The following is a 72089-nucleotide window of genomic DNA, read 5'->3' as shown; positions in this document are numbered from 1 at the left end:
ATTCATTAGAATCTAAACCTAATTATTGACAAATCTATCCATTAAAAATATCTTCATAAATGGTTAAAAATTAGTCGGAAATATATTTTTCAATTAAACAAACAATTCTTAGCACCCTGTTCTACAGAACTTGAGAATACCATACTAACACGCAGTAAAATTGCACACAATTTCTAAAATTCAGAGCAAAAATTAAATTTGTTATAACTATAATTATTTGCCAAGCACCCGCTGGAAAACGAATATTTCATTATAAACATTTTCTTAATTAAAAACTGAAAAAAATATTATAAAACCTTTATAAGTCTAACTCCAGATGACGCAACTAATTACCGATGTGTTGAAAGACATGGGAGTAAAAGAACACCTTTCTTGGAAAATCATTTTCAACTTGAACCACGAGGAGCACTCTCTCCTTTTGAACACCCACCACATAAAATAGTTCTTCTGCCAAAGAACAATAGTCGACAGAAGGTAGAACAGTATACTAAGAGAGAAATTCTGAGCTTCTATTAAATGCAAAAGCTGGTATTTTAAAACTTTTCCATTGAACTTTCCTTACTGAGTCATTAAAAGTTCATGGCATTGTACGCAAGCATTATCGAAATTCCAAAATTTTGGGCTTCTTTATTATATACAAGAGTGTTACTAGGATCTCATATAGATTTAATATTACCATTTCTAAACTAGCGTGAAATAAATGCACTTCTTTAAGTTCAAACTCCACCGCACTTAAACTTATGAATCGAGTTATGTTATTCTCCCGTTAAGGTGAGTTTTATTTATTATATTCCACCGGTTAAATTATGTGAAGCACACAATATTTATTTATATATTTATGATGATGCTCAGGCAAAACTAATTCATAATAACTAATTGTCTATCACAAAATTCAGTCATTCGGAATATTTTGCAAATTAATGGCTTAATGGAATAATGATAAAATCGTCCATATTTTCATTCTGAGTCCTTCAAATACCACGCCTAGTCGATGATTAATCATTTTAATTTGTCAATTAAACAAAAGATAAATGATTTTACTCTATGTAAAATCATTTCTGTTACAAACGTTTTCATAATTGGCAAAAAAAAAAAAAAATGAAATTACATTTGCTTCAAGGTATTGCTCAATAATAAAAGCAACATTTGAATCAGGGGACTTGAGGGAATTTCCCATTCATATTAAGTAAACGAACTTTATATTCAAATGAATTTCTAAACTGGAGTTGATGGTTCAGAGAATTTCCAAGAAAGGATCATTATCACTTCTGTTCTGTTGCATTTGCCGTTTTTAGGGAAACATCAGTCAAGGATATACAGTGATATTGTCCTCAACGCAAATTCTTTGACAAGTGACATGCCCATGAAAAGTTTTAACCCTGAAACTGAGTAATTCCCATTATGCAAATTATGCCAATGCCCACATCACTAAATCTCATCTTATCCTGTCACACTCCTTAATCCGAGATTGAATGGCAAATTCAATAGCCCCTGGAAATACTCAATCTCCAAGACATTATGGCGCCATTCCAAGATGTCCACCTCGTCAGTGGCGTTTATGCATTATAAAACTAGAAATAAATTTAAAGTAAACAAGAGTTAAAAATACCATGGCAGCATTAGCCTAAACGATCTTCACGACAGTAGTGTTGATAACGATTTTAAAGGGGATGTGAAATATTTGTGTACATAAGCAATCAGCATGGATTTTTTTTTTTCATCAGTGAACCACCTCCGTTATTTAATATCCACGCTGACCTTATCTTGAAATTGTTACGATCAAGGTAAATCAAAGCTTCCCTTATGGGAAGTCCAAGCCAAACTGGCGCAATACCGTATTCCCTCTTCACCGCGAAATCACTAGGAGTATCGATTCCCTCACAGTAATGAGCAGATTCTGACAGATTCAGCACACCTAATTACAGCAGCTCAGGTGTTGAAAATGACATAAAAAGAAAGGGACACTATATTAAACCAGAAATGGTTGCTCACATACAGCAAACTGCTGAACAGCAATATTTTTTGTCAAATATCTGTACTCACGATTTAAGGACATGCAACCAAGCATAAACCTGATAAACAGGTAATGTAAGAAAACAAATATCATATCGGCTGAATCTAAAACTGCATTTCAAAATGGGTAATTCTGAGTTGTGAGAAGCCATATATAGTAAATGACAGATGAAAAGAAGGCTAAATAAACCATGGCATAGGAATACCTGGAAGAAGAAAAACCTGCCGAGACGATGTATCCTGTCAATAATCAAAATTGACAAAATTCCATATGAATATCTGATTTTAGCAGATGCAAGGTGAAAAAGAAATGTGAACATTGAGGAGTGACGAAAACAATAATTTCAAAATTGGTAAAATAAAAAAAAACTCATGCGTTCGAGGTAAGGTTTTATTATGTATACCCGCATTCTTCACCTTACAGTCACCAACACAAACAATGTCTAACACAATACTGAGGCCTACAGTAGCCAAAAACCTAATAAGCATATCATTTTACGAAATAGAAAATGCTCTTCATACTCCTAAGCTGCCCCAAATTATTATAATACACGCCGTTTTATTAGTGTGATTGCTTGAACTTTGATAAGTGTGACTGCTTGAACTTTGATAAGCATTATTGTTGGCAAAAATCGAGTCGAGTATTGAGTGATCCTGAATCTAGTCTACTCCTCGATTCTTAACACCAGACGAAAATGCAACTAACAGTATGAAGATTTCAATCTGAAAAAAGTGAAGAATTTGCAGCCAATATTAAAGAAATGATATTGGCGCTTTAGTTCACAAAACGTTAAAACCATCCAATAATAAATAAAAAATGCGCCGGTTTCTTCGGCGCAATCGAGTTTTCTGTACAGCCGCTACAGCGTGTAAATGAAGGCCACCGAAAATAGATCTATCTTACGGTGGTCCTGGTATACTGCTGTATGAGCCGCGGCCCATGAAACTTTAACCAGGGCCCGGTGGTGGTTTTCCCATATCGTTGCCAGACGCACGATTACGGCTAAATTTAACATTAAATTAAATAAAAACTACTAAAGCTGGCGAGCTGCAATTTGGTATGTTTGATGATTGGAGGGTGGATGATCAAGTTACCAATTTGCAGCCCTCTAGCCTCAGTAGTTTTTAAGACTAGAAAAAGAAAAAGTGCAGACAGAGTAAAGTGCGGATGGACAGACAAGGCAGACACAGTAGTCTTCTTTTGCAGAAAACTAAAACTGAGTTGGTTATGTTTAGGAAAAACAAAAGATGAATCTAGAAATCATTTGAAAAACTGAATGAAAAGCTGCAAGATAGGCTAGATGCCAATAAAATAAAATACAAAATCGACCAGGCCGGAGTTGTAAAGAAATATCTAGAAAAAACTGAAAATCATAAAACTTCAAAAATATTCAGAGCTTTTTGAAAGAACGAAAACAATAAAAGCTAAAAAAGGGTTGCGCGAACGAAGAGTCTACATACCTCTATTATTCATGTTTCCATAAAGAAAAAACAATGAAACCTGTAATACGATAGATAGAAGAAAATGTGAGCTCACAATTTTGATATTTCATCTCACCATTTTTTTATTATATAAGCAGACTGAAACCTGAAATTTGTTGAGTTTGCAATATGAACAACATTAAAATCTCAACTGACTCAGCGTAGATCTACCACGCATATTTTAAGATGAAATTTAAGTACATAATGCTCAGTTTTAGTGCCCGCGTGCACTTGTACTGTGTTTGTGTTTGTTTGAGTTTGAGAGAGAGAGAGAGAGAGTGAGAGAGAGAGAGAGAGAGAGAGAGAGAGAGAGGGATGTGTGTGTGTGTGTGTGTGTGTGTGTGTGTGTGTGTGTGAGAGAGAGAGAGAGAGAGAGAGAGAGAGAGAGAGAGAGAGAGTCATTTGAAGTTACAGAATACGTAATGAACAATAGCAGATTCAATCCAGCAATTCTCTGGCTAACCTGTCGTATATATTATAGCATATCTACATACTGAATTTAAGATAAACTGACAAAAGCGGTAATTTGGGAAGGTGATATATGTAAATGAATAAAGCACAAACTTTACAATTCATTTATTTTGCACCACATCAAGCATAAAAAACAGATTGGCTAACAACACCATTAGAGAAGGTAATTTTCGCACAACAGCTAACTAGTCACCAACAAAAACATGAAAACACGACGTAAAGAAACGATAACTAATAACGCTGTACACAATTTGATCGAGACAGATGACAAGAGATAAAGCAATAGCAACAGAGCTGTTAAAATATAAATTACTTGAATGAAATTGTAAGTGGTAAATTAATCTCTCTCTCTCTCTCTCTCTCTCTCTCTCTCTCTCTCTCTCTCTCTCTCTCTCTCTCACACACACACACACACACACACACACTGTCAAATTCAAAGGAAATTCTCGACGAGCCCAAAACCGGAAAAACTGTTATTTTACTTATGTCAGCCCAACAGGACATGTAAAGGGAAATCATACAGGCTGAGTCGTAGACAACTAAATTCAAAGTGACCAAGAGGTGTGTGTGTCCGTTTATCGCTAACAGATCGATTCAGAACATTGAAACTCTGCCTCTAGAAACTCCCATCAGCGTGGCAAGACAGTCGAAAATTATCAAAAGGAATTTAGAGATTAAAGATTTCACCATAGAGATTAAAGATAACCACTGATCACCACCATAAAGTTCTGAGCAGATATCAAAGACAATTTTCTCTTTGTCAGTGACCCCAGATAGGGATAATGACAATGGAAACACGCGTGACCAGGGTATGAGAAATTGCACCCAATATCACGAAACAAAACAGGTCAGCGCAAAAACAAATAAGGCAAATGAATAATAACATATAATAATAATCCGGGGGTCTTAAGGTAAGACAACTTACGTCTCCGCTCACACCCAAGGAAGGCCCAGCGAAACCTAGAGATCCAGAGGGTGGGGGAGAGGGGTTTCAAGGGTTTGACCTCTCTAGACGCCCCAGCAGTGCCACAATTACATTTTAATGTCAGGCTATCATGTAGGCGTGGAGTTAGAGGAGAATGGAAGGAAAGAAAGAAATAAGTGACGTGGAAGTTTACAATTATGCCACGGTGAAAGCACTCCCACCAGGTGGTATTCTTATCCTTTACCCTTTGTTGCTGTCATTTTGCAGCACTTGAAGCAGAACTGTTTTTACCAACTATATACACGTTTATTACCTACTCTTACTTCGCACGACCAGTTAGTATTGTCAATTTTACTCGATTTTTCAAATGATTTGTTGTATTACGTGAAAAAAGGTATTCGCGTTAAATTTGACTGTACGCTGATATGAAACTGATTTGGATCAACTGAAATGAAAAAGTGGGAGTATGAATATCTGTGACAGCAACTTCAATTAGTTGCTGTGACAGAGAACTTCAACCGATAGCGGCTGACAACAACTTCAGAACATAACCTACCCTTAGGGGACGGTTTAATATTTCAAGCTACTGTAGTTAAATAAAAGAATGAAACTAAGATACTGTAAGAATATGCATAATAATCAGTTATTACTGACCTAGCATATAAAAGTACATACCTTCAATATCTTTAAGGGCTTATGGACTCTTTTAATAACAAATGGAATAAGACAAAATAATTTCGTACGGAAGAATCAGAAAAAAGTTAAATTATATTTCCCAGAAAACTGAAATCTTTCAAACAATATTCAGAACCATTTAATGAATGACCGGTCATTTATCACATAGATTCAACTGATAAAGAAACCCACAAAATGCTTAGAATCAATCATTCAAAAACTCTGAACTAGAAAAGGCTGAGAGATTAAAATTTAGAGAGGACCAAAAAGATATACTGACACATAAAAAAAGGGGGAGACATTCAGTAAAGATTACGTCATTCCATCGAGCCAAATTTATTAAGCTATAAATTATATTTCCCAGAAAACTGAAATTTTCGATCCGAAAATTCATAACCGAAAATGATGTATATTAGCTGAGATGACCGGACATTTATCACAATGGGATTCCAACTGTAAAGGAAAAGCCAAACCCACAAAATGCTTACAGATCAATCATTCAAAATACTCTGAACTGGAAAAGGCTGCGTCAGATTAAAATTTATCACCTGGACCAAAAGACATATTGCACATATAAAAATAACAGACTCAGCGTGACAATTAAAGACATCATTACCATCAAATGGTCATAAAAATATATATGAAATATATATACATATATATATATATATACTAAATATATATATATATGTATGTATGTATGTATGTATGTATGTATATATATATATATATGTATGTATATATATATATATATATATATATATATATATATATATATATATATATATATATATATATATATATATATATATATATGGTGTGTGTATTTGTTTATTCGACTACACATGAGTGAAGGACAACATTGGTTTCCGGGTTCGATTTTACGGAATCTATACAAAGTTTTTACGAAAAGCAAAAGGTTTCAACTTTTCAGAGATGTTCTTTTACAATATAATGTTATATAAATGGCATGGAATATTGTAACTTATCACGGAGATAAATCCAGAGGCGATTCTCACAAAATATACCTGAAAAAAAAAAAAAAGTATACCTTAGTTTTAGAGACCACTGAGCTGATTAACAGCTCTCCTAGAGAGGGCTGGCCCGAAGGATTAGACTAAATGGTTACTGAATATTGAATTTCTATCACCAGGGAAAATTCCTCTAATCACGGAGGAGTAAACTCCAGAGGACGATTCTCTCCCAACAAAAATATACCTGAGACACAGAGCGTTACTGAAGAGCAATGATGAGGGAAAATCAGAAGCAATTCTGTTAACAAAACATTAAGCTATGCCGATTAGAAACACGTAACTGAAATCAAAGACGAATAATCAAAAATACATAAAAAAATCAATATAAAATAATGATGTGTAAAAAGAACAATAAACAAGTAACTTCGGCGCAAATGAGTTTTCTGTACATCGTATAATCAAGGCACCGAAAATATATCTATCTTTCCGTGGTCTCGGTATGATGCTGTATGAGCCGCGGCCAATGAAACTTTAACCACGGCCTGGTGGTGGCATGGTCTATATCGTTGCCAGACGTACGATTATTGCTAACCTTAACCTTAATTACAATACAAACTACTGAGGCTAGAGGGCTGCAATCTGGTATGTTTGATAATTGGAGGGTGGATGATCAACATAGCAATTTGCAGCCCTCTAGCCTTAGTAATTTTTAAGATCTTAGGGCGGACAGAAAAAAGTGCGGACGGACAGACAAAGCCGGCACAATAGTTTTCTTTTAAGAAAACTAAAGGACGCCTGAGGCAAAACATATCAGGATAAAAAAATAAATAAAAAAAAAATTAAAGAAGACCCAAGAGGAGAGCATTGCATCTATTACGGAGCTTCAGCGCCTCCACTCAGCGGGAGGGATCGAGATCAGGGATAAATGAAAAACAAAAGAAATGGCAATGGTAAATTTTGCAGAAAAGGTGAGAATGTTTAATTTAAATGAAAAAATTAACGCAGATACACACACGAATGACATATTATAATATTTTGTTAGTTTCATGGCCATTTAAGACCTATATAACATATCTCAGGGAATAAGGCATAATATTTCGTGAAGAGAGAGAGAGAGAGAGAGAGAGAGAGAGAGAGAGAGAGAGAGAGAGAGAGAGAGAGAGAAGGTAACAAAGTACAAGAACAAAATCGAATTCTTGAGAACTGCCAAAGGCAACGCTGCTGGACCCAGAACAAGCAACAGCATCAAAACTGGACCCAGAACAAGCCAACAGCATCAAAACACTCGTTCGGGAAACAGCAAATAAAACAGTGACAAACGTGGTACAAAAACTGAATTATACGGTTGCCCAATTCTATTTTAATTAAAAAAAAAAAGAGAGAGAAAATCGGACCACTATATCGCCAAACAAATTGTCCAGATCAAGACAGAGAAGGGCTTCTTTCATAATTCTTTAATCAAGCAGCGTGAACACATTATGTAAATTCATTGACGAGCTTGTCATGGTTACACTGCCAGTTTCGCTTGCATATAATGCCAATCTTGAGCACGTTCATCGGTGCAATGATTCAAATTGTATCACTGTAATAGTAATTGGTGTAACTTTAGATGCACAGCATGTACGAACCAATTCAACATGATCAACATTCAGTCGTTATGCCTCTTGGTATTGATGTGAGCATTATTTGTATCGAAAAAACGCATCCGAATGGAGACAACCATAATTTTTCAATGTGCAGACAAAAATATTTCATTTATCAGCAGAGGTAAATCAATGGGGAATGAACTCTATGGAGGAACAACATCTGCCGTCCGACTGTTGAATACCTTGTTGCTGATACACTTGAACAAATCAAACTCATTCACGAAAGGACATTTCATACTGACCCTCTTCGGGTTCGTCGTAACCACCCGCCAATAAGATTAACTTGAGGTAAGCTGCTTATACGCAAAAAGAGAGATCCCTAATATTTCAAGTTGCTTCTCTACCAGCAGAGAGAGAGAGAGAGAGAGAGAGAGAGAGAGAGAGAGAGAGAGAGAAGAAGGAAATTATAGTTATTTACTTTAAAGAAAGCGAGAAAGATAATTTAATGTGAAATATGAAAAGTTAAGTACAAATGCCAGCAAAAACTCCCAACGAATATGAACACATACATTTTCCACACAACAATCACGACTGCTCGTGCTAAGTCTAAGAAATGGGTGATTTTGCACCTGCTCTCCTTTTGTATTATTAATATAATCCGGCATTTCTATTTCGTTAATGATACAGGGTGAAAACCATAAGGAAGAACTGCTATCATATACAATCTTTCTTTTGTATTTCACCGTTTTTATGTATTTCTTGTTTAATTTTTTTTTATTTTGATAAATTTTTGTTCACTTTCATTAAGTTTTTATATTTCTGTTCTTCCGTTATTGGTTAAGGGCTGTAATTTACTTTCGTTGCCAATATTCACGCCAAATTGTAAATGATCACCAAACAAAGGTGTGAAGAAGCAAGAAAGGTGTGCAACAGTTTGAGACGGAACTTGGGAGTGAAGTATGGATAGGAAATGGAAATGAAAGAAAGAAAAAAAGGAATACGTAAATTTGAACTGTCTGCATAGTATACAGTAAGCGACAAACAAAAGACCTGACAGATAAACGTCTGATTTAGGACATCTCGATGCTCATCAGGAGGTACTTATCTATATGAGATCCCTTCATGTCATTCCATAATGCTTTCTAACGGTATACAGAAGGCAACTTTGTCCAACAATAAGAAATGAACGGTCTTTTCAAGTAGTAGGAAAACTAAAATTCTGATTCCAAATCGGGACCGAAGGTTGGGAAACAAAAGGAAGACAAAGGTCACAAGGAAACAGCCTTACAGTGAGAGGAATATCATAAAAAATCATAGAGAAAAAAGTAGGACAAATAAACACAAAATTCGTAAATTTTTGCACAGCAATAAAAAAGTAGCCATAAACAATAAGCGTAGTATGACTGTTTCCACAAAGGTAATACACACACAAACATGCACTCGCTCGCCTTTGTCAATGAAGGTCTATCAGCCAAAATAAAATGAAATTAATTAACATATTCTCAAATTTCTGTTAGGCACTTGATAAGCAGGCATAAATCGCTCTCTCTCCCTCTCTCATAAATGAATGATGGTTGGGCCATTTCCGAAATGGCGCTCGTAAAATACGAACGAAAAGGTTCTTTTAATGCCGAATGCTCCCGCTGCCAGAAACTGAAAGGTGACCCAAATATCGGCTTATGCTAGTTTAGAAATTATAAAAAAAATATATATATTACACAAACACCAACTAATGGCAACCTATAAAATACAAATTTTATAAAATGACAATAATACTTAGTAGTTTATCATAAACAAGAAGCAAGGGTTAAGAATAAGACGCCACTGCGGATTATTTCAATTTAACAATCGGAAGACACAACCTTACTAGCAGGAGGAATAAAAGATTACTGTTAAGCAAAACCGGTTTCCGTTCAAGTGACAAAACATTAGACGGGCCTGCTCCCCAATGCAATGGGGAGGCCGAAGCGGAATTTCGAGCAAGAGAGGGGAACCTCTAAAATTCAGCCTAACCTGAACATATATCCGTGATATACGATTGCTTTTCCTTTTTTTTTTTTTTTTTCTTTCTAACCAATCTAAATTTCATGTTGGCCACTTAAACAAAACTTTCCTATCTGATCAGGCGCTCCGTGAAGCTCAGATTACAGAAGTAACATGAGGGGGTTTCTTTCTTTTCTAAAATTTGGCATCAACTGAATCTTTACACTTTGGCCTTTATTTTAATCCCAATGTGCTTGAACCTCTACCTCTCAATGTTTCTTTCGTAACTCCATAATTGGTAGGGAGGATAAACAAACAACTTCAAAGAAGAATTAGATCCTGGGTACAAACTGTTCGGCAGGAATTTATCTCGACCGTAAGAGCTGAGAAGTTTACAGGGTAAGTATCTCATACCCAGGAAGGAAAGAGTTACTCAAAATACCAGATCACGAATCTACTTCAACTCTGAAGGGAATCAAAAAGGATTTTGGATGGATGATATACGCATGTTTAGCAGCATCCAAAGATTCAAACCGGATATTATGTTCCTTGAGTTTAACAGGAAAAATCTAAGGAGCAAGATCAGGATATAAGGAGGATGTGGAAGAGTTTCCCACCTAAATTTATATAGGACTTCTCTTGCAACCCTTGATGAATGTGCTGGAGCGTTATCATGATGGAACAAAATTCTATATATATAACTTTCCTCGACGTTTTTAGCCAATGCAGTCTTGTCTTCATTTTTAAAACACCTTTGTAGTAGTTCCTGGTGATTGTTTTTTGTCCTTCAAGGAAATCAATCAAAATCATTTTGGATGGATGTTGCCATAACCTATAGATCTCGCCACTTTGAACTTCACTGGTGCATGAACCTATAACCATTGCTTTGATATTTATATATATATCAAGTATCATCTATATATAAAAACTATTCATTTGATTCAATCTATATATATATATATATATATTGGTATTCGCAACGCTACCCAACGTATAAAGTTTATATAAACCAAGATTTTCATTTAAAATTAAAATATAACCATATATATATATTAGCTATCATATCGATAGTAATCCGATATCTTCATACTAGATTCTGCACCAAAGCCACAATTCTTTCATTTTTGCAGTCGATGCTCTTCCCTCTATCCTCCCGACCATCCTAAATCGCTTTATCCAATCATAAACAACTGATTTAGATGGAGAAGAATCTCCATAAAATTGTTGCAAAGCTAATAATTTTTCCTGGTTTCCAATCATATATATATAACTTGATGTTAGCTCTATCTCAAAATTTTTATTTTCCATGGGTTCAAGAAGTTACTTTTCTGAAGCAGAAGTTAACACCACGGTAGCAAGAGGATGACTGAGGTAATTTCAAGTCTATATGGATCACTACATCACAGATAATTGTTTACCAGTGTTTTTCATTCCTGTAGGAGCTGCATCATTCAACAATTTTTCCTGGAACTTTTGAGTTACCCTCTATATAATGTGTGTGTGTGTGTTGTGTAATCCCTGAGGTCAAATGTATTTTGTAATGACTAAATAGTCATCACGCGTAATGCACTTAAATGACATTTGATCCCCAGTGCTATACTAAACACGGCGAAATGATTTGACCCCAGTCATTACAAACCCGGCGAAACAGTGTAGGTGACTCACTGTTTCGCCGTGTTTAGTACTAGCTCCTATATAAATATATATATATATATATGACTAAATTTCAGTCATATATATATATATATATATTGACTATAATATATATATATATATATATAAATATATACTGTACTAAATATTACAACAAAAATTATTTGCCATGCCTGAGAAAGTGCTTGTTATGGGTTTTGACTGAGAGCGCGGGTTGAGTGTTTGATAAGAAAAGGTTCCTTAATAATTTTGATAGGAAATCGGGTAGACATAAGTAGTAGCTCCGCGGCGGGGATTTCCTTCTAACTTAACTTTTCCTACAGTTTTTTTGTTATTAATTATGGATTTACCTTCAATTTTTGTTGCACGATTGTAATTAACCTGTAATTAACCACAAAACTCCATCAAACAAGCTAGGGGACCCAATGGGAAGGTGGGGTTATGGGTGCGGTATACCACTGGGACAGGTTCCTCATTGGATGGGTTGGTATTGTTCTCGGCTAGCACCTTGCTGGGCCTGCATTCGATTCTCCGACTGGCCAATGAAGAGTTATAGAAATTTATTTCTGGTGATAGAAATTCATTTCTTGTTATAATGTGGTTCGGATTCCACAATAAGCTATAGGTCTCGTTGCTAGGTAAGCAATTGCTTCTTAGCCACAAAAAATAAATCTAGTCCTTCGGGCCAGGCCTAGGAGAGCTGTTAATCAGCTCAGTGGTCTGGTTAAACTAAGGTATACTTAACTTAACCACCGGAACAGGGTGATTTGCTTCCCCACTTGTTACTACCCTACAATTTAGGGGACCTCTAGGGAAAGCACGTTATGGGTGGGGTAGACCATGGGTAATGAGAAAATACCCAAATTTTACTGTTTACAGCACTACAGAGATGAAAAACCCCCAAACAAACAGAGAAACAACAAGACGACCAGGTGAGCCACTACAAAGACAAACCCTTTCATTACTACTGCTGTTCCAAACATTGTCGCGCACGCGCACTCTCATAGGGGAGCTTTTGGTTCACAGCCCGCCTCCTTACTGAGGAAACAGGAGGCTTGGGGGTCTGGGCCCTAAAAATACTTATCCAACCAATCACGTTATGCCATTAACTCTGCGTTGAGGAAAAACCTCCTAATTCTTTGTACTGCAGACCAAACAGATGGTTACAAACGGGGAGAAACATTGGGGGGGTTTCACACTCAAAGTTGCTAACATTCCTTTCTGTTTACGTTTTTCATAACCCACTTTCCTTCCTGCTCAACTTGATTTTGAGTTCCTAACTCTCAATTATTAATGCCTGTGTGCGTTAATGCATTCCTCACACGTGATGTTTACCACATATACATTATGCCACGACATTACAGTTCAAAACAGACTCCAAAATTGTTGCTGCACCCTACATGAAGATTGAGGGAAAGGGGGATTTCAACAAGGGACAGAGAAGAGTCTCCCGGCACTGAAGGGGCTGTGGAGGGTTTCCATGCGCGATCTTCGCAAGTTACAGCTTCCCCTTTCCAACCCTTGGGTCCGTCTGTTTGCACTGGAACGGTTCACATCCCACCTGGCAAGAGCAAGAAATTGTTAACACGCTTTACCTACGCCTGAAAATAACATCCTTTATGTATAATTCTCCCAAACTAAAATTTATCACAACAGAGAATAAAATACATGTAAATGTTTGAGGATTTTCTCGAAGTTTAAATTATCCCGAATGCACTTACTGACATTTGAAGGGTCATTCCACCAGCCAGGGGCTAGTACTAAATATGACAAAATACATTTGACCCCCAGGGCTAGTACTAAACATGGCAAAAGTGTAAGGGTGGCCCATGAAAAAAATATTCTCTAAACATAATTTTCACAAACTGATATTTACCACAACAAAAAATAAAATACATGTAAATGATTGAGGATTCTTTCTAAGTTTCAACTTTGCGAAATACACTTAGTGACATTTGAAGAGATATTTGATCCCCCAGGGACCAGTACTTAACACGGTGAAATACATTCGACCCCCAGGGCTAGTACTAAACACGGCAAAATGTACATGAATCATTGTTCAGGTTAGTACTAGAGTTTGGACCAGAAACGATCATAATCCCTGCAAAGCCTTTTCCTTAAACTGCTGTAATTTTTAACAACTCTTACAACTTTCTGACACTTCAAGCATTAAAACCTCCCTTCCTGTTACCGTCACGAAACTTTCCTCGCTCCCTGGAATGTTCCTTGCACAAACCCCTTTTCCCCTCTTCCCATTGTTGTCATTACCCCCAACAACCCACCTTCTCTAAACCCACCACAGCCCCTATCTGTGACCCAGGCCTACATCTTGAATCATTCACTTACTGTGCGTTCCGGTTCAGTACAATGGCTGAATCCTTGCCAACCACATCGTGTTCATCTGAGCCTGTAACCCGGCACACCCTTCCCGTGACCTGCATTAACTGTTACGGCAGTTACTGCAACTTTTGTGTGTTCTACTACAGGAATTACGAGCGTTTAATTAAACTCTGCCAGGATCACGACTTTCTGAAATCACAGTGCTACAGGCACTTAAGGGTCAACCGCTCCCTCAACTTCGTCGACCCAGAAACTGGTGCCCACACCAACACCACTGAGAGGAGGTGGCATGAACTGAGGGCCAGCACCCCGAGATTCGGCAAGAGGAAATACAATTTTGTAGGCTACCTATCGTAGCCCACTTTAAAATCCACTTCCAGGACCCCAACACCAGGTTCCATGCATTTTTAAAGGCAGCTGCTGATCTTTACCCACCAAGTCCCTAAGGTAAGGCCTTTTCACCTTGTCCGTTTCTAAGTTTAGCCGAGTGTTTTTATTTTTTTTTACAGTTTGCTTCTTCCAGGCATCTATAAGTACATCTCCGCACCTGTTTTTACCTTGGAAACTGGTTTTTCTACACTTTCAGGGTTGCTGGTAAAGAAGGTGAAGTTTAATTTTTGTGGGCCACATGTTCTTTATCCCCCTGGCCATTTCCTGGCAGTGTTGCGTTCCTCTCCCCCCCAACTTTCGTTGCTACCCACTCTTGTTCCCAACGCGTTCTGCGTTTGCGCATTCCTCCTCCCACCCCTACTTACGCCACTCCTCACTCTCCCCTGCTGTTGGGGGATGTGAGAAACTTTCTCCCTTCCTGCCCCTGGTTACCTCGCCCCCTTTCAGCCGCTCCCTCCCAGTGACGGATGGCTCCCTGGCGTTTTCCTCCTCCAGGGGATGCTTCCACAACGTATACATGTCCAGTCTGTTTCTGTGTTCTCCCCCACCCCAAAACCCCGAATTCCCACAGTTCCCCTTTACTGCTGAGTAGAGTTTAAGGGGCAAATAACAGTTGGCCGACAACAAACAAACACCTCCATTATCAGCAGTCTAAAAGTATAGAAAAAACCAGTTTCCAAGGTAAAACAGACACGGAGCTAATACTTAGAAATACCAGAAATGGAACAATGCATGTGGCCGCCATAGAAGTAAAACCATGATGACAATTATGTAGAGGATGTATGATATAGCCCATGTCCATATATATCAATCTTAGATTTGGCATGAAATTCGTTGCGCTCACTTAAGTTTCAGTAATGAAGCTTCAGCATGAGTCAGGGTATGCAGACAAGTCAGAGACTAATCTTAGGTAAGGACGGAGAAACGGATAAGTCTGGTTAAAGTACAGATTAAAACTGAAAGAGTGGGAACAAATGATGTGAATGGTGTGTGGACTCACTGTTGTTTGCCATGTTAATGAAGAGAATCTTCGGAGACTGCCGGAAAACAAATCGTTTGCAACATGACTGACTGACTGATATCTGTAAACTGGTATAATGACAACTAATGTCTAACACACATTATGTGTTACAGGTAACATGTGAAACCTGGGATTTCACGAAATCCCTAGGGAATGTGTGAAATGAACAATTTGCTTAGATGAACATTTCATCCCCGGGCTAAGAACTAAACACGGCGAAACAGTGATTCATCTACACTGTTTTGCCATGTTTATTACAAATCCCTTCGGGGGGAGCTGTTAATCAGCTCAGTGGTCTGGTTAAATTAAGATATGTTTAACTTAACTCACTAAATCCATCGGGGATCAAATGTTCCAATTTGCTTAGGAACATTGGTCATTTCACATATTCCCTAGGGATTTCGTGAAATCCCTGGATTTCACATATTGCCTGTAACATATATATTTCTATATATGACAGTAACAAAATAAAATAAGTCAAATCATGCTGAAAATTATTCACGGAATTTTCATAAAAACACAACTATTTGTTTTGAAGAAAAACTAACTACTCAACTAACCTAAAAATACAACGGAATGGTGGAAGAGAATTCAATGGAAGTTAGGATTAAAAGCAAATTGAATCCAGGAAGATGAATGCAATAAAAAATCCTACTGCTACCACTGTTATCTTTGGGAACGTCAAATAGCAAACCTCCATTACCAAGATATAAATGTGCCCTTTAACTGTACATTTTCGTTAATTATAGTTTTTTTTTTTTCAGCATGAGCAAACATGAACAATCTCTTTTAAAAATAAATAAAAGTTGATTTACTATTAAGCCTGAAATACAAACCTCTGAATAAAACCTAAACCCCACACAGACAGGATGTTGCTCCTTTTAATTGCCACCCGCGAGCTTAGAATTTTTAACAATATCACGTAAAAGAACGCGACCGTAGTTCAAAAGCCATCCGCTTAGGAATCCTGAAGAATTCTCTCTCTCTCTCTCTCTCTCTCTCTCTCTCTCTCTCTCTCTCTCTCTCACACACACACACACACAGCAGCTTTTAGACCAGGAAGGACATGGCAGCATCTGCTTAGAACGCTTTGCCGATATAATTAAGAGACTGACAGAAGATTCCTCTGTCAGTCTCTTAATTATACCATACGTTCGCAGTTAACTGCTCCTGCATTCAAGAGGCGGGAGAAAAGCGATGATCAAGTTGTTCGCCCGTCATTGTTTCAACTTTCCCCCATATGAGAGAGAGAGAGAGAGAGAGAGAGAGAGAGAGAGAGAGAGAGAGAGAGAGCTAAAATACAGTGACCTAGATAAATGAATAAAAACCCACTGTTTTACACAAGTGGACGTTTCTTCCACGGAATGAAGCCACTGCCCCGCATCTCATTCCTAATTCCTACCTCGATTCAAGCTGAAGTCATTGACGAGATTTTCCACCTAAGATAATATCAGAGATATCAAGCCCACTATTACATTTACAGTAAGGTTCCAGGCCAGTGTGTGTCCTGGGCAATGCGTCCCGATCATTGGCGACCCAGAGCATCTGCTTACCGCATTTTTGAGCCTCGGTCATTTGGTTCCACTATATGTAACTATTACTGGTTAACAAACCCCATGTAATATAAGCTTAGACTAACATCTAATCAATCAGATTAATAACTAAGCAAATGAGGGGTGCCTCGTTTGCTACGATGCCATAGGTTGATTTACTGAAGTAGGTGCAATGATAATGTTCTGGTACGCTGTGATGGAATGTACCTTTTCGCTTTATTCCCTGCATATAAACATAAAACCTGCCAGAATATCAGATCTTCAACTTTTAGAACAACTGAACTATTGTGCTGCTTCTAAATATTTCGATTATTCTTGCATCTATTGCTCCATACGTATACAGTTTTAGGAACTCATATTGTATGAAAGCCTATTCAACTAATTTGTTGCTATTTTGTAGAATCAGATATTACTGTGGTTCGAAAGTCTCAAATTCTGGTTGTTAACTTATACCATGATGACCGACTGGCGTCCTTTTAGAGGATCGACCCAAAGTTCCTTAAGTTCCTCGTCCTTTGTTTAAAAGGACGTGGTTAATATTAATTCTGGCGATGTTAATTTGATAACTCATTCAATCATTTACGTTGTCATCATCATCTTCAGTTCTACTACCTAGGGCAAAATGACTGGACCTGGATAACCCAGACAGCCCGTGCGAAAACCATTTGAACAGGGCCATCTAGAAAGACAATGAAACAAATGTGCAACAGAATAAACATCAAATGACCGCCAAATTTCAGTTGATACATTGAAAAAATGTCAGTCCAATCACGCAACGTGCTGTCCAAGGCATCACATTTCAGTGAAAACCTTTCAGAAACATCATGAACAAAATCGTGAAGGTATTTGGACAGGTATTTATAACTTCAATAACTATCTCTATTATATAACAGACATTTTCACTCTAGTTCGTTTTTCCATGGATTTAAAAGTATACCTATATACCAGCCTCTATTGCTGTTTCAGCAATTTGTGTGTGTATATATATATATATATATATATATATATATATATATATATATATATATATATATATATATATATATATATATATATATATATATATATATATATATATATATATATATATATATATATATATATATATATATATATATATATATATAATCCTTTCACAAAAGCAATACTCAACTGATTCTACTTATGAGTCAGCATATATCATGATTCAATTCCAAATAATCAGCTATCAGTGGCTCATCCAAACGTAAATTTTAAGCTTAACGCCCAGAACTTCAAATTATATGCCGTTATCATAAAATTTTAGGATACAGATGTCATGAAAACAATAGAAAACCAATACAACTAAAGACCGTATATAATAAAGGATAATAATTTTGCCTAAGAAAAACCCCAGCAGCAAGTGAACTCGATGTTCTACTTAATCGACGCACAAGAAAGCATTAAAGGAATGAGAGAGAGAGAGAGAGAGAGAGAGAGAGAGAGAGAGAGAGAGAGAGAGAGAGAGAGAGAGAGAGATCCCAAATAATATTGATAGTACCATATGTATTGTACACCATTCAGCACAGCCTACGATCGTGCACCGAATTTTTGCATTATTATTATTATTATTATTATTATTATTATTATTATTATTATTATTATTATTATTATTATTATTATTATTATTATTATTATTATTACAGCATTATTATTCAAAATAAGGCGAACTGGTTCTTATTGGGATAAATTAACTAAATAACCTTAAGGCCCGTTCAACGTTCATATAACAGAAATAAAAATAGTTCTTAATAAACTTCATCTATTACTTTCAAATAAGCCAACAAGGACATCCAGAAGGGCAGGCGGCACAACGTGTTCATTGCAAGGGAGACTGTTAAACTGGCGGATAAGAATACTGAATCAGATAATGTAAATGATATAAGTTTGATTATTGGGGCTGATTATTATAATGCATTTGTGTATCTGCAAAACCTTTCTTCCACCATGCCCAATGTATATAAAGCCCATTTTTCTGCAAAAGTTCGCATGATATTATTGGTGGAAGAAAAGGTTGCCATTTAATTATCCTTTCCACTGACGTCCGGTATATTGATGACACCTGGAAAGTGTTCTACTGTTAGAATGATAACTGTGGACCTGCCGATGGAAAGGATAAACACTGTTCTCTACCATATGAAAATACAATCACAGAATACTTGGTATGTTTAACGGCGACTCAGTGCCCCGATATTCATGAACTCCACCATCACTGTTCAACTGTGGATGGACCCTTTGCCACTGTTCGTTGTGGACCGATTCACTCTGTCTTGAAACGGGCCTCCCAGGTATTTTAATATCATCCCAACAGGAGCATCCAGGCCGCCTCCTTTACTATATAAAATAAATGCTGTTGAAACTGCCATTTTGTTTAACAAAACCTGTCCTCCTTTATTATTATTATTATTATTATTATTATTTTATTATCCTGCCACTATTTTATTTTTTAAAATAACAAACGTTATAAATAAATGATAACTTCTTTCAAATAAAGTTCATTTTTCGAAATATCGCCATGAAAAAGAGCTGATTCCACTAAATTGCATAAACTCATTTTAAAACAATTGTTTGTAACCATGTTAACAGATTCCATACACGCCACCTGACTTCAACGTGTATATTGTATTCAAAATGTTAAATGGCAGATAATAAATTGATCAATATCCTAACGATATAGGTTCGATTATTGGTGCTGATTATTATAATGCATTTGTGTATCGTCACGATATAATCTTTCCCCGAATGTATATAATGCTGTGGCTTTTTTCTGCAATATCTTCCATCCATTTTATATTATCCTTTCTACTGACGTGCGTATTAGATTTCTGCAGGTGTTCTTTACTGTTAGAATAATACAAGAACATCTCATGGAAAGGATAAACGGCATTTGAAAATACATTCACAGCAAAATACATTCACAGAATACTTATATACAACGGTCACTGCTATATTCATGCTCTAACTGTTGAACTGTAGATGGACTCCTTTGCCACTTTCTCACAATGTGCCATTCACTTGTCTTGCTCTCTCGTTTCTAGATATCGAGGCTCTTCCATGCTATCTACCCTGTAAGCCTTCGTCTCCTCCCTCCTGGCTATTTCGATTATATTTATCCTTTTCATCAACCTGTCGCTCGTTCTCCCCTTTTCCAAAATGACCAAACCATCTCAAAACTATCTGTTCCATCCTTTCGCCCAAGCTTACTTGTTCATCCAAATATCTCCACTTTTCCCAGAGACCCTTCCACTTCTTCAAAAGACACTGAACACCCAAACAATTCCTCTAATTAGATTCCACCTTTGAACTTCAATACATTCACATTCAAAATTTAAATCTCACTTTATAAATGATAATTCCTCAACGATCCCTTCATACATTACCGCTCCCTTGCTTTCCACAGAAAATCCAAGCCTCTTTCTGATCTTTCCCTGCTTCACTTATTCTGTGGCTTATCCTTTCTATCACCCTGCCTTCATTTCCCTTCCTCTGACTTTTCGCATTTTCCGTTCATAAGCTAAACAGACAGCCCTTAAAACACACCACACCTTGTCTCACACCGGCTTTTACATCAAATCGGTCTCTCCTATTTACATGTTCTAGCACACTGCTTTCGCCTGTCAACACTTCTTCGTCTCTTACTTCTTCAGTAAAAATCCTACAACAAACCTTCCCAGGTATACTAGGTAATATTATGTCCCTATAACACTTGCGGTTTTCAGTCACCACAACGAAACACTTCTCCTCAAACATTACTTCGGAACCTTTCCATCATCAAAGCATATATTTATCAACTCTCACTTTCTGTAATGGTGTTTTTACTTTTTGCTTTCTCGGTTCTGTGGTGGAGTCGATATTCTTTCGTAATTCCTCCCCCCCCCCGGCGTCTCGCGCCTCTTTGCTTTTCACCTCAGTCATTTTCGTTTTTTTTTCCTGTTTACCATCCACCTCTTCCCCTTGGTCCTCCTTGGAATCCTTTTTCCCTTCCCTATCCTCACATTTTCTCTTCTCCGGACATGAGTCAATTACAGTATATACCATGCATGGAGAATTACGGAGAAAAAAAATAACTACGTAAAATAAAGTACTGAAGTACACAAAGGGTTGAGTGCATCTAACGTGAGACAGAATGAATGGGTACATATAGAGTGTGCAATTAGAGAACAATGACCACATCTGTTAACAATTCCCGCTCGATTTTTTAATGTTTCATCAGATCCTCCCAAAGCTATTCAGTCTCAGTCACATTACAATTTAAATGCATTTCCTCTAATGCACGTAACTGGCGTCCTCCTTCTTATATTTAAATAATTTTATTTCGAACATTTTGATGTATAACTGGGCCAAACATTACACATTTAACTACTTTTTATATCATGCTTGATAATTATTTGTTTCGAAGAACATTTTCAGTTCGTCCGTTATTCGGCGCTTGTGTATTAATTCATTTAGTCTTAAGGATTTCTTTCAGTTCCTTCAGGAAAATGTTGCTTTGGATTACATCGATGGCATGGTATGCAGTAAGAATTATTTCTTAATTAAATGTAAGTAACATCTGCTGGTTCATATGTTAATGACTTTAATTCCTTATCAGTTAGTATCTTGATGCGCTTATTTATTTATTTATTTCGTCAAACTAGCATTTTCAAGCGACTACTGACTTACAATCTTTACTTACAACCTCGCTATTTCCTCTGTGTAGAGAAAATACAATGGGACCTTGATACCCAAGTAGTGATTGGTCGAGAGACTGGAAGCTGAACCATTTAGGATCGAAGCTTTGGGTACAAAGCGCATGTATGATAAACATGTAAATAAAACGTAAATAAATGTTCCAAATACAATAAAATGTGTTTAGTATTTACTTCAATTTGTGTCTATAATTTAATAAAATCTTACACGTAAAGCACGTAAGATTTTACCGTAATGTATATAATGGCCATTTCCCCAGAGGAACCGTATTACTTTACTACTGACGAGCCTTTGTTCCTTGTTGTCAGAATAACATAAGGTCGTCCCACTAAAAGGGTAAATGGCAGATGAAAATACATTTTGTTAACTATATACTAGACTAGATAACAACTGATTCGCTTTCTATTTTTAACATTCTATTTTTTACACTGTTTTGAATGTCAGGCTTTAGAAGGACCCCTGTTCCATCCCGCCGCTTAAAAATGCACGTGAAGTTATTTCATTGTTACTAATACTGTGATAAATCTCAAATATAAGAACTAATTATCAACTTGTTCACTTGGAAATGTTATTTATATAGGTAAGACTATTGCTCTCTCTCTCTCTCTCTCTCTCTCTCTCTCTCTCTCTCTCTCTCTCTTTTTGCCTCCCAGGGTCGGGTGTCTTTTTAACATATTTCACTGGGTGCGTTTTCATATCTGAACACGTAATATATTCCAGGTACTTGTGAGGACTTAATTTTATTTTTCGCCAGTGATGCCGTTAAATCAGTTGAGGTTCTAACAGCTAATGCATACTCTTACATGTTTTTCCTATTACAATTAAATGGTCTGGTTAGAATCAAATGAATAAAGGCTGCTGGTAGAAAGTAAGCTCCGTGCAATGACTACAGCAATACAAATTCCATTCTTTGTATAACCAATACATACACACGCCCTCACACCCATAAACGAAACACTAAGCCTACTTATTTCTCCTATCCAGCAAATCTCGCTCTTGTCACGGTTGCTTTCTTGACAGTCGGTACCCAAAGATGGGTAATTATTTCGTCATGGCAATTAGCCGCTGTACTCAGGTCGTTGAGCATTGATATTCAGAAGGTCAGCCTATCCTATTTCACCGTCATTAATAAAAACAATAATAATACTCTATCATGCACAGTATATCAAATTGCAGTTACAAAATGCCTACCCAAGCTACTTCGTGAATAACTTTGCGGAAAAGATGGCCTATTGAGCACTAAATACCTCAAACAATAAATTATGAAGAAAAACGAATGGCTTATCAAAACACTTAACATGTGATAACAATAATAATAAAAAAACCTTAACACTTACGATATTAGTTTGCTTCATTAGTTCCCAACGATTAGCCAAGGCTACTGTACAGTATAATGTAGCCTGGATCTACAACGCCAAACCTTCCATTCCTTCACAGTGCTTTAGTTGTCACTGTTTACATACAAAGTTATTCAATGCATTTTCTATATCGTCAGATATAGAAAGGACGCAAACTTGGCAATACAGTTCGTATGCAAAGGACACGCTCGCAACACTGTACTGGAAACTCGGATTTACTAATGACACTGGCGTAAACAACACAAAATGGTGTTACTGGGAATGTTTTTAGAGGAACCACTGTTTTTTTGCGTAATGGAAAGCATTTAAAGAAAACGGTATTCAGAGATCTTAAGGCTAACATTGCAGTTTTTGTTTTTGGTTTGGTGCCGTCAATATTACCTTTGTGATACCTAGGTTAGAGACAATTAGTTTGAATGCTGTAAAATAGATAAATAAAAAAGTAAAATAAATAAAATGAAATCAGCGTTACATTTATACACCTAGCTCTAGGTTTTTATGATACATGTGACAGAAGCTTTAAGATTTCTTTATTAACAGAATTGAATAGAATATAGAATTTAGGCCAAAGGCCAAGAAGAGCTGGGACCTATGAGGAGCTGAAACGGAAATTGGCAGTAAAAAGGTTTGAAAAGTGTAACGAGGAAAACCTCGCGATGCACTATGAATCAAGTTAGGAGAGGGTGGAAAGTCAGATGGAAGAAGGAGAATACGAAAGGAGGTACATTAAAGGGAACGAAAGGGTTGCCGCTAGGGGCCAAAGGCACGCTGCAAAGAACCTTAAGTAATGCATACAGTGCACCGGATGGGGTGCACTGACGGCACTACCCCTCTACGGGATATATGCTATATATGACCCTGTTTTTACGTAAAACAAATGAGAGGCGTGGATATATTTACCAAAACTAGGAACAAGGTCGTATAACGAGTTACGTATCGTAACTGATCATGCGATCTCCTCTGTACCAAAAGACGAAGGTCGGTGGCTCCGTGGCTCATTTGAGACGATAGACCAGCATGAGGAAAGAGCCGTACACGCAAGAGTATATCAGTATACGAAAAAATACACTCCATAACAATTTACATAAATCATGTCTGACAGAGAAAACGAAGATAAATCCGAAAGTTGATAAAAAAATATGTAAGTTGTATTAGCAACTCTCTCTCTCTCTCTCTCTCTCTCTCTCTCTCTCTCTCTCTCTCTCTGTCCTTAGTGAACGATTTATTATTTTTTCTTACACACATTCATAAAATAGTTCGTAATAAAAACACCATGCACGGAAACAAATACATATACAAATACGGAAACACAGAGCGAACATATTTCATTTCTCAGTAATCAGTTTTTTTTTTTTTTAAGCTGTACTGTTAAGTTTACTTCTCTGGTCATTGCACAGAGGCTTAATAAACTGAAAAACATCACGTGTATGCCTTATTGGCCAAGATATAATAGAAAAATGTTACATTTTGGCAATTGCCTTGTTGCTGGCACAATAAATGTTATTCTTGACTTTTTCTGTTGTTGCTGTTCACGCTTTCAAGCTCCCCCTCTTAGGACCACAATCCCTGTAAACTGCTCCTTCTAAAGCCGTAGCTGTTTCTTAGCGGCTACTTCGGAGGCCATTGGCTCCTTGGTGTCCCATTACTGTTATCTTTCCCCTGGCAGTTCTATTTGGGTCATCGCTCCCTTGACACTCTCTGTGGGCATTGACCTCTTCCCTTCGCCAATTGGTCTTACAAGGGCTAATATCTCCTATAAACCCCAAAGGGAATGTTGCCTCTGCTACTCTCACATCTGGCGGCCAATTCATGAAGATTATATCTCCATAAGACCTTTCTAATAAGGTATTCTGTTTACTGCTGTCCATTCCTTCCTTATTCCTTCCTGTTTCCGGATTTGGTCGTTCATTACTTCGCATTTATGCTATCGTTACACTGTCCTTTCTATCCACGTAATTCTACACATATAATTCTATTCTATTATCAAACTCCCTTTATTCGTACAAATAATAATATATGACTGCATATATCACAGGGGTTTACAAAGTCCGCAAAGGCTTGGAGTGTAGTGCCATTTATGTGTAAATAAATATGATAATATACAAAAAGATTCCACGTGTTCTACATATTCGTGTACGTAGAGAGAAAGAACAAAAGGTATTGTGTTCCTTTACATCGAAGAACTCATCGTACAACTGTGAAAAGTGCTATGTCAGAATATTTAAAATTATGAGAACGCTAATAAAATTTGTAACGCAGTCTGCCTCCACAAAAGAGTCATTCGCATCGTTTTGCATTGTATCAGTGACTCGTCGTATCTGAAATTCTAGCCCTGTCAACAGATATTTCCTGGATAGTGAAAATGGCAGCATGCATAAAAATTACGTGACCAAAAACTGAGTATTTGTCTTTCAGCTGCTATTCGTCCCTGAATTAGATTTTGGTTTGCTTCCAATTTCGAATAAAGCTTAGGGAAACTTGAGTACTTTTGTGACATAAGTTTCTATTTATATTGGAGATAAGTATTTGCTGGTACCATAATGAAAAACTTTTTCATAGAGCGCAGAATTTTTTTTTATATTTGTATGTGAAGTATGTAGGCCTGTATGCAATCATATGCCGGTATATTTATTCTTGTGTAGGATATATATATTTTTTATTAACACGATGAAAGGAACACAAGCAAGCCAAGACTGGCTTTCGACAACGTAAATTGAATATACATATATAATTGGAGGTTTATCAGGATCGCATATATATACATATAATATATACATATATATGTATATATATATATATATATATATATATATATATATATATATATATATATATATATATATATATATATATATATATATATATATATATATATATATATATATATATATGCATGCATGAATGCATGCGTATAAAAGAATTAAAAAGATAAAATTCAATAAATGCCGGAAGAGTTACTTGATAACAATTATTGCTATTCTGAATTAAGGAGCTTTCAGTCACTCAGAAACCAAAAACACTTTCGCTGTTCTAAGTATAATTTGATTATAATGAGAAAGAATATTAATTCAAAAAAGTGTTCGTCTCTACCTCTGTCCAAAACATGAAGTCTTCTCCGAGAGAGAGAGAGAGAGAGAGAGAGAGAGAGAGAGAGAGAGAGAGAGAGAGAGAGAGAGAGAGAGATAACATTCTTATTGTTCAAAGCGTTTACTATCATATCTTAGAACCTGCCTGGTAAGCATCTCTCAGCAGTCACTATTCAACAATAGCCTTAAAAAAACTATTGATACCCAGCCGTTTAGGTTCATAAATTCAGTAACCAAGACTCCCGATATTTAAACGTTGCATAATTAAACAAGTATTATATACACTATTAAAGTCAAAAAATGAACACGACACAGTTATTAACCGAAAAATGGCAAGCGGATCTGCAGTAAATCGGGGAGGGAGAACAAAACATGAATGATCGCTTGAATGAACTTGAAGCATGAGAAAATGGCGACAAAGGAAAAATTACGATAAGAAACATGGAACGATAAATCGCAACATCTTAGGTACAGCGAGCAGGACAAAAGTGAAAGGCAACAAAGGTCAGAGGTGGATATCCTCCCCCACGTCAAGGGACGAAGACTTTCACGAGGACGCAAGGCAAAGGAAATGGAGAGCAGGCGAGAAGGGACTGATAATCGGAAACTACCGAAGCAGTTAACAGAAGTCGGAGTGAATTAGCATTTTCCAAGGCAATTTAGATGCCTTCACCAACATTCTTTCTTCAGTTGTGTGCGTGTGTGTGTGTTTTACAGACTTAAAGAAGTCTATCTCAGCATTTTAAAGCCTATGATAGGAATTGGAGAACGCATCATAACCCACAAACTAATTATTAGTTCCCCGAGGAAAAACTGAGTCTATGAATTAACTCTTTTTTTTTTTTATATCTCTATCAGTAAATCGTTAACATAACGAGAGGTGACTCTAGAGAAAAATACCAGTTCCCGCCACTTTCATGTTTTAACCGCTGATTCTTGAACGAACCCCATGTGCTGAAAAGTTACCAAACAAACGCTTCCTATGCCTCATCAGACAGATTATTAGCTCCCAGATACTGAGCCAATCACTTCAGTTTTTTAAGCCGTAACTCTAATATACTATCCCCGCCAACTACACTTTCTATATGTTCTAGAACAATTCATCTTAACAGTTTCTACCTTATTTACTCCATGTGCTCCCACCATTAAAAGTCTGTTCCATGAAAGAAATTAGACACAATCCTTTCATAAATTTCCACTGTTGCTTTTGTACACTTTTCCAAACTTTTCACAGAACACCAGTCCTCGTTCCAACTATTCTGTGATTCACGGACTCTGTCAACCTACATAGAATAACAATCAGATTTCCAATATTGTTCAGATTCAGATTCATTCCTATAATTTGGACCGAAATTATCAACTTACAAACAAATAAGGATAAAGTTTGAACAGCGTGAAATAGAATCATTCTGCAGTAAAACCTGCAATATTTAAACATAATACATTATTATTATGAAGATGAACCCTATTCATATAGAATACTATTATTAGACGTTAATATATACAATATATATATACATACATATATAATATATATACATGTGTATGTATGTATGTATAGAGAGAGAGAGAGCGCACTTATTCTCTAAAATTGGCAAATAAACAAAAGGATCTTTATTTGAAGAGGAGTAAAAAATACAACAGGTCTTTCAGTCGGTGTGTTTATCTGTCTGGTCTTATGACACTCCATAGTAGAAAAGACATTCATCTATAACGAGGCCTTGAAAGGGCCTCTCCTTTTTGTCTTTCTAAGGATAATAAACACATTCCCATAGGACTCCATCTCATTTACCAGATAAGAGAGAGAGAGAGAGAGAGAGAGATGATACACTATGCCACTTAAATCCTAAGCTTGACAGACTATGTCTTCAGAACTTGAAAAAGAGAAACTATCATTTCAGTTGGGAAGACAGTCACATTAACTGTGCGGAATCCAGACAACTTCAGTCGCGAAAAGTCATTTCATTTCCGTCGGGATAAACTTAGACCTCATTTGTTTCGTCTAAAATGTATGAAGAAGAATTTACTTCCGGTTGGATCACTCCAAGTGAACTTAGGTGAGTTTTGTCTGGATTGTTATTTTTCAATATGCGCACACAACCATAAGGAACAAAGCTTAAATACCATTAACCTTTAAAACAAACTTCCTTAAATTGAAGGCGTGTCACTTACAGTGCTGAACAATCTCCCTGGTGTACTTTTGAATGCTTTCGAAAAGTGATTCGTCCTTTTCACGCTTAAAAATTTCTTTAACAAATAATCGAGGCAACGTCATGCAAAAATTAGGTACATTTCATTGAGCTGGAAGTAAAGTATATATACTAACTGTCCGTACAAACTGCGCAAACAATAAATCTATAAGCGTGCGCAAATCTACACGTATATAACGAAATCAGGCTTAGCGTAATGGAAAATATTAGTTAGATTCAATATTTTGAAGACATAAAACGAATGGGTTGACGTTATGGTCTCGTAAGGTTATGCACAACATAAAGGTAAGACTTCGTAAAAACCGTCATGATTAGCTTAACCATCATAAATGGCGACTTCACTGCACAGGCACACATAAGCGTTCGTTTGATTCCTTTATCCTAGGTTGATATTTGTTTAAGGAAAACGGTCATATAAATGCCATTTCCCACTTTAATTAGAATATAAAATGTCGCAAATTACGGCCCTTAATGAATATTCAAACTTTTATTAAACTATAATTAAAGTTGAATTTAATTCTACGGAAGACAAATATACAGCTCTCCCTCCCCTCCCCATAAAAAAATTCAGGCTTACTGAAAGATCAGTATACTATCCCGGAACTGAAAACGTTAATATTACAGCAGTTATTAGGCTTCCCCTACCAAATAAGTTAATAAGCAGATTCTCCAAATGTATAGGACCTCAGCAAAAACAAAGAAGAGTAAATAAACAACATAGAGGCTGCACCTATTATATAAATCTGTGTTAAACGATCCACGATAAGACTCCTTAAAATAACCTTCGTGGAAAACACGCCATCTAGAGTCGTCCCATCACAAATACATGTCACTGGGTATGATGTGTCAAGTTTCTTAAGAGGAAAAATGGAACTTTCAAGTCAAATGAATGAAAAGGCATCACAAACGCTGGAACCATTACCGAGGGCTATTTGCAAGATAGCTGAGAAAAATTATGAGAAAACGAGGAACCATGTTTACATCTTTGCTCTTCGATGACAAACTTACTGTCCAGCTTTAAAAAGTTCCTTTACCCCGGGAAAAGTCAATTAGTCACAATCCCAATCTCGGCACTCAACAAAAAATAAATTTTAACAAATTAAAAAAGTTCAGTAGTTTTAAAAAATCAATATACCGAAGACTCTCAATACCTATGCATATCACAGCTTTCAGGTGGCAAAGGCACGGAACGAAGGTGAATGAGAACTCTTGCTTCGGGGAGGTTAGCTCCATCAAACTTATTAATATTGCGATTCTCTAATTTCTGCTGAAAATCTGGCAGCTTTGTCAAAATGAGTGACTTAATTATTATGAATTTTACTGATGGAGACGGGAACAAAAAACTATAGACTTCAAACAGATTATAAAATTAAATGATTCTGATGATAGCAATATAATATGAGTATTTAAAGTTCATTTACTAGTTTGACAAATAAAACCGCCTATCAAGACCCAGTCTGAGCAGGAAAAGCGTCCCTAAAGAAAAGAAAGGCCGAAATAAAAATCTCGGTTGAGGATGTAATAAATTGCAAAAACGGAATTCATTAAAGAATAAAAAGACGAGGGAGAGAGGTGGGGGTTGGGAAAAAATGAAATTCTGAGGCAAGAAATAAAATGGGGAAGTGATCCGAATAAGAATCAAAATATTAGTCAGAAAGAACTCGCCCTGTGGAAAAGGGAATTCGAATCTCAAACAAATCAGGAGGAGGAGGAGGAAGAGGATGCTGTGTTGATAATATATAAAACTCATGCCCTGGGGAAAGATGAGTGGAGAAGAGGTTGATTAATCAAAGGTGAAAAGAAGATGGAATTTGGTAAATACATCCAACGATGTTAACCGAAGACAATAACGACATCGCCGGTTCTTCAGTGATCTTACTTTGGCCTTCCCCTTCGCCCTTTTACTTAAGACGAGTTCTAAAGAGGAATTTATCCCGAGTGAGATGGTGCAATTCTACACTAATTCGTAGCTCTATTTTCTTTATGTGGTTCCATTACATTACAAGAAAACTTTTTATTCCCATTTCCTATACTTTCAGTATCTTATTGCCTTCCTTATGTAAACATGGAATCTTCAGTTTTGCTGAACTAGGGCTTGAACTAATTTGGCCTTGTTGTTTTAATAAGAATATCATTCATTATAATATTATTCATCACGTAAAAACTTTCATAAACAACAAGGTAAAAGGATTCTGACTTGAAAACAATCTCCTACAAGACAGAATACCCATGAGAGAGAGAGAGAGAGAGAGAGAGAGAGAGAGAGAGAGAGAGAGAGAGAGAGAGAGAGCTGACCTGGGAAATTTTTTGCTCAATTACACTCAAAAATACATGAGCACCTCGTTACACCACAAGGGGAAAAGTTAACACCAACCGACAGGGAATCAAAACTTTCAAGATTACTCTTTCAAACCGTCCATATGACGTCACTCAGGGATTTGACGAGGCGGCTATTTCCAGCTTCTTATGAAGCTTATTATAAATTCTACCGCGTCTCTGTGTTATTAATATTTGCAGTGCGCCTAAGGCGTACTTTATTTAACCCATTTCATATCACTGAAAACATTTAAAAGACTGCTGCATAAACATGAAATTAGGTCAGAAAATGTTTAAGACGACAAGGAAAGACTTCTGGCTGAGGCTGGTGATGGATAATAAATCAAAAGGGGACTCGTAATCGGATGAGTTTCTGCGATAGAGATAAGAATGTCCAGCAGGAGGTGAATGAATAGGTCACGCCATTCCCCCAAAGATCAAGATCAGAGTTTTGAGGGCCAGAGTCCACGAAACTTTCCAACTCATAAAACACTTTTATAAAGCAACGAGTCTTTTTATTCAGTTACCTCATCTCTTCCAACCACAAGTCCCTCATTGCGAGGGTGGGTACCGTTCTCAACTAGCACTCAGCTGGCCCAGCGTTCGAATCTCCGAGCGGCCAATGAAGAATTAAAGGAATTTATTTCTGGTGATAGAAATTCATTTCTCGCTATAATGCGGTTCGGATTACACAATAAGCTGTAGGTCCCTCTGCTAGGTAATCAATTCAATTGGTTCTTAGCCACGTAAAATAAATCTAATCCTTCGGGCCAGCCCTAGGGGAGCTGTTAACCCACGAGCGCATAATGTTCCTTTAAAGGAACACAAATTCTACATTTTTAAAATCCTTAGTTTATGCAAGCTTATCATTCTAATTCAATTTTCTATCTTTGATGTACTACAGAAAACGTTGAATTTCCCATTTTCTGTATTGTTTTCTCCTACATTTGTTTATAAACAGCAGGATATCATCACAAAAGAGAGGGAAAATACTGGAGCGCCAAAATGCTACACCATAGGTAAGTGATTATTTCTTATTTGTTTTGATTAGTAAAATTCTGTGCCAATTTATAGTGCATACTAAAGAGTAATGAACAGAGAAGCTCTGTGAACCAATAAATCTCTACTATAGAGTGTGGCTTTAGTATCAGAGCTGATTGAATATACATGTTCCTTTAGAGGAACATTATGGAGCCACATGCAGGGGTTATTGGCCCAACCTTAGGTAAATAACCTAAATTTATCGAGTTTTTCCTACTCTACCTTACCATACTTAACCTAGCCTTGTTTTTAACTTAGCATTGTCTAGCCTAGCCTAGCTTGGTCTAGCCTAGCTTAGCTTAGCCTAGCCTAATAGCCTAAATTTACCAAGTTTTCCCCACTTTACCTAAACTATCCCAGCTTAGTTTAGCCTAGCCTAGCCTAAATATCCTAAATTTCATTAGATATCCTTACCTAACCCTGAATACAATACCAAGTATCGAAATGGAACTAAAAAAAAATGAATAAATTATCAATTTTCATAGAAAAATGCTAGGGTATACATATGCATATATATAATGTGTGTATTTTAGAATGTGTATGTTTTGTGTGCTAAATTATTTTTGTTTCTTATGTAAAATAGGTGTATTTAGTTGGCCTATTCAATATCTTTTAGATCATATAATAAACCATTCTATATAGGTGGTGGTTGAGTTAGTGGTTAGGTGATCTTCCTTACTTTCCCTTGTTTGTTTTTTTTCATACTTCTCACCTTTTTTTCCAAGCATTGAATGGCCATGTTGCCCCAGTACTGTGCTTCTTTTGCCTAGATTTCATAAATCAAGTAAACCATTCTATTATACCTTTAAAAATTATAATCTTTTCAGACTTTATTTATGATATTCTTTGCATTGCAGGTCTTTTATGAATGTTGAAGAAGCGGCCAAATACCTGCACAGTTTATCTGATGATGAAGATGCTACAGCCATAGACATTGCATTAGAGCTTCCAGATGATGGAGCAGAGTCTGATGGAGATGATCCTAGTGAAGACATTGTTGATGTGGATGAAAATATCATGCTACTAGGACCTAAGCTTCTAGCTAAGAAGCCTCATATTGAACTGTCAAATAGGAATTCACGTATGGAGCCATGCTTGGGATCGTCAAAGCCAGTAGTGTTGCAGCATCAAGAAGAGTTAGAAGAAATAACATCAAATGCAAGAAAAAACAAGAAACCCCCAAAGAAACGTGCCAAACAACATGAATGGAAGAAATGTGGGCTTGCACAACCAATTAGTAGAAGAGAGTCATCTGAAGAGGATCATCGACCAGCAATTTTGCACAAGTGGGCAGATGAAGGATTTACACCAATTGACATCTTCCAGTTTATGTGGAATGATGAGGTTATGGAGCTTATGAGAGAAGAAACCAACAGGTATCAACAACAAAAATTTGGAAAAGAGCTTTGTGTTACAGTAAACGAACTGTACCAGGTTTTAGGTATACTTCTTCTATCAGGGTATAACAAAGTTCCTAGCAGGCGAATGTTTTGGTCAAGGCAAACAGATTCAAGAAACCTTGCAGTTATACAATGTGGACTATCAGTAAATAGATTTGAAGATATTATTAGGAGCCTGCATTTTGTTGATAACACCAAAAAACCAGAGCATGATAGGATTTACAAGGTTCGACCTTTATTTGATCACTTCAACAAGATGTTCAAGGAACTGGCTCAAGCCATTCCCTCCAAATGGGCAGTTGATGAAGCTTTGGAGCCATACTATGGCTGCCATGGTTTGAAACAATTTATTAGGGGAAAGCCTGTACGTTTTGGGTATAAGTTCTGGTGTCTCTGCTCCACTGAGGGTCTTGTAGCATCTTTCAAATTATATGAAGGAAGAGATTCTGGGCATATAGATGGCTTGACAGTAGGGGAATCAGTTGTTCAAATGTTGGCAAAAGGAACTGTCCCAGTGGGGAGTGATGGGTACATAGACAATTTTTTTACTAGCCTTCCCCTTCTGGAGTCATTCCGAGAAGCAAATATAAACTTGACAGGAACAATTAGAAAAGACAGAGTTAAAAACATTCCTTTGTCTGATGTAAGAAAGAAGGAGAGAGGATTTGCAGAGATTTTTAGAAATGCTGAGGAAACACTCACAATATGTCAGTGGAATGATAAAAGTGATGTAAGAATTGCAACAAATAAGACAGATAGTGAATCATTAACAGTCAGCAATTGCAAATGATATTCCAAACAAAAGAAAGAAGTAGTTACTATACCACAAACTGTCATTATTCAAGAGTATAACAAAGGGATGGGAGGAGTGGATCTGTTTGACCAGTTTCGGGGTAAATACAGGGTATCATTCCGCAAGCAAGTGTGGTACTATCCCTTTTTCAGATTTATTCTAAATGCTTCTATTGTGAATGGTTGGCTCCTATTTAGAAAAATCAAGAAAGTAAATGAACTTCAGTTTTTGAGGGAAATTGTTGGCATTCTTTTGAAGCCATGTGAAAGACCTAGGAAAAGTGTTCCAATGAAATTTTCAGAACTTATACGTTATGACGGAATTGGGCATGACAGAGTAATGGGTGACAGCCAGCGAGGTGTGGCATATGTAAAAAAAATGCTAAGCCAATGTGCACAAAATTTGATGTCGCTCTGCATGTACCATGTTGGTCAAAATATCATAAGAAGTAAGTATTTCTGATGCAAGTTTCGTGCCAAAATTTAAAAATGTATTTTTTGTTTATTTGCTGTCATGCATGGAATTCTGTTTTTTTAAAGAATTATCATAAAGAAAATCAATAAAAACCATTGTTTCCAAGTGTGTATCTTTCATTTCTATCCAATTCACACCCAAAATACAAAATAGATAAGTTACAGAAATGAGCCCACGAAAGCCTACTGAGAGAGCCTCCATGATGTTCCTTCAAAGGAACATTGCAAATTTCCATGTTGCAATAGAAATAATGGAAAAATGTTTTGTATGTGCCAGTTTTAGGTCAAAATATATAACATACGTAAGAATCAAAGAAATCTGTAAGATACAAATGGTACAATGTTCTCATGGGTTGATCAGCACAGTGGTCTGGTTAAACTAAGTTATACTTATCTTTTTCTTCTTCCAACCACATTCCACCAATTTCTCTAAAGATGATATACTGCCATAGTGTCTTCACATGGATGAGGAAATTCACAAAAAAAGATAACATAAGGGTACAAAGGAGAAGTATCATTAGCACGTTAATAAACAAGCATGTAAAAATCAAAGCCAAAAACATAGAGAGAGAGAGAGAGAGAGAGACAAAAAAACTGTAAAATGCAGGGAGTTCTCGGCTCGAAGTCAGTGACTGAATTGAAGGTAAACAAGGACCTGTTGTAAATGACATTCTCTACATTATGCAGACAAGTTCAGGAAAATCGGATTACAATGTACTGTTCTTATAAAGTGAGTTAAAAAAAATATTATCTACACCTTGCCCATTAAGAAAGACACCGCAAAGCGCTTTTGCGAAGAATCCTGGTCTCTCAAATTTTCAAAGGGCAAATTAGATGTTTTACAGGTTGAATAATTTTATTTTTCTAAAATCTCTCCTATGGCATTTCTAGTATCACCCTATGAAGAAACTGGAGGCCTGGCCTTCTACGGATTAGTCTTAAAAGTTATGCACTGGTTTTGAAAACATTTTAGTCAGAGGATTTTTTCCAATTTTCTGTCTCTAGGACACTTGATCTGTTTATAAATAAATATATATATATATATATATATATATATATATATATATATATATATATATATATATATATATATATATATACCTACCTAATGTTTTTATCGATGTTTTATAGCAGACATCAATAAAAGGACATACGAAACATGTTCAAGTTTAAGCAAAAGCAAGTGGGTCCTAATTGGAGTGTGAAATAACCGACTTCTACTCGATTACATAGTGTTAGTTGATGATGTTAAATCAGTGTTACCTGCACTTACACCTGGCACAAGTGCAATCGATGAGTCACTTCCATGCAGTGCATGGATGTAAAGATTCATCTGTTGCCACAAACCACATATGGGAACGCTGTTATATAGTACCACAGCAAAATGTTTGACTTCTTAATATCAACATTATTACCTAAGATACTATATTGAAATACACGAGAACGCACGAGAGAGAGAGAGAGAGAGAGAGAGAGAGACTTTAGCAATGAATTATTATTATTATTATTATTATTATTATTATTATTATTATTATTATTATTATTATTATTATTAATTAGAAGATGAACCCTATTCTTATAGAACAAGCCTACAAAGACCATTGACTTGAAATTCAAACTTCCAAAGAATATTGTGTTCATTAGAGAGAAGTAACACTGTACGTTTTAAATAATAAACAGTGGGAAGTCGCAGCCAGCTTCAAAAAGGGTATACGGTGTGAAGCTCGCAAGCTCATCATAAAAGAGCTGCTGAAAACCAGAAAGATAAAATCCTGCGGTGTCACCTCTTTTAAAGGGAAATGGTGTATATATATAGCTGAAATATATATATATATATATATATATATATATATATATATATATATATATATATATACATAAATATATATATATATATATATATATATATATATATATATATATATATATATATATATATATATATATATATATATATATATATATATATATATATATATATATATATATTGTTAAGAATATTCCCCCTTATGCCACGTCTTTTGCACTAAATTTAAAGTAAAAGGACTAAGTAATTAAATAAGGCAAATTTAGTATGATTCACTGTGAGAAATTCGCCCCTAAAACCTCTCCCCACTGCCTTTTTGGGGGCAAAACCCCTTGAAATCCCTTTCTTGTCCAACGTGCTGTTGGAAATCTCTTAATTCCAGGTGCGGACCCCTGCCAAGAGCTAACTGCCGCCCGAGGTATGCCAGCTGGTGGGCGGACCACGTGTGTTCCGCCATTTTGAATTTGAAATCATGCGGCCCGCAGAGTGATCACAACGCCATCTAGGAAGAAAAGCTGTAACTTCTGAGGCTATAAAAGAGTCCTGTATGAGACGCCCTCCACTAGCTACCTGTGCCTACAACTCAATTCTTCTTTTTTCCATCTGTTGGCCTCTCCCACTAGCCAACACTCACTGCTATCATACTTTTATCCTCATCTGATGGGTACCTTAGGGTTCAAAGAGGTTGCAACCTTGCCTGTTAAATCTTTTCATTTCAAAATTTGCCCCCACCAAAATCACTTTCATGCATCATAATAAAGTTTTCATCCAACCTACCCACCTCACAGACTCATCATCAAAATAGAGTTATGGGCTGCTCTAGGAGCAAGAGCCTGTGCTGGCACAAGGCCAGCTAAATCTAAAACAACAACAACAACGACGCCCTCCCTCAGAATTGTCGGCAGCGCCACGGACTCCAGAGCTCCGTCCCTTGCTCTATCTGCTGCCTATTTCAAACACGTGGCTGGCAGTAAAAAAGTAACTTTTGATGTGAATTAATTTGCTTCTTTGCTGGCCCTCATGAGAAGAAACTTCAGCTCCTAAGAAGGTAAAGTACCAGGATTTAAGGTTTTCGTCAGCCACATTCCCCTATTTTCTCTGTCTATGTTCCTTTCCTTTTCATAGTGCGAAATAATTACAGTGAGACCTGTATTGCTTTATACTTTGTGCTGTCTAAATTGTAAAGCAGTTACGAGAAGAGTAACGTAAACGTTTGATGTACGAGTCACGGAAATTGAGTTCAGTTTAGGCATCTTCTATGCGATTCCTCGATTCCTTCATTACAGTGCTAGAGCCGGTTAACTAACCGTAAGTGTTTTGATTACAGACTAGAAGATTTCACTGTGGACTTGTGGATCATCTGTGTGCTTAGCAGCCCTCCTTACTTTATTTCAACAACTTTGAAGAGGCAACCCGTTTGTATTTCCTCCTGGAACTTCCTGTCATTTGCTTCATCTCATTTCTCCAGAATTACGGTACCATTCTTCTGATGTGTTTCTTTTGTAAATATAATGAATTAAGTTGAACCCCAGAGTTTATCTAATCACTTTTCCCTTGAAGCAGCCCTTCAGGTGTATTTTGTTGTTTGTAATTTTAGCTGTCCCCAAGGCCAGACTCCAGATTTTTGTGGTAATTAAGGTAAGTATGCCCCACTGATCTAGCAAGACCCCAGCTTTAAAATTACAACAATATATATATATATATATATATATATATATATATATATATATATATATATATATATATATATATATATATATATATATATATATATATATATATATATATATATATATATATATATGTATATATATATATATATATATATATATATATATATATATATATATGTGTGTGTGTGTGTGTGTGTGTGTGGAACTAAATAAGAGGAATTATGCAAAAATATTTATTTCGTTGTACACGTAAAAACCTGATGGTTGTTTTCCACCTCTCTATTGAACTCTAGTCACAAATTAATTTAGGGAAACAAACGTAAATGGTTTCGATACATTCATCCAAAATTGAAACAGTTAATGAAGGCACCGAAAAATATATATGTATACATACATATATATACGCAATGCTCGATTCAAAATTATATTCTATCCTGCAAACATAAAACAGAAAGGAATATACACAAAACTACAGGACACGATTGGTCCCTCACGTATTTGTCCAACAATGACTATTCAACGTAATTTTACAATAAAAAAAAGTCACATATTAATATCCGTTGAAATATGGAGTGAACTGCTCGAAATTATTTCCATGAAAAGGCAAACAATTTTCTCTGTCAATAAAAATGATTACTTGATGCCTCTTTTTCACTTTACAAGATTCAATATAGATGGCAACACCTGAATATTTACTTAATGATACGCAAGCATAAGAACCCGCATTCTAAAGCTTGGCAAAAAATTATGTCCTTCCTGATCAAATTCTTTTTCAAAATGAAATCATTTAAGCAGGAAAACCATAACATCTTTAGTTATCACGTTCCGTAGGAATAAATTAGTCGCCCATTCAATCATGCAATAATATAATTTAGAGAAGAATAACATAAAATTCCCCGAAAACCTGTATGTGGAAATTATAATACATACACAAACCACGTCAAGCGTCCTATTATGTTTGAAATGATACCCATGTGAGTATACCTGCTGTTTATGCGTGTAAAATAGATACAATATTAAACAGCGTATAATGCGGTATGAAACTGTCAGCCACGGCCCATGAAACTCTCAGCCACAGCCCATGAAACTCTCAGCCACGGCCCATGAAACTCTCAGCCACGGCCCGGTGGTAGCCTTTGTTGTTGGCACCTATAGCGGTGCCAGACGCTAGAGCATGGCTAAATTTAGCCTTAAATAAAATAAAAACTACTGAGGATAGACGGCTGCGATTTGGTATTTTTGATGATTGCAGGGTGGATGATCAACATACCAATTTGCAGCCCTCTAGCCTCAGTAGTTTTTAAGATCTGAGAGCGGACAGAAAAAGTGCGGACGGACAGAGAAATAGCCATCTCAATAGTTTTTTTTTACAGAAAACTAAAAACTACTCGATTTTGTTGAAAAACTAAACACGAACAAATTCAGTTGGAAGCATAGCAATTTCCTAGACAAGAAACAACAATCATAATCTTATACTAGGCGGCCCCACACAGAAATCCTACGAGCATATAGGTTGTCCATATCCACAATTAAATTATAAAAAATAAAAAAAATTAGTATTCATAAAAAAAAGTAATACTTCTTCAGTGTTTCTTTTTTTACTAGCATCTTTCTTATTAACTCAGATATGAAAATACAGAGATCCTTTTGGGGAATGCAACCACAACGAAGGGCCTGAGCCAAAGTCTCAGTGACAAGTTGCATTAAAGTAAAGTTTGTTCGCCTGTGAAAGGTTCAGTGATTCAGTAGCTTCATTTCTGTAATGACTTCATCGATAAAGTAAAAAAAGGTAACATTAATTTCGAAAAAGGAAAGTTGATGGAACGCATAATTTCTTGAACATTTCTGTGACAACATGCAAAAGAAGGCCTTCCTCAAGACACTTTCCAAATTTGTGAAACCAGTTGTACCAAGTCACTTGTGTATTAAAAACACAAAATGTATCCTTGGAAAACCATCAGTTCTGTTATAAGAATTCCAACTCTATCTTGAGAAAAATTATTCTGCAAAAGAGCATGAAATATAGGCGAAAATTAAAAATATACAGGAAAACGAAAATAAAAACATTTGTAAAACAAATCAAAACTTATCACAAAATATATTGCATCGGGAAAACGTCCCAGAATTTCACATTGTGTAATGAAAAGTTTATATATGAAATTTCTAAAAGATATTTATTTCAATTTGATGAACAATTTAGCTTAAAAATATATACATAACATAGAACAGAAATTCTATAAATAATAAAATCTTTTACTTTTATATCGACGTCACAAAAGTAAAGAGCTTTCTTAAAAGTTTGTGTGAAATGCTATTCATATCTTCCTCTAATAAAATGAAAAGTCACAGAAAGGTTGACGTCATAGGCTACTGGTTCATTTCCGACAGGATAACTCTTTATTTCCTACAAACAGAACAGCTAATTTCCATGTGCAGGTTGTCTGGTATTTACAGGTTTCTTCAAAGTGCAAACATACTCAAACTTTCCCCTATCTTACAGCCGTAAGCTTTCTATAACACCTTTTTCTAAACGTTCAAAAAATTTTTTTTATTTGTCAAAATCAGAAACAAAAATTCCAGTGGATACCTTAACTTTGAAATAAAAGTCACAGAAAAACAGAAAACATCTAAATTTTTTATGAATATTAGTGGCTGACGACGTAGGAACTTTTAACTGAGCATATGTGCTCAAAACATATATTACGTAATATAAAAACTGAATCAAGTGTGTATTTTTTCATGGCTATTTCTTATACAAATAAAGTAGGCAACCAATTATAATGACACAAACATTTATATTAAAAGAAATGAGTTTCTAGATTTTCCTGGGGGTGTTTTTTTTATATCTAGGTTGGATAGTTAATAATTCTTTCTAGTGCCTATCAACGGGGAAGAAAAAAAACAAGGAGATCATATCTACAACCCTACACTAAGTAACACCACGACAACAATGCTAAATGCGCACGCACAGATAACCAAATATGCAAAAGAACGCAGTGGGTGCACGGTATGAAAACTAATTAATTTTCAAAACTGTAAGAGGAAGGAACCCAGAAAACTGACTTCCTACTAAATGTCGAAAAGGCTGAATGTATACTAAAACGGTCAGTGGTATTAAAAATGTAAAAGTGAAGTGTGTTGAAGAGTGCGACTTTCAAAGGACGCCATTATCTCTTGGAAGAAAAATGTCACCTAAGACCATCAAATCGGCTTAATTTTCCAACGAGAAAAAAGTGGTAAATTTCAAAAAGTTTTCCAATTAACACTTCCACAACCAGGAACCCAGCGAAAATAATGAATTATAGCAAAGGCCGGTAAAGATATAAGAGCGTGAAAATGAAAAAGCCGTTTCAACTTGCCCCCAGATATGCTTTATTTAGTGTACGTTAGCTACAACGAAGTCTTTTATTTATTCATCTTGTGACCTAAGATGAAAACCACAGGTTAAAGGTCACTCTCATCCCCGTTATAAATTTTTTTTTTTTTTTGTGAAAATAACGTTTCACATATATTCAAACAACAATTAAACAAATGCACATAATACACATACGCACTTTATCACAAAAGTTGTGAAGAACAGATATAATCGGGTATTACAAATCCAAATGAAAGGTACAATTTAACTTAGAAACAACTGCAGACAATGAGAAAATATATAAAAACCTGGGTCTGTGCTGACTCAAAATATGAGGAATGTTGTAGAACAGTGGTTCTTAAACTTTTTTGCCTTGCGCTTCCCTCTCCATAATGTATAGATCCCACGCCCCCCTATCCCTGCAATTTTTATTTTTGCCAACTATACACTATAAACAATATGTTGTCTATTTGTGTATGTATGTATATATATATATATATATATATATATATATATATATATATATATATATATATATATATATATATATATATATATATATATATATATTAGGAAAAATATTCTTACCTTGACATTCGCTCTCTGCTCGGCTTGCTGGAGTCTTAAGATTTTCCCGCGCTCTCTGCTCGGCGGCGAGCCGAGAAGAGAGCACGAGAAAATCTTATCATAATATCATAACAATAAAAGACAATTCATAAACAAGAATTGAAATGAAAATTGACATATACCGTATTTTGAATTTTTGGCATGTTTTGAGATAATAATTATAAAACATATGGAAGCAGCGATAATGCTTTTGGCAATTTTGTAATTAACATCACAAGTTAAAAAAACAATAGGCACCATCTGGCAACACTGCCTGCGTCCCCTTTGGAAGCTTCTGGCGCCCCCTAGGGGGGTGCGCCTCACAGTTTAAGAATCACTGCTTTAGAATAATTGGTCAGTATTTATTATAAATGATTAAACTGTTAATAGCATGATGTCACCTATAAACGCTAGCAATTTTACTTAAATATTGTATTTATGTCTATGGTAATATGCCAATGAGTTTATCCAGATATGCTTTCGGATCGAATCCCCGCATGATATATTTACAAAATGATGATAACTGACAATACCTTTTTCAATCAACAGTTCCATAGAGCTATATGACGGTAATTTACAATTTTACATTCGAATTCCTATTACAGGATATGCATACCGACATTTTTGGTCTGTAAATTAGAATATATATATATATATATATATATATATATATATATATATATATATATATATATATATATATATATATATATATATATATATATATATATATATATATATATATATGTGTGTGTGTGTGTGTGTGTTGTGTTGTGTATGGACGTATGTATACTGAAGTTTATGTATTTCGTAACATTGCAAACCAGGAAGAATTGGAGGCTTCTTTCTCGTTTAGCATATAGCAAATTTGTAACGCAGGAGAACAATAAATCCCAAACAAATAAAAAAAAAACTGGCGCCGTCTGGTTTGATGGGACTCAGAGAGAGAGAGAGAGAGAGAGAGAGAGAGAGAGAGAGAGAGAGAGAGAGAGAGAGAATGAATGATTAAACTGTTAATAGTTGATGTCACCTATAAACGCTAGTTTTACTTAAATATTGTATTTATGTCTATGGTAATATGCCAATGAGTTTATCCAGATATGCTTTCGGATCGAATACATGATATATTTACAAAATGATGATAACTGACAATACCTTTTTCAATCAACAGTTCCATAAGCTAAGAGCAAATTTTACATTCGAATTCCTATTACAGGATATGCATACTTTTTTGGTCTGTTTAGAATACATATATATGTGTATATATATATATATATATATATATATATATATATATATATATATATATATATATATATATATATATATATATGTGTGTGTGTGTGTGTGTGTGTGTGTGTGTGTGTGTTGTGTTGTGTATGAACGTATGTATACTGAAGTTTATGTATTTCGTAACATTGCAAACCAGGAAGAATTGGAGGCTTCTTTCTCGTTTAAAGCAAATTTGTAAAAAACAATAAATCCCAAACAAATAAAAAAAAAACTGGCGTTTTGATGGGACTCAGAGAGAGAGAGAGAGAGAGAGAGAGAGAGAGAGAGAGAGAGAGAGAGAGAGAGAGAGAGAGAGAGAGAGAGAGAAATTGCGTTAAAGAAAGCGTTACGCCAACTCAAATTACAACAGATCTCTCAATATATATATGCTGTATATATTATACATATATATACATATATCAATAAAAAATATATACTTATATAAGTATATATATATATATATATATATATATATATAAATATTAAAGAATCTGTATATTACTTAGGCAAAATAGACCTATCTTCCGAATGGTTACGTAAAGTTAGACAATTTTGTTTTTTAAAATAAAGTACGAATTCTAGAAGCCAGAGTCATCAAAACTTTGTAAATACAATGGTTTGAACTTCCCTTGCTCCTAAAATTTTTTATCCATTCGGTACAAAAACCCTGATAATCAAAAACAGATATGTAAATAGACATCCAATCATTTATCTTAAACAAGATCTGATAGACATAAAATCACACCAGCTTTTCATATTTCAACCAAAGCCATTAATTAACGTATAGACAGGCTCAGATTACATATTGCCTTCTGCATAAAGGTTTAAAATGACAAATGACAATACGTCAATCAATAACAACAATGGAAACAAAGGGAATAGGCCACAAGTTCAAGAAAATGGAATAGAAGAAATGAAGAAAGGCAAAGTACCATTTAAGAGAAATTTAATTTTTTCTCGCATCATTTTCATGCAGAGAGAGAGAGAGAGAGAGAGAGAGAGAGAGAGAGAGAGAGAGAGAGAGAGAGAGAGAGATTAAGTCGAACCACAAGTTTACTGACCTTACCTGATAGCCAATCAGAAAAGTGTTTTATATCAGGCCACTTAAGTGTTTACCTTCTTAACAAATGAGTCCTCGCTGACGACGCGACCTACAGTAAATGCACGAAACATCCTTTAAAAATCAGAAGGAAAGGACCACCTAGAAAAGGGTTAGAAAGATTGCAAGAAAGAGATATTTAAAAGGAAATGCCTCAAACTACAGGAAGCGCTAGATTTATCGTGGTGTTTGTTGTGGAACTCGCAGAGACGCTGATAAGTCTTCTGTGCGGCTGTACTAAACACCAAATATGAGTTTTCCGTATAAAGGGATAATCAAAGATTAACAGCTGAGTATGAAAAAGGGAATGACTTATGTTGGAAAATATCATTCACATTTGTATGACTATGTATAATCACATTTCGGAAAACAGAAATGGAACCACAAAAATTAACTACAGATAATATAATTCAAACCAAGGAAAGAAGAGGAACTTCTCGTTAATCACAGCCTGATCTGAAAACAGAACAACCAGTAATCTTATTACCATCAGCGAAATTTAATACATCTTTCCCCGGCTCAGACATTCATTTACATCTTCGGACTTTTTCCAGCACTAAGGCAGGCCGTAATGACAATAAAGCTTTATCTTTAAAATTTTAGTTGTTGCATTAGAAGTTACTAAGCTGGGTCGTCTGTCATCCAGTGCAATGCCCCCAAACTTGTGCGTGAGATAAATAAAGGGAAGAACAGACATTAAGAGCAACTGGTTCGGTGTAATGATAACGTGAAAGGTGAAGACTGGGAAAATAATTGTACAAAATTATCTGGGATCACAGAGGTACAGCAACAACTGTATTTATAACAAAGCCGGCACAATAGTTTTCTTTTCAGAAAACTAAAAGTCAAAATTTTAAATCGGGTAACTGAAAAGATATTTTAGACATTGCAACCATTATCGAGGGCTATTGCAAAATGGCTCGGAAAAACTGTGAAAAACAAGGTACCACTTTTACATCTTATGTCTGTGATGAAGAACTTGACCAGCCAACTTTTGTCAATTGATTTTCCTCGAGGAGGGACGATTGGGCGTAATCACGGTCTCGGTATGGAAACTCTCATGTCTGAAGTAGTTTGGGTCCTTCAAATGGCTAAACTTTGGGATAATCTCATTAATAAATGTCCAGTGACAATCAAAATGGGTGATTTAATTAGTCGACAGAGAGAGAGAGAGAGAGAGAGAGAGAGAGAGAGAGAGAGAGAGAAATTATTCGACTTCAAAATAATGACCAAATCAAATAAATATATATGTGGTTAGCTAAATTAAATGGGTATATGAAATTTAATCACCAGTCTGAGAAACAGACTCGCTAATCAAGTCCCAGTTGTTAAAAGCGTCAATAACGGGAAAGAACAATGATGATGTAATAATTGAAAAACGGAACCATTAAGCGGAGGGGAAAATTTTGCCTGGAATAAAAAAAAGAGGAAGGTTACTCGGGGGTGGGGAAAAATATTAAATTTTCAGGCAAGAAACAAAATGAGGAAACGATCCGACTGAGCAGTAAAATGTGAATAAGAAGGAATTCGCCTTATGGAAAAGTGAATTCGAACCTCAAACGAATCACTAAAAGGAGGAGGGGAAGGAGGAGGAGACGGGGGGATATATAAAACTCTTGCACCGGGAGGAGGGAGGGTGAGGAGGAGAGGAGGTTGATTACTCAAGGAGAAAGGAAGATAGTATTTGGTAAATACATCGAACGATGTCAAACGAAAACAATAACGACACCGTCGGGTCTTTTGCAGTCTTACTTATTCTTTCCCCTTCGCCCATTTACTCCAGACGAGTTCTGGAGATAAATTTATCCCGAGGGAGATGGTGCATTTCGACACACTGATTTTTTTCTAGTTGTCTTATTTTTCTTTTCGTGATTCTATTATAGTACAAAGAAAACTTTTATCGTCTCTTTATGAACTTCCAGTATCTTATGGAATTTTCGCCTTTGCTGAATTAGGATTAAAATTAATTGGGCCTTAGAGTTTTAATGAAATTAATATTTATTACATTATTGTATATGACATGCGCGCATTCATATGGAACATGGTAAAAGGGTCTGTGACTTGAAAACAACCTTCTACAGAATGTAATGACCATTCGCAAATAACAGAGAGAGAGAGAGAGAGAGAGAGAGAGAGAGAGAGAGAGAGAGAGAGAGAGAGAGAGAGAGAGAGAGAGGGGAAATGACTAATAAACAGAGATGACAAACTAAATATGCAAATGCAAAAAAAGTAAGCAGTGTTTACGAGAAAGAAAAGTCTTCAGAAAAATTAAAGCAACATCGCATGTGGTTAGAGTAGCACAATTACATCTCATGGTCTTGGAGCATCCACATCCATAACACAGCCACGATACTCATTTTCACGTTGTAGGAAAAAGAGAAGTCAGGTAATGGGAAGGGCAACATCCTGGAATCTAAACAAAACATAGGAAGCAAATCGGAACAAAACGAGACACATGCACTCTTTAGAGGATAACATGATGTTTGAAATATTTTGCATTTTTTGGATATAATCAACTTTATTTAAAATAACTATAACAATACCTTTATAAGGTTTGGAACATATTAAGTTATTGTTTTTACTCAATTTCTGAAGAGTATTTATATTTGAAGATGATTTGAAAAGGAATCACATTGTGGAACAATTCTGCATAGCACTTCTATACCAATGGATGCTGCTGACATGCACACAGGAAAAAATATCCTTGCATATCCCTACCTACCTTAATTCTTCCCATAAGAATACTAACTATCAAGGAACATGTGATAGATGCAGGGTACATATAGCCTATGGGCCTAAATAAATTTTTTTTTTAACACCTCATTTTGCTCTTTAGAACACACACAGTAACCGATAATTTCTCACTAATTTTGTAATTTTTAAAAAGAGGGGATGTATTATTTCTTTTTTCCACACTCCCCTTTCACCATTCTTTGTAAGTACAATTTATTCTGAATTACTTCTATCACATGGAGCTTTACTTTTACTTTCAGCCATCAATTATTCTCCGTAAACAACAAGAATTCTGTACACATATTTCAGAATTATCCTCCTTCTCGGAGGATAACTTAATATGCTCATTTAATCCCAATTCAGCGAAATATAACACAGATGATCTTTGGTTACGTAACTCCCAACGAAAGTTGTACCTGGGAGCATAAGAATGAACTAGAACTTGTATTACATATTATCATGAGCTGGACTTACTCCTATGAATCACACTATAATACATAAGCCATTTTACGGGACGTGAAGGTTACCTTATTAATATACAACTACCCTTTACCCAATCAATCCCTCAGTTGAACATCTCTCGGGCTTTGTTTTCCTTTCACTGATAAACACAGAAAGCCTTTCGAAGAAATCAGTGGGGCATGAAGGAAGGCTCTTTACATATAGTGACAATGATGCCTCGATGGGCAAAGCTACCTTCGCACATGAAGCTACAGACCATCAGGGTCGAGAGATGCCGGTACTGACTAAGACGCTAAAGGTGAACGGACTTGGTTCTTCAGAGAAATATCCCTTTCATGAAATGCTCTGTGGTATCAAAAGACATACACAAGTCATAACCAAAGAATCTGGGTTCCCTTTCCCCGTAACGTGAAACCCTCTTTCAAGACAGTATCGGAACATTTAGTAGTATGGTAGTACTTTTTTTTATTTTTCTTTACTAATAAAATCAGTATTACAAAACATTCATAACGTGTCCAGTCGTTTTCGTTAGTTCGTGATTTTTAAACATCAAAGATCAAGATTCTCTTTCATGAAATAAGCCACAGTCCACGGTAAAATGTCATTCAAGCCGAATGTTTTCTCTCCTACCGCAGCCTTCCCAAACCCTCTCTCTCTCTCTCTCTCTCTCTCTCTCTCTCTCTCTCTCTCTGCATAATTGTCTAATCAAAACGTAAATTTTCTTCCCTTTGTGACTAAAGTACGGTGCAGATTATTTTCTATTTCTTTCTTAATTTAACGACTCTCCACTTTATTCATTTACCCAGTATCTATTCCCTCTACAACTGGCTGTTTTTAGCCCTTAGTTCACCAAGTCATCAGCCTAATTGTCAGTTAAATTCGTGTGTGGGACTTAGACTCAAACACCTCCAAATCATTCTTACAAAAAACTGACGATAGACGATAGGCCTTTTAGGGGGGAAAGGGCATGTCCTAACTAATGATTGAATTATATTGAGAACTAGAAAATATTCGAATTTCCAGACCTGAGGGTCATTCAAAGAGAGAGAGAGAGAGAGAGAGAATTTATGAAATGTCTCCTAACTTACTACTCCAGCCAACATTGGAGAAACCTTCTGAAACCGGAACGAGCCTCAAGTATCTGTCCCCACAGTTAAGGAAGAACCAACGGCAATGGTTAAAAAAACGTAACGGAATCAAAAACTAAACACTGAAGGGCTTTGTCCATCTATTTTCAATCAAGAAACGCTATTGCAAAGCAAAACTTCATGGAGGTGGCGAGATATTTGCGCCAGACGTTCAAAGCTTCAATAACTGTTCCGTTTCAATAAAAACCAATTTTGACTACGTCCATGTGTTCAGAGATTTAAAACCATATCTACATACAGGCATCAGATGTTATTTTATTGATATTTATTTTTACCAGTCCGTATACAATACTGATATTTTCTGAAATCTACGATTGATCCCTAATACCCCATGAGCCGATTTACAACGACTGACTGATCAGAAACGTTTCTTCATTCTTGTAAGACCCAGTCCGAAACTTCTATGTTGGGAAGTAATGTAAACAGGAAAATATCATAAATAGTTTGGTGGCTTTTTTTTATTCGAAAATATGACAAATTGATAAGAAACCTCTCCGGATGCATCGTAAAATCAATGTTCAATACGACTGGCTTGAGATAAGCTGCTTACGCCTGTCTCAACCTTTTCATGCATGATGAGGATACCCAAGGTCTAACCTCAAGGATAACAGACAGCTGAGGGGAGGGGACGAGAAAAAACCTGAGCTCTGGAATGACTCGAAAGAAGGATATTATTTTACAAAAAGCCTTCCTGTTGAACACACGCAAACACACACAGAATTACACTACATATCTAATAGTGAAAATTAATATGTTAAAAATCTAGCTCCAATTTTGTCACCGAAGACTCACATTTTCCAAAATTGACAAAATGTTGATGAGCATTTCAAAACAAATTGATTGCAATGCTCAACCTGCTCTTTGCTGGATTATATTAAAAGTCCAATGTTTGGGTCTTGTAAATTTGCCATCGTCCCGTATTAGTTCATGGTGAGAAACTTAACTAACCTCGCGAACCAAAAAAGAGCTCCTTCACAATGCCTTTACGGCTAAACCATTTTCTATGCAGTTGTAAAAAAATAAAAAAATATCAAGAAGAGGACATTTTAAAACTGTTGGAGCATTTTTAATAATTCACATTCATCAACATTATTTTTGGTATCTCCTAAAGTAAGCGAGATTATAAGAAGAATCCTCTAAAAAAAATCTGTTATAGTTTCGTGAGGATTTACTTTTCTTCAACCATTCAGCACTGTGATAATTTTAATAAGGTAAAATTATTACAGATGAAGATCTCCTGACACGGATGCAGAAGAACTCAACTCATGGTAAATGCAAATGGAAATGAAAGTAATCCATTCAGTTTTTGCTAATACGTATAAAGGAGAGAAAGGAATAACTAACCTCACCTTTGATAACACAGTCTTGCATAAGACGCTCTTGTATGTTGTTTGGCAGAATGCTTGAGTGGGTGTGTGCAGGCACCTATATGTGAAAATGAAACGAAAATTAGGAAATAATGACCAAAAAACCTTCCATAGACACATGATAAACCACTGCATAGTTAAGTAATGATCCCTAAAGATCGAATAAGAGCAGCTAAAGTACCGCTCCAATCCTTGGACTGGAAGAGCAACTTCCTCGATGCTCAAGGAACTTGGCAGTAGGAGAAAGTGAAAGGGATCTGGCGAGAGGAAAATGATTCTGTTTGCCTCCACATATTCCGTTGTTTTTCAGAATCTAAAAATACCACCTTCAACGCCCACACCCGGAACACTTTTCCGATGAGGGTCCTCGAAAATTTCCTTATTCATTGGTCATGGGTGGACCTAGTCCATTACAGAATAACATAATATCCACTTGAATAAGGAGGAATTTACTCTTCTCTCTCTCTCTCTCTCTCTCTCTCTCTCTCTCTCTCTCTCTCTCTCTATAAGTTTATTAAACTGAGGGTATAAATCTGAATCACTAAGAGTAAATGAATTTACGAAGTGCACGAAATATGAAGCGTGGTCAGACAGAGAACGACAGAGAGGGAGAGAGAAATCTGGTAATGAAATAATGCATGAGCACATATCTACGACAAGATATCAGTAAAGAATATTGCAAGCTTTTCAAACTTTAATCTTGATTGTTTTTAAAAATAAAATAAGAACCAAGCAAAATTACATAACGGTATCTCGGCGATTTAAAAAAATAATTAAATTAAATAAATGGGAAAAAGTTTGGTGATTCCCACATACCTATAAATGTAAGATTAGTTATGACGAGTAACATCAGAAACTATGAATAAACCATTTATAAAGACGATTCACTTTGATATTCACTGAAAGACGAGTTCAGTCGTTAAGGTTGACTTGTTTTCTCTTTCTGGGTCTTCTGAAGCGCTAAGTATGTAAAGCCCCCTCTTCCTTAACTTTTTTCTCTTAAGTCTCTTTATCCCATACAGAATCGCCCTCTACCACTCGTTTACCTTTAAAAGTGTGGGAGCATATACAAATGCATAAAATATGCCATTACTTATTGTCTTCTTTACAAAAGAATAAAGGAGTTATGAAGAACATGACTGTCAAAAGAATAAAGGAGATAATACAAATAAGACTTATTTTACGTGGCTAAGAACAATTGGTTAATTGACATGACTCAGATATAAAGAAAAAGAAACTGAAAAGCAAATGAAGTGAAAAAGAAACACGATTTCAAAATGCATAAGATATTAAAATAAACTAAATGAAAGTTGGAGGAAATTAGAGCAATTATAAATTATCGCCCCTCCCCCTCACAACCTAAAATATTCATGGATATAAACTCGTTAAAAGTTGAAGAAAAAAGAATCACGAATGTAACAAAGAAAATATATGAAAATAAAAAATAAAGCAGCATGGAAAAGCCTGGAGTAATTACGTCTTTCCCCGCAATAAAGATTACAGGGCTGGGAACGTCATGAAAAAAAGAAGAAATGCTTCAAACAGATTGGGCAACGCACTGCAACTAGGAACCTTACTGTAAATCTGGTGGTCCATCTGGCTATATCTCTAGAAATTGTTTTGTAAGTAGTTAAACAAATAGCTGTGAATTCCTCTATAATAATGGATAGTCTCTTTCTATAAATAAAGGTAAACTTCAAGCTTCTCTTTCTCTCACGCAAAAGAAATATTGATGATTAAAATATCTGGGAAAATAACGTGAAAGCGAGTGATACAGGACTGTTGTTAATGAATAAAATAAAAAAGCACATATTTAGTTCTTTAATGGATAATGACCAATGCATGAGAGAGAGAGAGAGAGAGAGAGAGAGAGAGAGAGAGAGAGATGCCAATGAAAAGTAAAGCGTAACAAGTAAAATCTCTTACTATGAAAAGAGTGGAAAAATAGTGTCCCTATTTGTCATAATTTAACGAAGACTTTGTCATGGACATGGAAAATTAGCAAAACTGCGTTACAGGGAATATGCGATTTCAAAGATAATGAACGAGGAAAGTTCGTTGCAACGAAACTACTGACCTCTTTGATCTGATTTGTCAGTGAAATGAGATTAACTTTTCTAGGAGGAATCAAGTCTTACTAATTGCCCGGTGACATTATTAATAAATGAGAGAGAGAGAGAGAGAGAGAGAGAGAGAGAGACGGGGGGGGGTTGGGCGAGGCTGCTGCAATATCAATTAACCTTAATGACCAAAAACGTAGATTCCTTCTCTTTTGTATGTGTTCAGCTGCAGGATAGGACCTTATTCAATTATAATAATGTATTCTTGTTTTTAGTCAATCTCTTTCAACTGAAATATTCATACACTTTTATTTTCTTAGTTATATGTAAGAAAGCATATGTAACTGCGAATAAAATACTATTACGGAACGCTCATTTCTATACTTTTGAGGTTGGTATATCAAAGATATGAGAGAGATATGCGAACTAAATAACACGTCTTGCATAAAACAATTCGATATTAAATGGAAATGTGACAATAAGTGAAAAAAGCAATGGAGAATTTCCAGCAGTCGTGCTATTCCCAAAATAAAACTTACAGAGGTGCGAAATCCATAATGAAAAAACAACAGAACATTTAAAACAAAGTAAACAAAATAGCGTTACTTTAGAAATTTTTTACAAAATCTGGCGGCTCACTTGGCTATCGCTCAAGGATGCTCAACCAGCCTTCATTAACTTTTTTGAGACAGCTATGTAAATAGCTGTGTCTCTCTGTAAAAAGGGATAATCCGTCTCAAAGAAAATAAAAAAAAAGAAAATTTCCAGGCTCTCACGCTGTCATTAAAAAAATATTTATATATCGTCAAAATGTCTGCAAAAAAAAAAAAAATGTTGTAAAGCGTGCTTTTATAAAAGATGATTGTTACGGTGTTGATTCAAACCTCATGACTTCGTTCTCAAGGAGATAATGGAGGAGGAGGAGGAGGAGGAGGAGGAGGAGGAGGAGAGAGAGAGAGAGAGAGAGAGAGAGAGAGAGAGAGAGAGAGAGAGAGAGAGAGAGAGAGAGAATAAAAACGCGCTTAATATTACAGAGAAGGCTACCGTACCTAGAGGGATATATATATATATATATATATATATATATATATATATATATATATATATATATATATATATATATATATATATATATATATATATTATATATATATATATAGTTTGTCCTTTAAACCATGAACATGACAAAAGGCACCTGTAAGCTAAGCTCCTCTCTCTCTCTCTCTCTCTCTCTCTCTCTCTCTCTCTCTCTCGCTGAGAGACTTTTCTAACAGTCGATTATTAAATGTTAAGCGAAGTCTCTTCCCTCTTCGATCCTTCATCAAATTACCTCCTTTTTTTCAAGATAGCCGGAGGCTAATTATTATTCATTACAATTGCCCCTCGAAAAGGCCAATGGCTTACTGTTTATTGTTTGAGAATGTTGTGAGTAGAGTCGGTTTTTCCAACATTAAACATTGATTTTATAGTGTAATTGACACATAGTGACCCTTTACTTGTCGTCGTCTCTGTTTTGAATTTAGGCCACATTAATTATGGTTATTTCTTTTAAAATCATACTGTCGATTTACGGTTATAAAGATAAACAATTCTGAAACCTTGCACTGAGGAAGTGCTCTCTCTCTCTCTCTCTCTCTCTCTCTCTCTCTCTCTCTCTCTCTCTCTCTCTCTCTCTCTCAACTGCAAAGATTGAGTGCATAATATATAAGTGTACTCATACATAATTAGGCATATCCATATACACGGATTTAGGTAACTATTTGGCATCTATAGTTCTTAGCTTCGGATTAATAGTGAAACTGTTAATTCGAAATGGAATCTTCTGAGCTAGTAAGTGAGCCTTGTAAATAATATCCAACCTTATAAGTGTCGAAATGATTAACTGGAATCTACCAACATTATATACTGAATTCCTTTCTGCACACACTGGTATAAATACGCAAACTCTCGCATAGAATTAATAAAGCAACACACGCCCCCTATTTGTATTTTTGCTTTATTTTTAGCTGTAAAACAGTATCATCTGAACCAGTAATGCAGGGTCACATGAACGTATTTGGCACACCAACCAGGCTTTCATAAAAATGGAAACGGCATCGAACAACATCAGTTGAATTTCATATAGTGAACAAAATTTGCCTGAATTGGCAACGAGGACAAAATAACTTCAAATACTGAGGTAGCCGTTGGGAGGGCGGCGATTTGTATCCAGTTTTGACGAAAAGAAGGGAAAGAAGAGTTAGCCACGAGACAATGAGCAAGAAGAGAAAGCGATAAAGTGGCGATGGATGGATCCATAATTTTACGTAAAAGTTCTGTGTTCCGAAAGAAATGCACACTTTATCATGAGTGTATCCATTACGATACGATGGAGAGGAGTAAACGAGAACATAAACAGTGGTGGGAGTCAATGGTACCTAACGGAGTTTTTAAAATAATTAAGAAATGCATACAAGTACAAATACACCATTCTTAAAAAAAAAAAAAACCTAGTGTACATGCGCTGATAACAAACTAAAAATTCTTAACGTTATTGTTAAAAATCCCGAAATGGGTAAACAGAAGACAACCAAATAACACATAATGAGTTTAGATACTGCAATACAAAAATATACTATAACTAAAAAACACTAAATCCTTTTAAACATTTTTACTAAGCTTCAGTGCAACGTAAACTACTGTTAAACCTCTTCAATATGAAATAATACTGCAAAGAGGGCCCTGACTGAAATGAATCAGAATATTATAAATGCGCAAATAAAGTAAAATAAACAAAATAAAATAAACTACAGTAATAAAACTGAGATATGGGAACCAAGACCCACCGGCTACCTCTCCTAATCTGTAAGATTACATAAAGTATAAAACATAACAATAATTTCAAAGACAACATGTTATATTAATAAATAATACTCAAAATATTCAGCTGCTTTAATATTTAATGAGAAGAGCCTTTTCTTGTTCGCCATGCTTGGTCTTACCAGTTTTCCTTTGTTGATTCCTAAGATACACAGTTTCCCAGAAATGTATTCTTGTAGTTTCGAAGTTAATTAAACTTAGATCATAATTAAAGAACTAAAAGGTCTTGGGACGTCGTACGGGAGTCTGTCCTCATGGGAAACGTTTGTAATGAACATAGTTACGCTAAAACTATATTTCCCGTTACAGAGAATGAAGTTTGATGATTACTGAAGTGTGACGATAATTACGGCAGTAGAAATAATAAGAGCACTATTATGCAGAATTAACGTCAAATGATATCTGCATATGTGTGTGTATATATATATATATATATATATATATATATATATATATATATATATATTATATATATTGGGACCACGTAACACAATAATCAAGTCTAGCCCAATCTGCATCTTTGGAAAGGAAAAAAATTCTTCTAAACAGACAAGCAGAATGATACGCCTTGAATGGGAAAGAACATCGTTGTTCCGTAAAGACTACTGTTACAACTCGTTTTGCTCCAGCATGACAACATAAATTACACTGTATAGAAGATGTGTGTGTGTGTGTGCGTATGAGAGAGAGAGAGAGAGAGAGAGAGAGAGAGAGAGAGAGAGAGAGAGAGAGAGAGAATATCCTGTTAGTAATGAATGCACTAAGGAAAAACAATGATAAAATATCGACCTCCCATTTCAGTGAACTTCCAAGCCCAAAGTTTGGAAATTTGAGCGTCCCTGTAAGGAAGGGTATTCAGTTACGCCTGTAATTCCCGAGATGTTCATTTTTCGCGATTGTTGGAGCCTTAAAAGGTTTTAAAACTCAACTTTGTACCTTATTTTACTCATTATTTGATTTGTTTTGATACTTGGTAAACATTTCCAACTTGAAGTCTCACGAGAAGGTTGTAGACATTAAATTGCCTGGCACGCTGTTGGCCCAGCGTTCGACTCTCCGACCGGCCAATGAAGAATTAGAGGAATTTATTTCTGGTGATAGAAATTAATTTCTCGTCATAATGTGGTTCGGATTCCATAATAAGCTGTAGGTCCCGTTGCTAGGTAACCAGTTGGTTCTTAGCCACGTAAAATAAATCTAATCTTTCGGGCCAGCCCTAGGAGAGCTGTTAATCAGCTCAGTGGTCTGGTTAAACTAAGATATACTTAATTAAATTGCCAGCAAAGACAATGTTATATAGAAAATCAACAGTGTGGAAAGTCGGCCACGGAAGGCCGATGAAGCGAAAACTCATTCTTCACCTCCGTTCAGGACTCCGTGTTGGGGCGACTAAAAAGTTCGACAATTTTCTGTTACTCTTATTGCTTCCTTACTAACGATCACAGTGCCACAAGTATCAACAACCTAACGATAAAAATAAAATGATCGAAAAGCAAAAACACAAACACGTATTCCCAATCTTGTCCTACTTTCAAATAGAACTCTCTGTGACCCCTGCAACTTGCGTACTAAGTCCAGTCTACAGTGGTACTGAGGAATTTGTATAACCATTAGAGAGAGAGAGAGAGAGAGAGAGAGAGAGAGAGAGAGAGAGAGAGAGGGAGAAGCCTTATTTTGTGGTTATACTGCAAAACCATAAATTACAAATGTGAATGTTTTGACATATTTCATTTCATCTTTATTTCAGCAAATTTCAAGTTTAACTTTTCTCTTCCATCACTCACCCTTCCCGAATGTTAACCATTTTCAGACTCAGCCCGTTCAAGGCCTGGCAGTCTTCCTGTCCTTTTTCCTTCGAAGAATTCAAGTTTCCTATTCTTTATATACTTCCGGACACTGTACTCTTATATACCTGTACGTTGCATATGACTTCTTCCTAGGGACCAGTCTCATCGAATTAAGTTGAGCGACCGGCGCTCCTAGGCACCGCGTAAAGAGGCTTCATGTAATAACATCAGAATATGTGGACAGTCAGAATGTTTAATCGAGCGCCCATTTTAATATGTAAATAAATGCGGCCATCTAGTCATTCACATATGTTACTCTGAAACACAATGAAGCAGATTTGGTATATATATATATATATATATATATATATATATATATATATATATATATATATATATATATATATATATATATATATATATATATATATATATATATATATATATATATTCTGTGTGTGTGTGTGTGTGTGTGTGCGTGTGATTGATCTTGTTTCTGTGAGTTATTAGTTATTTTGCTTATTGAACATAAACGATACACCAGACACTATGACCAAACGAATCTAAATTATTACCTGTCCCAAAATAATAAAGGAAATGACCCCTGAACCTTGAAAAATCAAGAAAACCTCATTTATTCAGTGTAGCAGCAATAAGCCCAGTTATGGAAACTTGGCCTAAAAAATTATATCTTTATAATTTTTGGGCGAATGCCAATACAATCAATGCATTGTCGTAAATCAATACAATCTTGTAAATCTGTGTATGTGTGTGTTTGAGAGAGAGAGAGAGAGAGAGAGAGAGAGAGAGAGAGAGAGAGAGAGAGAGAGAGAGAGAGAGAGAGAGAGAGAGAGAGATTCATAAGTTCAGACACAGAAAATATAAATTCATACAAAAATACAAAAGTACGAGAGCTGCAAGTATTGGATTTTATCACGAATGCAGCAACGGAAACGTCCAGCCTTGTCTAAAACCTTTAAGCTCTAATATCTGAACACCGATAAATCAGGAAAGGGCCAAAAATTAGATGTCGCATTTAGTAATTTCATGTCTAGTGATAATTCCCAAAAGGCAGCGCTAGTATTTGATTTTCTTCTATCACTTATTCAGAAGAAAAAATACTTCAGATAAAACTATTTCCTAACCGAAATATAACGTAAATTTGAAGCGATAAACTGACCAATTAAGAGATCAAACCAAGAATTAAACAAACTTCATCCGAAAATAAACTAGCTCAACAACTTATTGAGATCTACTTGAACAAACAACAACAATACAAGGAAGAGAAGATTACAAAATCACTACATAGCACAGCGCACACAGGAGAGCACCAAAGGAAATCCGTGAAGCAATAAAGTTTCCTTTGAGTGCGAGTTCAAAGGCGAACTGAGCTCGAATGAACTCACTGATGTTGAAAGACAGCTATAGGACGTTCAACTGGAAAGGTCAAATACTGGATAGGCCTTCGGTGAAAGATGACAAAAGGAGCATGTTTTATATATATATATATATATATATATATATATATATATATATATATATATATATATATATATATATATATATATATATATATATATATATATATATATATATATTTTTTTTTTTTTTTTTTTCTTCTTCTTCTTCTTCTTCTTCTTCTTTTAACGTGCTTTTTCCCATTTGTATGGGTGTTCCTTTTGTTATCTTCCACCGAAGGCCTATCCAGTATTTGACCTTTCGCTGTTGAACGTCCTGTAGCTGTCTTTCAACATCAGTGAGTTCATTTTATCATTGTTTTTCTTAGAATGTTCATTCCTGATTGCTTTTGATAATTGGTACACATTTCCAACTGGTTATATAGCAAGTCCATGAAAAGGCTATAGGCAGTAAACTGGCAGCAAAGGCAATGTTATATAAAAAATCAACAGTGTAGAAAGTCGGGCATGGACGGCCGATGAAGCGAAAACTCATTCTTTCCGTGTTGGGGTGACTAAAATGTTCGACAATTTTCTGCTACTCTTCCTGCTTCCTTACTTCTGATCATAGTGCCACAACCATCAGCAACCTGACGATCAAAATGAAATGAACGAAAAGAAAAACACAAAGACCTACTTCCATAGTATTCCTTCTCTTGTCTTGCTTTCATATACTCGTATGATGTTCTGTGACTCCTGCAACTTCCATACCAAGACCAGTCTTACAACTATTAGTTTTCTGTAAAAGAAACCTATTGCGACGGCTTTGTCTGTCCGTCCACACTTTTTCTGTCCGCATTTTTTCTGTCCGCCCTCAGATCTTTAAAGCTACTGAGGTTAGAGGGCTGCAAATTGGTATGTTGATCATCCACCTTCCAACCATCAAAAATACCAAATTGCAGCCATCTAGCCTCAGTAGTTTTTATTTTATTTAGGGTTTCAATTTAGCCATAATCGTGCATCTGGCACCGCTATAGGTGCCATCAACATATGCCACCACCGGGCCGTGGTTGAAAGTTTCATGGGCCTCGGCTGTACAGAAAACTCCATTGCGCCGAAGAAACTTCGACGCATTTTTTACTTGTTTGTATTTGTAAATAACTTCCAAATAAGGCGTAGTTTTTCTATGTCTCATCATAAAATATTTCCATAATGGTCTGCAGTAATGAAAAAAAAAATAATAAACGCGAACAGGTAGGGCCAAACACCTTGTTTTTTTGTTCGTTAAAAATTCGATTGATCCTATTCTGAAAAACTTTGTACGGTAGGGAAGGAGCACATTATGAACTCTTCTTTTTCCCAAGTCTCTCCTTAATGAACCCAACCCACCTTCCTCCTGTCCCTCCGAAAAGGACAAAGATTTTGTTCTTCCCAATCTCTTGTGGCATTACGGAGAACATGTTACTTGATAGATTTGTTTCTCAATTTCATACAGAATCATAGACAAGCTTTTATTGACTATCCGAAGATATAACAGAAAAAAAGATACTTTTTATATCTGTCCAAAAAATTCAATACAGATAAGGAAGCAGGGAGGGGGACAGGCAAGAGGCTGAGGCATACAGGCACCGTCGCATAAGGGCATACCATCATTATACTGATATTCCCAGAACTAATACATTTTGCGCTCTCTTTCTGATCTGCTTAAGAGCCAACTTCTATTCCGTGGAGAGCATTATCGGTCGTTATCAGAAAAATGGGCGTCGCCGAGAATACTGCCTGTTCCTCCAACTAAAAAGGCACAGAGTATTACACACCGGAGGTCCTGTTCTATGCTCAGTTTGCTAAAAAAAAAAAAAAAAAAAAAAAGTAAAAGCGTCTACTTAGAAAACTTGAGAGAGAGAGAGAGAGCACTTCCTCAGCGCGAAGGTTTCGGAATTGTATATCTTTCTAACAAGAAATCGACAGAATAGTTGAAAATAAATAAGCAGAATTGATATGATATAGATTCAAAACAGAGACGACGACACTAAAGGGTCAGCGTGGGCCAATTATACTATAAACTCAATGTTTGTCAATGGGAAACCTACTTAACCAAAAAGGATTAAATCCTCTACTCACGAAATTCTCTAACGATAAACAGTAAGTCCCTGGCCCTCTCGAAAGAGCTGTTATCTATGCAAATATAATTAAAACTGGTCTACGGCAGTTTTGAAAAATAGTGGGTAATTTCATGAAGGGGCGAAGAGGGAAGAGACTTCGCTTGACATTTAAAACTGGCAATTAAAATTCGACTGTTAGAAAACTCTCTCTCTCCCTCACACACACACACACACACACACACACAGAGAGAGAGAGAGAGAGAGAGAGAGAGAGAGAGAGAGAGAGAGAGAGAGAGAGTGTGATGTGTCGATGTTGAATGTAAGTAAAAGCAAAAAGTTCAGGTTCTTCAAATTACTATTTATGCAATATCTATCTATCTATCTATCTATCTATCTATCTATCACACACACACACACACACACACACACACACACACACATATATATATATATATATATATATATATATATATATATATATATATATATATATATATATATATATATATATATATATATATATATATTTTTTTTTTTACAGGAAAGAAGTTGAGATGGTTTGGTCATGTGGAACAAATGGCGGAGGACGATAGGTTTGTGAGGAGAGAAAATAATTTGCAAGCATTTGGAAGGAGAGCAGAGGAAAGCATGATACACCAATGAACAGAAGGAATTGAAGAGGTATTGGAAAGGGAGAACTCTGATATCCAAGATTTCACACACACACACACAGGAATGAATATTGAAACAGTTATTTTAGTTTTATATATATATATATATATATATATATATATATATATATATATATATATATATATATATATATATATATATATATATATATATATATATATTTATTTATAAAATTATTATTCCTATTTCAATATTCACTCCTGGAAGCAATTCGCTACACACCATCTCCTTCATTCCCAAGGAAATCCACAGAACGCAACCATTTCCATGCCACAAATGGGGGAAAACGCCAAAACCAGGTATGGGATTTGGTGCTAGAGACATAAGATGAGAAAACTTGGGAGTAGATGAGCGATGTGAAAAAGGTAAAAAAATCTCTGCTTCGAGAAATGAGAAGGAAGAAATTTATCTCAGTCGAAAGAGGAACCTTATTCAGAAGACCAACTGTGTACTCAATAGAAAAATGGAGTTACTGGCATCAACAGGCACTTGAGCCAATCGGAAGCTGCGCCCATAAATTCTGATCCAACCACGATAGAGATGACATGAGGAGGAGGCACCATCAAGTTATTCTTCTTGAAACACAATCGATTTTTCCTTAATTTCATTTTTGGGATGCTACCACAAACTAGACGAAGATAAGAAACAGGCAAATTCTCAAAAGCTTCGCTAAAACTTCAGTATATTCTCCCTCTGAAATGAGTCAGTTCCTAGGAAGACCATCCATCACAGCTATTTCCTGGACAAATGCGATTTAGCGAGATGGTTTTTTTTTCCAAGTTTTTGCATTATGTGAAACAGTGGTACTCTGGTACACTGAAAGAGAAAGCTGTCTGGCCTTAAACCTTTTTCTCTCCATTTAAGTTTATATTTGCATCATCTAGGTTATAGTATATTAAATCTAAAGTGAGGTGTTATTGCATCTTCATATTGTAAAGGAGGGTATTCGGTATGTTAATACAGTAGTTATATGTGAGGAAACGTAGCATTCAACCAAATTACAGACCTATTGTGTAGCGGGTGAGAGAGAAAGAGAGGAAAACACTGCATTGCCACATAACTTTTACATAGATAAAAACTTTTTCCCCGAGTGTGCCATTAGATACAAACAGGAAAGCCCGATCTGTATTTCTTCCCCAGATGCGGTTATTCATCATTCCGAGCAAAATGAAGATAAAAATACCCAGTCTTTTGGTATAAAGGCTGGACCCTCCCTTTATGAAAGACTGAGGGACTGAGATGCTACGCAGGGAAGGGATGAATTAAGGCTGAGAAATTTTAAATGGAAACTAATTGGAGCCCTAACACCTAAGAACATGGACGCCTAGGATGAACATGGTGATAATGGTGGTTTAACAGTCATTCTCTCTCTCTCTCTCTCTCTCTCTCTCTCTCTCTCTCTCTCTCTCTCTCTCTCTCTCATTTTACGCTGAACATTCTCCTCCCATCTTGCCAAATCCAATCTTTTTCTAGGAGACAGCTGTGATGGATGGCCTTCCCAGGAACTGCCTCAGTTCAGAGGGAGAATAGACTGAAGTTTTAGCGCAGTTTTATGTAGCAGGACGTTTTCGATCCAACCACAAACTAGATACGACAGCCAGTGCATAGGGTATTTATACTAAACGTACGTGGCATGAGCGTTTTGTTGACCAGTCATCGAGCAGGAGTAACGAATAGTTAAAATGTTAAAGAACGATGGATGCATCGAGGATCGGGTTGAAAGGCGATATGTGAAGCTAAGACGTTGTTGGCAAACCAATGGGGAGGGCAGGCGAGTGACTTCATCATCTAGCAATTCGTTGTCATTAGTTTATTCCTATCTTGCATACAGGCTTGTCCTTGCTGGATACTATGGCCTCTCCTTTCTGATGTATCTTCCATTCTATGTGTCCAGCATTTTCTAAGTCTTTTCCTTATTCCTGGCACTTTTCATCATGCATATTCTGCAGACCCATTGTTCTCCATTTTATTCCAAATAACTGACAAATCTAAAAATAAACTGATATATCCTTTCACCTACACTAACCTTCTCAACACTTATGTGTGTGTCTGCATTTCTCACGTTTTCAGTTAATCTTAACAGCTTCCCCGTGTTGTATTTCTTTTCCTTTCAACACTGACACGTTACTTTCATGGCGAAGAGATACCTCAACAGTACTTTCATAAATTTCAACCTTGGTTCCCATATTCCTACTATATTCCTTGATTCATCCAACCACTGTCCGTTATATTTACTCCAAAATACCTATAAAAATCAACCGTCTATCTTGGCAGTCATTACTGGTTTTCGCTCAGTTTCGTAATTTTACTCTCGTTCACATTACCTCTCAACATTCTCATCAGTCCCCAGTCAGTCATGTATTCGATGTAAACATCAGTCATTCCATATACCAATCATGACGCATTTTCTTACTCCTCAGTGGATTTGCACATGAAAATTTAATGTGCCTTTCTTGACTTTCCGAATCAATCCATCCATAAAGATATTATGCAGCAACGTGGATGTAACACAAGTTAGTCTCCGACCCATTCTTACACCAGGCCAGTCTCCTGTCTAGACATCCTAATACATACGTCTGACTTCCATCCCGAAACATTTAATCGCTTTCAGCATCCTAGACACATACATACACACACGCATACACACACATATATATATATATATATATATATATATATATATATATATATATATATATATATATATATATATATATAGTATATATATATATATATAATATATATATATATATATATATATATATATATATATATATATATATATATATATATATATATATATATATATATATAATATATATATATATATATATATATATATATATATATATATATATATATATATATATATATATATATATATATATATATATGTATATATATATATAATATACAAATATATATAAATATAGGCTATATATATATATATATATATATATATATATATATATATATATATATATATATATATATGTGTGTGTGTGTGTGTGTGTGTGTGTGTGTGTGTATTACAAATACATATATGACACACGTATACAGAGAGAGAGAGAGAGAGAGAGAGAGAGAGAGAGAGAGAGAGAGAGAGAGAGAGAGAGAGCGGTTATAATAAATAATACATATACAGGTGAGTACAAACAAATAAAAACCTTGTTTCCTTTCCTTATGACTTCCATCACTTCCCTTTCCATTTTGTCTGAGCAGCGTCGCAATAATTGAACCATTGGAAAAGGCATCATGCTCAGCCCTTCGTCCTTTATGATCTCTTACTCTTTTTTCTTCCTCTTTTTTTATTTTCTCTTGCATTATGGATTCTTGATGTCGAAGATAATGGCTATTTAATTAACTTAATGGTAAGGACTTTCAGAGTCAGCGTAAGTGAAGTATGATTAGCATTTAAATCATTGCTTATAAATATTTCTCAGAATTCGATCGTATTATATACTAGAAAGATTTTTCGGCGCAGCTGTCTCATGAAGGCCTTTGCCACTGGGCAACAAAAAAATATTACATATTCCCTCCACTCGTTGCCATGCCTTATATTTTTCTTATAGATGTAAAACACATTTCCATATTGACAGTGACAAACACAATTGTTGAAGCCGTACAACCACATCCAGAACTAATATAATAATAATGAGTACTAATTAGAAGTAAGTAACTTCTCTTTGCCTAACATTTCATGCTGACTTACCAGTATAGTCGCATTTGCAGGTATCAGTCACCTTTACCTAAACAAACTGAGTATAAGCAAGTATAAAATGCGCATTAGTTCGTTCGGCGTAATCGATTTTTCTGTACATCGTATAATCAAGGCCACCGAAAATAGATGGGTGATCTCGGTATAATGCTATATGAGCCACGGCCCATGAAACTTTAACTACGTGCCGTTGGTGGCCTGTCCTACATCGTTGCCAGATGCATGATTATGACTAACTTTAACCTTAAATAAAAAAAAAAAAACTACTGACGCTAAAGGGGTGCAATTTGGTATGTTTGATGACTTGAGGGTGGATGATCAACATACCAATTTGCAGCCTCTAGCCTCAGTAGTTTTTAAGATCTGAGGGCGGACGGACAGACTAAGCCGGAGGCACAATTAGGAAACTAGGGGGAAAATGCATACATATTCATGGCTCCACTTGTCAACGAAAGGAGCCTTTGGAATCCTTTAAAAGGGTTTAGCCTTCCAGCCACCTCACCAAAGCTTTACAAAAAAACCTGCGGAAGTTACCATAATCACTTATCTATTTGTGGGGATGAATTTCAGTCAGACACTATCAGTTGCTGTTCTCCCATCTCTGTTTCATCATTTAACACCCGAAAATTGTGAGCTTCCTGCAAATAACACTACTAATCGCTCTCTAAAGCAATAAACAATTATATGCATTTCTTTAGCAAAATGTGGACCTGTATAATTTTCATCATTCGAGAAATGATGTCTAGAATGCAAGGAGTCTATCACTAGCGCATCCTAAAGTAAACACAGAAAAGTTAAATTAAAATTTCCTGCACTGAACAGTATTTCAAGGAATTCGTGATAAAAATGATGAGGCTAAAGGCATCCTATTAGCAGCGACATCAAATATTAACAGAATAAATAATACCAAGTTTTACATGTAATACGACCAAGAACTAATTGGCCTTTTACAAAAGGAAATCTTTTATAGTAACTTGTGATATTTATTCATAGATGAGGTGCTGAATATCATGCACGCAGTGTTTAATTTATTAAATTCTGTATGTATATCTAATGCCTTATGAACACATAAAACATTTATAAATTTATTTTTCAAATAATTTGTCCACTAATATCTAGCTTTCTCTTTCCATAAAATTTCTCAAATTTACTTAATTAGGGAAAAATTTAATCACTGTTTAATAATAATAATAATAATAATAATAATAATAATAATAATAATAATAATAATAATAATAATAATAATAATGGAAACGTATAAGTTAATAACAAGAACCTTGCGAATCACATTGGGCATAATACCACGGACTAAAAATGCTCCTTCCATATCTAAATCGGAGGCTAAAGATATACTCCCAATCTCGTGACTTTGCATCAAGTTACTCAATGAGATTCAAGGCTCTCTAAGACCTGGAAGTATCCCAACGTCTTCTATTACGACTGTCTTTACGCCTTATGAACAAAGGCATCCTCGCGCTCAACATTTCTTTTAACCGCTGGAGAAAACACCTGGGTACAGCTGCCCCGCAGTTCCCTCACTATGACCTACATTGACTTTCCCATCTCTCTCTCTCTCTCTCTCTCTCTCTCTCTCTCTCTCTCTCTCTCTCTCTCTCTCTCGTCACAAATATAAGGATCATATACTGTAGGCTCTTTCAATACCATAGATGATATAGTCTCTCATACACTCCCTGGAGTCTGGGTGTGACATTTGCAGCTGCTTCAAAATATAACCTCAACCGTAAAAAAAGGGAGGGGGGGTGAAAAATGGCCATGACGACAGTCTTTTCTGTCTCTCTGGAAACATCCGAAAGTCATGGAATACGAATTATCGGTAGGGAACAGTAATAAAAAGGCTATGGCCACCATGAGTAAAATGGAAAAAAGCAGTCGAACAGCGATTTAAATGCAACCAGTAAAAAAGTTCAATCATCACGTTCACCATAAACACAAAACCAAACATCAAATTCAACGGGAAAACATTTGCTCTTAATAACATTGTGTTTCTTTTCCTTCCTTTTGCCGTAGTATGCACCTTTCACTCTTGTAAAATATACTACATTCAGCACTTTTACGAGGCATTATATCAAAAACGGAAATGTAAACATTATTCAGTGGCACCTAACCGTGTTTAAATGCCATCAGGTTATTTCTATTCTGATGGCTTCATAATTCCTGATAATCCATTTGTCCAGTCTTCCTGACTAAATTTTTTTTCCCTAAAAGTTGATTTTATTAGAGTTCGTCAATTTCTGGTTGTTACGCTACTGATATATAAAAAAAAATATTATTTTCATCTACAACATTTCATACATATCCATAATTAATTTTCAAGTTCACACAAGTCAGGAAATAAAGACTAAAGGAGCTAACAGCTTAACTAAGAAAGTATCCTAAATTTAATATCTAGTAATTTTGAAAAACAATAATAACCCGAGCCTCAATGGACATATCACAACAACTACATCCTGACTCCATGTTCAACACTCGGGAACTCCGCCAACTGCCTTCTCTCAGCTAAATCATCCAAACACTGCATTGCAATAAACACAATCCTGCTTTGGTAGCCCGACTGTCTCAATGGGATCTGTCGACGCTTGAGCCGAATTCAAATACCGGAAAGTATGTAACTGATTGCTGTGTACAGCTTTGAGAATTCTAGCCTGTCTCCCATCTCTCCACGCGCTATTACAGGGGTCATTAATCGGATAGTATGATACAAAGACTTTCTTCCTTTCTTGAAATCGCCATCAGGAGCTAGAGAGTTCTCCAACAGCTGGCAGTTACCAAGAGCTAACTTTACCCCTCCCCCTGCCTGCCTGCCTGCCTGCCTGACCACCCGTCTCTCTCTCTCTCTCTCTCTCTCTCTCTCTCTCTCTCTCTCTCTCTCTCTCTCTCTCTCTCTCTCTACATTCATTTATAAGACTATGTTACTTTTCGAAAATACCTTTCGATATCATGACAGCATATGAAATCAAATATTTCACTTGTTACCATTAGGTCAACAAACGGTTAAATCCCTGTATTTTTTATGACTGAAGTGTTAAATTCTTGGCCCTATTGTCCCCCTACCCTCCATGCCTCCACAGAGACTGGGTATAGATTGCTTTATCTTTCTCATCACATCTACAATACAAATGAAGGCATGCAATTTATCATAACAGTTTCTATGTCAACAATATACAAATGGATACATATATTATGCAATGAGAGGTTCGGTTATCACCTCACTTGCCCCATTTATTTCTGGTGATAGAAATTCATTTCCTGCTATAATGTGGTTCGGATTCTACAATAATCTGTAGGTCCCGTTGCTAGGTAACCAATTGGTTCTTAGCCATGTAAAATAATCTAATCCTTCGGGCCAGCCCTGGGAGGGCTGTTAATCAGCTCAGTGGTCTGGTTAAACTAAGGTATACTTAACTTTTCTCACTTGCCCCACGTCGGGCATATAAAGGTCTTATCATTTCATTAAACATTATTTCTAAGTACGCCAAAGTCTAATTACGAACACTACGTTTTCCTTTGCTTGTGTTTATCCCAGTGATTATCTAGGTGTCAATGACCAAAGTATTTACCGCGCAAAGTCACATGTATCACTCACTGTATGACCTGTGATTACCTAATTACCGAATCAAAAAGAGAGAATTGTAACAAGAAGTACGAGGCCGTAATTACACAAAATATCAACCTAGAATGATGCATATTTTATTCTATGTGACCTCATGAGTGATCGTGATGTCCTCTTCAACTTCATAATGCAGCGACAAAATAAAGATAGTTAATTATTCGCAAGCAAGGATGCAATAGGCAAGGTTCACATTATTCTCTGGAGCTCCACTGATTTTGGGAAGCTAATATTCACATACATCTCAGCAAATAATGACTCAACGAGAAACTTCCTCCTCAAATGGAAATGGAGTACGATTCAGACCTCGAAATAAACGTTTGCTCCCGCTGCTCTTCATATAGGCAGATTAATAGTGAAACGGGACACAGTTCATGGCTGCAACGGATTTGTTAATAAAAGCTCCCTGGTTCATAAAGGCTGGAGATATCACCGCACAAGAACTCATCTTTCTCGTTAATAACGTTAAACAAACTATACAACAAGCGCATGAAGAATAGAATACCTGAATAATACACTATTAATTACTTCTCCCGTAACATGGAGAGGCCCCGTAGTGGGGTAGCGCAGTCAGTGCACCTCACGGGGTGTACTGTAGGCATTACTAAAGGTTCTTTGCAGCGTCCCTTCGGCCCCTAGCTGCAACCCCTTTCGTTCCTCTTACTGTACCTCCATTCATAGTGTCTGTCTTCCATTTTGCTATCCACCCTCTCCTAACAATTATTTCACAGTGCAACTGAGAGCTTTTCCTCATGTTACACTTTTCTAACCTGCCTACTCTCAATTTCCTTTCCAGCGCTGAATGACCTCATAGGTCCCAGTGCTTGGCCATTGGTCTAAACTCTATATTCCAATTCCAATTCCGTAACATGGAGAGGGTTTTATTAATGTATCTAGGAACGTTCCACATAGTATTCAGAGAGATATTCAATCAGTTATACGTTGTACGGCGAAATAAGGTTACCTTTCTTACCTTCGTCCACTCAAGTTCTGAATTCTTTATTAAGTTCTGATGAACTAACAATGAGGAATGCAGTGAAGTAGCTTATGTTTTTCATTCCTACGTAGATTTTTTACATGAGTGAAGCTACCTGATAATACTATAAACTCTAACGGATGCAGACACAAAAAAAACATAAAAGCCTTGAATGTTGCAAGTATGACAGCTCGTACGTAATCCTTTTGTGACTCACAAAAAATCCGTAGGAATACTCAAATGAGCCAACAAAATTCTTCTTTCGATATCTGCGGAGTGTAAGTTCATAATTTTTTTAAATTCGGCTACGTAAATATGCTCATTGCCAGCATATCCTCATATGGTGTGCATATCAGTATATAGAACGCTCCGGATACTGAGATGTTATCTGATTATATAAAATGTGTCATTTTTGCATAAAAAATTTAGTACGCAAAATGTATTGTATTCAGATGACGCCTAATGATATGGTATGGTGAACACGACAATTTTTTTTTTAGACAAATTTATTGGAATCTCAGATTCATCAGTAATCCACAAATAACATTTGATGGATCTGGATGAACGAACGCCAGCGCTGGCTGTGGTTTAGGCAAAGCTATTCGATTACAGTAAATCCAAGTTATGTGAAGCCATGCTGAAAAGATAGTGTTATAGATGCACAGTATGATTACCATCTCACTTTGAGACACGGATGTGCGTTTCACATCTGCAGCACACACACACACACATTCACAGAGAGAGAGAGAGAGAGAGAGAGAGAGAGAGAGAGAGATATGCCGTGGTGTCATATAAGAAAAACTTAGCATATTTTCTTTTCAATTTTTCATCAGAATCTATGTAACAACTTTAACTTAAAAAAGCCAAAATTTACAGCCACCTCTCTCTCTCTCTCTCTCTCTCCCTCTCTCTCTCTCTCTCTCTCCATAAAACTTCTCACAAAACAATAATAAACAAGTACAAAATGCGCCGAAGTTTCTTCGGTGCAATCAACTTTTCTGTACAGCGTATAATGCTGTATGAAACTCCCAGCCACGACCCATGAAACTCTCAGCCGGGGCCAATTGAACTTTCAGCCACGGTCCGATGGTGACCTGTGTTGTTGGCACCTACAGCTGTTCCAGACGCACGATCACGGCTAAATTTAACGTATAATTAAAATAAACTACTAAAGCTAGAGGCCTGCAATTTGGTATGTTTGATGATTGGAAGGTGGATGATCAACATAAAAATTTGCAGCTCTCTAGCCTCAGTAGTTTTTAAGATCCGCGGCCGGATAGAAAAAGTGCGGAAGGATAGACAAATAGTCATCCCAATAGTTTTCTTTTACAGAAAACTAAAAATCGCACGAAATTACTGTATAGTCAGCGTCCTAGTAAACCAGACAATCACAAGTAAGTGAAATTGAATTCACTCAAATCATATCAAGGCAAAATACCAGCACACACGCTCACACACTCATTAAATAGGAAAAAAATATCAAAATATGCCCATAAATGGAATGCAAGCATAAACTGAGAAAAAGACCACATTTGGATGCCATTTATAGTGAAAAAGTACACAGGGATGTGTTTAAAACCATGCGCATAGTCTTAACTGCTACTAATTCAAGTTTTTAATACCTAGAAAAGGTTTAATTATACCCTGGGGCACAGTCAGGGACCATCTTAATCGGTCATGGCAGAAATGATAATTACAACAATAAGAGCTTAAAACAAATCTCGCTGATCTTCAAATAGGTATTATACCTTAGTTTAACCAGACCACTGAGCTTTTTAACAGCTTTCCTGGGGCTGGCCCGAAGGATTAGATTTATTTTATGTGGCTAAGAACCAACTGGTTACCTAGCAACGGGACCTGCAGCTTATTGTGGAATCCGAACCACATTATATCGAGAAATGAATTTCTATCACCAGAAATAAATTCCTCCAATTCTTCATTGGCCGGTCGGAGACTCGAACTCGGGCCTAGCAGAGTGCTAGCCGACAATCCTAGGTATTGCGACACACAAGTGATAGCCTACTGGGATACAACTCACGTACACATACATCAGGGAATAAGCGAGAGGCAGGGCATACAACAAAGAAAAGGGAAGATTTTGCATTTTCATCTGGGAGAGAGAGAGAGAGAGAGAGAGAGAGAGAGAGAGAGAGAGAGAGAGAGAGAGAGAGAGAAGAAGAAGAAGAAGAGAGGGTGGGGGTGAAGGTTGGGGTTAAACCAATCCGGCAAGTCATTTACATAACAGTGATTCATAATCGAACAGCTTCGTAAATTACATTATCAAGTTAAACAACACGTATTTCCTTTCCAGTGCTCAGTAATATGGTATATATGTTATTTTCATGACAAGATAAATGTTTAATAAAAGTAATAATAATAATTGACGATAACTGCAACAACAATGAAGGCACTTTGCGGTGTTTCCATTATTCGATCGGTCTATGTAAATTATATTTCATGCTAGGATATTGATTTTAGTACTATTGTAAGCTGATTAAGTGATTTTATCAGTAATATATTTAGCCGTGATGATTTTACCCAAGAATAAATTATCAGCGGTATATAATCTGTTGGCATGCTACAAAACTACAACAAATTGCCTTTCCCATGATACCTAGTTTAATGCAATTTATTACAGCTATTGTGTATTTAAACTTTAAGATATAAAATAAAAATATTCTGCTTGTTTTTGTTTCTCCATCGGCAACTTGTAGCGATGTATTCCTTTGACTCTGATCCAGGAATCATTTCGTTAGCATCGCAAAAAAATAATAAATAAATAAATCTTAAACCCTGAAGTTTATAAAGTCAGAAAAATCTTGAGACATGCCAATAAAAGATTTTACAAAGAGGAAATTCATACATAACTGCAAGAGAGAGAGAGAGAGAGAGAGAGA

The 72089-nt window shown here is 36.0% G+C and overlaps 1 protein-coding gene across 1 annotated transcript; it reads left to right on the top strand.

Annotated features, from left to right (window-relative positions):
* The first annotated feature begins 31748 nt into the window (after nt 1-31748).
* On the top strand, nt 31749-33974 carry LOC136844000 (piggyBac transposable element-derived protein 3-like). Its single transcript, XM_067113014.1, has 2 exons — nt 31749-31762; nt 32642-33974. The coding sequence occupies exons 1-2, from the start codon at nt 31749-31751 to the stop codon at nt 33972-33974; spliced, it is 1347 nt and encodes a 448-aa protein (XP_066969115.1).
* Nucleotides 33975-72089: the final 38115 nt, after the last annotated feature.

This window comes from Macrobrachium rosenbergii, chromosome 12 (genome assembly GCF_040412425.1).
Source record: "Macrobrachium rosenbergii isolate ZJJX-2024 chromosome 12, ASM4041242v1, whole genome shotgun sequence".
NCBI classification, from domain to species: Eukaryota; Metazoa; Arthropoda; class Malacostraca; order Decapoda; family Palaemonidae; genus Macrobrachium; species Macrobrachium rosenbergii.
This window is presented reverse-complemented; position numbering and strand designations above follow the sequence as displayed.